At 51.7% G+C, this 53,995-nt stretch overlaps 7 protein-coding genes and 2 long non-coding RNA genes across 13 annotated transcripts; 4 read left to right on the top strand and 5 right to left on the bottom strand.

The window, feature by feature from the left end:
• The first annotated feature begins 669 nt into the window (after positions 1-669).
• LOC127589333 (uncharacterized) lies at positions 670-1,794 on the top strand. The gene has a single exon (XM_052048445.1). The coding sequence runs from the start codon at positions 740-742 to the stop codon at positions 1,403-1,405; it is 666 nt and encodes a 221-aa protein (XP_051904405.1). The 5' UTR covers positions 670-739; the 3' UTR covers positions 1,406-1,794.
• A 2,000-nt stretch (positions 1,795-3,794) lies between these two features.
• Positions 3,795-8,922, bottom strand: LOC127589216 (transcription factor MafG-like). The gene is made up of 3 exons (XM_052048273.1): positions 8,420-8,922; positions 6,868-6,939; positions 3,795-6,289 (listed from the first exon to the last, which is right to left on the bottom strand). Exons 2-3 carry the CDS (start codon positions 6,901-6,903, stop codon positions 5,873-5,875), a joined length of 453 nt encoding a protein of 150 aa, XP_051904233.1. The 5' UTR covers positions 6,904-6,939; positions 8,420-8,922; the 3' UTR covers positions 3,795-5,872.
• A 1,093-nt stretch (positions 8,923-10,015) lies between these two features.
• Positions 10,016-11,831, bottom strand: LOC127589254 (myeloid-associated differentiation marker-like protein 2). Its single transcript, XM_052048346.1, has one exon. The coding sequence runs from the start codon at positions 11,417-11,419 to the stop codon at positions 10,508-10,510; it is 912 nt and encodes a 303-aa protein (XP_051904306.1). The 5' UTR covers positions 11,420-11,831; the 3' UTR covers positions 10,016-10,507.
• A 913-nt stretch (positions 11,832-12,744) lies between these two features.
• notum1a (notum, palmitoleoyl-protein carboxylesterase a) lies at positions 12,745-17,761 on the bottom strand. Of its 3 annotated transcripts, none has more exons than XM_052048279.1 (11): positions 17,177-17,761; positions 16,354-16,406; positions 16,162-16,257; positions 15,620-15,680; positions 15,481-15,539; positions 15,299-15,404; positions 15,038-15,229; positions 14,455-14,552; positions 14,223-14,370; positions 14,107-14,154; positions 12,745-14,031 (listed from the first exon to the last, which is right to left on the bottom strand). In XM_052048279.1, the coding sequence occupies exons 1-11, from the start codon at positions 17,545-17,547 to the stop codon at positions 13,728-13,730; spliced, it is 1,536 nt and encodes a 511-aa protein (XP_051904239.1). In that variant the 5' UTR covers positions 17,548-17,761; the 3' UTR covers positions 12,745-13,727. The 3 variants fall into 3 exon arrangements, with proteins under 3 accessions (XP_051904239.1, XP_051904240.1, XP_051904241.1); XM_052048280.1 differs by having other exon boundaries at positions 15,299-15,401; positions 17,177-17,607; XM_052048281.1 differs by lacking the exon at positions 17,177-17,761 and adding an exon at positions 16,463-16,623.
• Positions 17,762-31,865: 14,104 nt separating this feature from the next.
• LOC127590447 (uncharacterized) lies at positions 31,866-37,622 on the top strand. Its single transcript, XR_007959614.1, has 3 exons — positions 31,866-32,801; positions 34,602-34,772; positions 35,360-37,622. It is a non-coding gene; the product is annotated as an uncharacterized LOC127590447 (long non-coding RNA).
• On the bottom strand, positions 36,818-38,747 carry cenpx (centromere protein X). Of its 2 annotated transcripts, none has more exons than XM_052049993.1 (5): positions 38,672-38,747; positions 37,755-37,806; positions 37,497-37,550; positions 37,281-37,414; positions 36,818-36,946 (listed from the first exon to the last, which is right to left on the bottom strand). In XM_052049993.1, the coding sequence occupies exons 1-5, from the start codon at positions 38,705-38,707 to the stop codon at positions 36,932-36,934; spliced, it is 291 nt and encodes a 96-aa protein (XP_051905953.1). In that variant the 5' UTR covers positions 38,708-38,747; the 3' UTR covers positions 36,818-36,931. The 2 variants fall into 2 exon arrangements, with proteins under 2 accessions (XP_051905953.1, XP_051905954.1); XM_052049994.1 differs by having other exon boundaries at positions 37,326-37,414.
• Positions 38,748-39,104: 357 nt separating this feature from the next.
• LOC127590445 (synaptogyrin-2-like) lies at positions 39,105-44,899 on the top strand. Its single transcript, XM_052049992.1, has 4 exons — positions 39,105-40,061; positions 41,362-41,599; positions 42,706-42,839; positions 42,928-44,899. The coding sequence occupies exons 1-4, from the start codon at positions 39,963-39,965 to the stop codon at positions 43,126-43,128; spliced, it is 672 nt and encodes a 223-aa protein (XP_051905952.1). The 5' UTR covers positions 39,105-39,962; the 3' UTR covers positions 43,129-44,899.
• On the bottom strand, positions 43,048-47,394 carry LOC127590449 (uncharacterized). The gene is made up of 2 exons (XR_007959615.1): positions 47,211-47,394; positions 43,048-46,743 (listed from the first exon to the last, which is right to left on the bottom strand). It is a non-coding gene; the product is annotated as an uncharacterized LOC127590449 (long non-coding RNA).
• Positions 45,325-50,168, top strand: cant1a (calcium activated nucleotidase 1a). 2 transcript variants are annotated; one of them, XM_052049991.1, is made up of 4 exons: positions 45,325-45,491; positions 48,096-48,743; positions 48,904-49,107; positions 49,723-50,168. In XM_052049991.1, the coding sequence occupies exons 2-4, from the start codon at positions 48,119-48,121 to the stop codon at positions 50,094-50,096; spliced, it is 1,203 nt and encodes a 400-aa protein (XP_051905951.1). In that variant the 5' UTR covers positions 45,325-45,491; positions 48,096-48,118; the 3' UTR covers positions 50,097-50,168. The 2 variants fall into 2 exon arrangements, with proteins under 2 accessions (XP_051905951.1, XP_051905950.1); XM_052049990.1 differs by lacking the exon at positions 45,325-45,491 and adding an exon at positions 45,643-46,712.
• The last annotated feature ends 3,827 nt before the right edge of the window (positions 50,169-53,995 follow it).

Below are 53,995 nucleotides of genomic sequence, written 5' to 3'. Positions count from 1 at the left end.
GAGGCGACACCTTGCAGAGGCGCAGAGGGACCGCTTGCGCTTCTGTGGAGCCAGACCGCCCTCGACAGATGAAAGGAGGCGTCGCAAGAGAGGGGCCCTTTGCTCGGGCTCACACCAGCCGCCGGCGGAGCAGCCCCACTCCCGGTGAGGAGTCATCTGGCTCGGCTTCAACTCACTCGGGACCGAGGGGGCGGCGTCGGACTCAAGGTCGCTCCCCCCCCTCGAGCCGCTCCGCGATCCGCGCGGGTCAAACGGAGGATAAATATTATCAAGTGCAACCGGAGAGGGCTGTTGTGTATTTGCGGCGGGGCGCGGGGAGTAGCGCGGGTGAAAGGTCAAGCCGCAGAGCACCATTGCCATCGGGGCTTCGCTTTTTTCCAAGGACGCCCGCAAGGCTTTCCTCTCCGCGGCGAGGCCGCATCTCGGTTGCGCACGGCCCGTTCGAACGGCGCCGGGCTCGTCGGAAGCTAACGCCGGCCTCCAAAGCCATTGCTGCCCATGGCTCGGGGATCTGAAGAACGCGCACCTCCTCTGACGGCAAAGTGGGGCGGGCTGCGGCGCACGACGCAACGGGCAGGCTGGCACATTTGCTGCGCGCGGGGGAGGGGTCGAGCGACTCCCCCACCCCTGTCGCACCAGAGCAATTACCGGGCGGCTATAAGAGGCCAGCGGAGCGCATCCTCGCTCGCTCGCGACCGGACCAGACGCTGCGCTCCGGCGTCTGAAGGCGAAGCTCCACATGGCCACCCGCCGCCCGCTCCCGCTGCGGCTCCTGCCCTGCGCGCTTCTCTCCGCCCTGGTGCTGTGCGGCCCCGCCGCCGCCTGGTACAAGCAGGCGGCCTTTCCCGGCTACCGCTCGGTGGGCAGGGCGTCCGGCTTGCTGTCCGGTCTCCGGAGGTCGCCCTTCGTCCGAGGAGCGGCCCGCGAGGAGCCGCCGCCGCCGCCGAGTCGGCTTCCGCGGACGCCGGCGCTGCCTTGGAGCCTCAAGACAACGGTCGGTGCTTTGCCTGACGCGATGTATCCTTGGCCAAAGAGTTGTAAAGTTCAACTTGGGCGCGTCAGCACGCGTAAACGCTCCGACGTTCGCTCCGTGCCGGCGGCTCTCGATTTGCTTTGCGATCGACGGGCGACCGCCGCGTCCGAGCGACTGGACGCGGGCGCCGGGGTGGCGGGTGGAGGAGCCCAAAATGCAGGGGGGGGCGCACTGAGCAACAATATTGACTGGATTGCATCGGGCGGGGTTTTTTTTTTCCCTCTTCTGCAGCTCACCTGTATCCGGAACGTGGTGCCAAACCCGTCGAGTTGCCAACCGGTCTTCGGCCACGAGACAACGCTCAAGTGCAGAGCGGACGTCTTCCTCTCCCCGGACGACGCCGCGTGCGCAGCTCTCTTGTTTGCTTTCTGATTCCCCGTCTCAATGTTGCGCATTTCTGTGTCCGTTCTTGTCCCGATCGCATCCTGCGTATTTGTGCTCCGCCCCCGATGCGCTCATCGTGCCGACGCCATTCCGTCGTTTGCCGTCCGAGCCCGTCGCCGATACAAAGTACCTTCCCGAGGGGACCCGAGAAGTCCAATAAAGACAACTACTCGTCCTTTGGCCTGGTGGCATTTTATGGCCTCCGGTTTGCGTGGCGCCGCGGGCCGCGCCCTCACCCGCGATGCGCAAAAATGACGCCGGGGTCTCTTCTTCTATTCTTAAGCACGTCCGCGGTAACGTTGAAACCGCACATCTCGTTAGCGTGGCCGACAAGAAAACATTTGGGAGGATAAAGGCATCTCACTGGACGGAACATCAACGGCGCGTCGCCGTGCCGTTGACATTCCGCTCCTCTTGGGGCGCCTACCTCGGCCACCGGGAGGCAGTATGTCACAAATTCCCGACCGTGCGAGTCGCCAAAGTCGGGCGCCGGCCGGAGCGCCCGTGGCGTTTTTCAGAACGCGAGTATCGGACGGAGCCCATCGCGCCACAAACGGAAAAAAACAAACGTGCGGCTCCTGAGCGTCGGCATCCGGCCGAATGGCTACGAGCGGCGGCGCCCGAAAACTTGGGCAAAAAAGCGTCAGGCCGTTGCGAGACTCCGGCGCCCGCCGGCTTCGACCGACGTCCCGAGTGACGGAAAGCGACGGCTTGAACGCGTCGGTCCCCGACGGGCCCTGCGAACGTCACTCCGTCGCCGATCCCACAAGGGACTCTGACGCCGCCTCACAAAACATGTGGAAGCGTATGTTATATTAGTCATTGTCATTTGATGTTTGCGCATCATATTATTTCACCTTAAGCATACCTAAATGATACTCTGTTGTTTAAGAATTGCTGGGACGCGAAGCAGGAAGTGATTTTAGTTCCGAGAGTTGTGTTCTCGAACGTGCTGCGATGCAGACGTTTTTTCCCCCCACCCCTTTGAATAAAGTGCATGAAAGGATTCCATCTCTCCTTTTGTCATTGGTAAAGTAGAGCTCCAGCCACTCAAAACAAGCAAGCCTTCGACTTTCCTTGGCCATCTTTGCAACGGATCCCCGAGTCGGGCCGGCAGGAAAATCATTTGCCGTCAAAGGCGACGTGGCACTTACCGAGGGCCTCGGTGACCCGGCTAATGAGCCGCTTCCGCCGGGGTCGGGGCGTCTCCGCCGGCGTCTGATTGCAGCGGCAGTTCAGACAAGCGGGAGGAAACGATCACGCGTCTGGACGATGATGTGCCGCTCCCAAGAAGGCAATCTTCATTATTTCCGATGCGCCGCAAAGTACGTGCGCGGGGGGGGGGGGGGGGGGGGGGGGGTTCGGGGACATTGAGTGGAGTCCTCGCCTCAGGTGCGAGCACGCAGAGCAAGCGCCTTGTCAGCAAGAGGACAACAAAAACTCAAATCAACACTTTTACCGTAGCAGTTCCATGTTACGGCCAGCAGGTGGCGGCAAATACCCATGAGAGGTGAGCCGATTTAACACTCGACCTTTATTGGTACCAAGTCGTTGAACAAGTAAATGAACAACTATTTGGAATGATACTGTATTGCACGCGCTAACAGTTTCGTTGAGTGTCAATTCTTCATCTTCATTTCTTTTTGGCCATCGACTGAGTGATTATTTTGGTCTTTTTACTTTGACTCCCTCCGTTTGAAATCAAACATGTACTTTCGACAACTTGGTCAAAGTACGGTGGTTCATTTTTGTCAGGATGAATCGCGGCGTTGGGGGCTGGGAAGGGAGGGGGTAAGTGGGTCAGGCAGGCGGGCGGAAGTCGTTGAAGATGAACACTGCGGTCCTTGCGGGAGCTCAAACTGTCACTTGGACCCGCTGTGAGTCTGTGGCACGTCACTCGACCGCTGGCAGCCACGCGGCCAGGATGCACAAGCTGAGGGTTACGCGTCGCCCCCTCATCCGTGTTCAGGGTTGGAGCAATACATTTTTGACAAAAGAACAGACGATTGTTATTTGTGGCCACCAATCTCTCTTCATGGTTTGGCAAGGCAACATGGAGAGCGCACCCGGATGGGGTTGGGGGCAGGCTTGGACCGACTCCATGAAGGGGGTGCGCGGTGACGACGAACTGGCTAATCTAGGACAAACTCACCTAGACATCCTTCATGACTCTTGCGTTTTCCTCGGCAGAAACGCGTCCGCGGAGGTTCGCCGAAGTGGGTCGCCCGGTGGCTTTTTTTGGATCATGGAAGGAGAAAAAAAACGATGCCATGGAAAATGATGGGGCCATCCTATAAATCCGCCCGACCGCAATGCAACTGGGTCACCGAGTGCGACAAAAGCAATGTGGAGAAGTCCTTTTTTTTTCTCTCCCCCCCCCCCCCCCCCCAAACATTTTATTGATCTTATAGAAAACAAAAGAAGCTGTATAAACAAACGGACAATATGTACAGCAATACCTGAAGACACCTCAAGTTGAACATGGATCATTTACGGGACTTATCTACAGATTGCAAAAAGATACAATAATAATTTGATTAATAAATAGTTACAATTGACCGTTCTCATACAAAGTACCGCAGTGTGTTATTACAATCCATCCAGAAAAGAAAGAAAACGACGTACGTCACGTTTGTAGAACTCGCTTTTGTTCAACTTTGAAACACGGGGCCCCGCACAGAGGAAAAAAACGACATCACGGCACAGTCAACTGGGTGCAAAGTTTCCCAAAAAAGAAGCGCAAGTGCCGCTAGTTATTCTCTCCGATTATCCGTTGATAAACCGCAGAATGAAAATAGGAGCTCGTGAGACAGTCTTCCAAAAAGTCGCAACATAAAAATGCAATTCCAAAAAAGACGGTGGCCGCGTAGCGTCCCGGGGACCTCGCTCGTACACGCAAACAAAATACAGGACGGCGGCAAAAAGATATGGCAAGTGGCCCACAGACTCCCACAGTCATGCTCAAAGTGTGGCTCCCTCTAGTGGTACGCGCGATTATCACTGCCTCCGAAATACCGTTTGGTTGCAGATCACTTTGACGTTCGAATGATTTGCGTTGCATCTTTAAGAGCCGCCGTGATCGAAACAATTTTGTCGGTAGAGTTTTGATCGAATGTTTCAGCGCAATCGATTGCAATCGTCTTTGAATCGTTGGAAAGTGCCGGCCGAGGACGGCGCCTCCGGATGAGATAAGCCTGCCTGGATTTGGCACCGGTGGACTTTGCAACATTTGGCCGCCATCGACTCGCATTGGTTTCCTTGCGGTGGAAGGTCAAGATCAGTTGGTGGCGGTAACGAGCCAATGAAGATGGGCATGCGCTCGCCATATTTTTGCAGGTGACGTGGCGAAATGTGTTGGACGACCTGGGTCAGACCGCTTGCGAGCAAAACGCTTACAAAAGTTAACTAGTGTTTCCTCTTGAAAAAACAAAAACAAAACCACACACTTTTTGTCTTTATTGCAGCAACACGAGCTTTTCTTCCCACTTTGTAAACAGTTTTTGGGGTGATTTTTTTTTTGTTGTTGTAAATTTAAGGGTCCCTTTTTTCACGCCGCGTTATCCACGCCGACTGCGGCTACGTACGCTTGGCCTGCGCACACCCCGGCGGTTGCGTCACAAAGACGGCTTTGGACGCAGTTTGGAATGCCGCGCTTTTTTCCCGGCTACTCCGCTTTCCTCCTCCCACACTCCCAAAACATGCAAGGCAGCTGAAGTGATGACTCTCGATCAAAGAAAAAAACAAAAGAAACCCCACCGTTGGCGATTTTTCTTTTCCTTGGCTTGGGAAGTCAAAATTTCAGAGGAAGCGCGGGAGGTTGCGGTATCCACAAGGAGAAGCTGACCTCGTTTACGCCACCTAAGTTTAGCGGCTTCCAAAATAGCACGCCATTGATACGGATACGCTCGACGACACCGCCAAAGACGGGCCACTTCAAGAAGACGTCACATCAGGCTCACGAGGGAAAAGCTTCAATGGTAAGCCACTTTTGGTACAATTGCGACAGAACACGAGATGAGGCCCCCGCCTTATATTTCTACAAACAACAGAAGGTATTCTTTAAAAAATAAAAATAAAAAATGGAGTTGAGGTTGAGGTGGGGGGGCCCTCCTAAAGCCAGCATTATACACCAAGACGATTTTGTTCCTTTTCACGCCGGACTGCTTTTTCCTTGGCGTCCCAAGGGAAGCTGGCCCATGTTGGCAAGTGCTCATTTGGGAAATGGGCGGCGGTTCTCGGGCTCTTTTCCCCATTTGGCGTCGGTGTTTTGAAGACACCCGGGAACCGTTTGAAAGGGCGGGGGTCTCGGTTCAGGTCTCTTTGAGCGGACTGGAGCCGGCGTCTTTTGGGATGGTAAAAGGTGGCGAAAGAGAAAGGAAGCGAGCCGCCTCCGACAAACATCAAGGACAGCCGCAGCCGAAAACAACGGCGCCAGCGCGGGCCGACTTTGCGCTCCTACGAGCCGGCCTGGCTTTTGGATTTGACGATGGTGATGACGCTGGTGGCGGCCACCTTGGCGGGGGCCCAGGCGGCGGGGTTGCGCGCGGCGTTCCTGGCCAAGCTCTGCAGCGCCTCGTACTTGGAGCGCAGCGCGTCCAGCTCGGCCTTCATGCCGGCGTTCTCGGCCGCCAGCTTGTCCACCTCCCGCTGCAGCCGAGCCTTCTGCTTCTCCAGCTCCTCCTTCTGCGTGACGCGCTTGACGCGGCAGCTGGCGGCGTAGCCGCGGTTCTTGAGCGTGCGCCGCCGCTGCTTCAGCTGCAGGATCTCCTCCTTGGTCAGGCCGCGCAGGTGCTGGTTCAGCTCGCGCACCGACACGCTCACCAGCTCGTCGTCCGTCAGCCCGGTGCCATTTTCTCCCGGCTCCCGCTTCACCTGCTCCAACGGGGGGGGAATTTGTCGTCAGCGCTCACCGCTCTTGCGCACGCGAGTCGCTGGACTTTTGCTACGGCGAAGAAGCGATGCCCGCTGGCGATCGGATGCGCTTGAGAACCGGAACAAGAACGCGACGACGTTTCCATTTGTTTCCATTTCCTTCGCAACATTACCAGCCACCAGGAGCTGACGCGCCCGTGCTCCCCCCCCCCCCCCCCAGAACGCCCGAATAGCATCCTCCTCAATGTCAGTGTGGCCTCTCTGCTCTCATCTGAAAAGAACGCCCGCCCGCACTTCCACAAGCGCAGCCCTCTCATACAGCTGGAGAAAAGGGAAAGAGCGCACGCAGAAATCTTTTGGAAAAGTAGGCATTGAACGGTTTTGGAGGTGCGCCACACCACACTCGGAATCTCGACCCGGAACGAGGCCCATATTTCAGCACCCGCGCAAAGTCGCCGCCCCCTCAAAATTCAGCGAGCGCTCACACCCCGAAAGACGGACAACGCTTGGGAAGAGCCAGATCTCCCGGAGAGTCTGAACGGTCTCCGGCGGAAGAGCGCGCCGGTGCCGCTTGGTACCTTTAAGGCCTTGTTTCCCCTGTTTGGAGTCGTCATGCCCCGGGGCCGCGTCCACCCGCGCCGCCGGACCCTCTGCGGAAAGAAAGAAAGATCGTTTCGTCATCGGTTTCATCACCACCCTCGATGCAGACGGGGAATGGGGAGGGGGCTTCCAAAAGTCTCCCCCATTGCAACACACCTGATTCAAATGATCAGATCATCAGCTTGAAGCCGTTCATTTGAATCGGCTGTGTCGCAACGGGGAGACTCGGTAAACATGCGGGACAGCCCCTATACAGCCATATCTCGGAGAATCTTCCTTTCTTCACTTCCGATACATTTGGGAGCTGATCTGCGCCAGCAAAACACCTCCACTCGGCTACGGCAGACTCCTCCTCGGGCCCTCATTTATTCTCGTTACGTGGAAGGCGGCAACGGGGAGTTAGATTGCAAAGCCAGCCCGCACCCGCCTTCGAAAACAAAAGCGTTTGAAATGTGCCGCGCACACGCGCCATGACGAAATAAGTCAGCAAGGCGAGTAAGAACGGGGGGAGACTTCAATCGGCCTATAAATGCTCAACAGTTTCCAAGGTGACTTCAAGAGAGAAACGCTCGCGGATCATTCGTGACCTGGCCTCCATGCAGGCTAATGGCCTGAAAATGTCATCCGCCATTCACGAGGGGGAAAACGAGAGCAACGGCCCCATCAAAATAAGACAAATGGACGGCTAAAGTGGGCCCGATGCTCTCGCCTGGATTGCAATGCCACAAAATAAGTCCAAATATGGAGCAACATTGTGGGGAGATGAAGCAAACAAAGCTCTCATGCAGCTGCCGTGCAAAAACAGAACCATTGCATTTCATCACGAAAGACAAAAAGCATAACCGCCAGGATTAGGCGAACAAACATTGGTTCTTTGCAGTGGAGGGGGGGGGGGGGCGTTCCGTCTTGGGCTCGTACAAAAAAATGTTTTTTAAAAAAATCTGATTTGACATGAGGAAAGAAGGAAGGATGATGGAAAGAAAGAAACGCAGAAGAAAGAAAGAGACGAGATGCCTGGTCTGAGGCAAAGAAAGAGTTGAGAAAGAAGAGAGGTTGAAAAGTGGCTTTGCGCTAAGGAATTCACGAGTGAAGGGAAGAAGGAAGCGAGGGAGAAACCAAAAAAAACGGGGAAAAGTCAAGACCGTGGCGACATTTGGAATATCGCCGAACGTGCATTTCGGACAGAGATGTAACAGCCTGACGCCGAATTGCCACTTGCAGCGCGAAGGCTTGAAAGACAAAGTCCCGAGTGATGATGCTCATCAGCACTTGATGCTCTCTTATCGACCCTTTCTTGCCTCTCCGAACGGACCTTTCACATGATTCAGCAGATTGAAATGACAAGAACGACACAACAAAAGATGTCTGCTTTTTGTTTCGCCGTCTTGCAATTTGGGGCCATGGGGCAGCAGATTCGTCACAAAAAGATGATTCGATTTTCTTGTCTTTAAATGCCTCTTATTATGAGCGATGAAGCCACGGCATATGAAGCGGTGATTTCGGTCGAGCTGCAGAATAAAGAGCACCAACCTGGCTTGGCTTTGTGAATGATCCGCTTCGGGATACTGTAATCCCCCTTTGACGGCGCGGTGATGAAGCGGCGACAGGTTCGCATGTGTTGAAGCTAGCCCAACACCTCGGACATTCCGCCACCCCCCCTCCTCCGCGCGTCAAAGTGTCAAACTCCCCCGCCTACGGAATAAACAAGCAGTACGCAAGGGAAGGAACCCCCGTCCCCAGCCCCTGGCAAACATGACGGAGCTAACCAACGCTTCCTGGCGTCACGTCTCTCCCGGCGCCGACGTGCCCAAAACCGAGCAACAAAAAAAATCGGACATTTTTCACAAAAGATTAGCTCGCGTTTCCTCACTCTTACGAGACACAAACAAGGCACTTCCGCTTTCAAAATTAAACAAGCCGCACAAGCGGAAACGAGGGCCCAGGGTTTGTGTAAAGACATGCGAACTATCTTACTTTGAAAGTCAAACACCGCTGTCTAAAATATCGCAACTCTGACAATAGGTGGCTAATCCCAGCCGATGTAAAAAAACAAACACAAAGGCTCAGCACAAAACGGCGGACCCACTTGACCGAGTTGCTTCTCGAAACAGGAAGAACACACATTTCAGAGGTCTGCCCTTTGTGATTTGGAAGCCGGCGCGGATTGGCGCTCCTTGTTTCTTTTCTCTTGTTTGGACGTCATCGCGTTTTGTCACGTGACTTCATTCATGAGTCGCTCTGAAGAGATACAATCGTGCAATAGGGACAATGATGTAGGCCAACTTTTTTACTCACTGTTCACATTTTATTAAGTCATTTTTACATTTTATTTATTTTTTTTGTTATGTGTGGGGTAAAAAGTAATGGCTTTCAATTGTATGATTTGGAATTAATCATCCATCCATGATCCGAATAGTTTCTCCTCTCCCAGCCGTCTTCGGGCAGTTGGCGGGGGACAGCCTGTGAACTCATTGCCAGCCCTTCCTCCGATGTTCCACAAACGTGTTCGGCACACTGAGGACTGTTAATTGTCGAGCGACATGAAAGTGACTGCGAGCGGTTGTCCCGTTCTGCAGGCAGCGATCCCCGGCCATTCAACTATCTCGCCCGTGGGCCCAATGACGTTATTGAGAGCATAAACACTCAATAACGATGAGGAATCTCAGAGGAAAAAGGTTTCCCCACCCGAAGTCCCTGCACTGCGGGGAGATGGCTTTCCGGGGAGCTGGCTGTGATCCTGTGGGCGGCTATGACACCCCAACACGTCCTCGGATCAGCTCACCGTACGCCGTTCGCAACACGACCGAATGAGCGTTGGAAGCCGAGCGTACCCGCCCGCTCCTATGAAGCCGACGCTCATCCTTGCGGCCGCCAATGGACAACATGTCAAGTTAGAGCGCGACCTTCCTTGACGACCGTAGGAGAGTCCTGTCGACCTCCATTGGCACTCATCCAAGCTCAAGGCCGAGAATCTGGAGAGTCACATCGCAATGTGCTATCCCGAAGAAGGAGGCGCCTCGGAACGAAAATGAACTGAATCACAGGTTTATTCAAGGAAACTTACAAGATCCAATGTCAACTAACTAGAATATGATTAAATGCGTGACGACCTGAAAATGGGACGCCGGCCACAATTTACATTTCAACAGGAAATTTGATTCCAAAATAGGAGTTGTGAGCAGATCATCCGCGAAAGCCCGATATTCAACTTGGTCACTTGAAACAGGTACGTTGCAACAGAGAGAGATGGAAAACACGCAGGACTGGGATAAGTCTTTTGTAATACCCAGGCTGATCTGTGAGAGGCAGCATCCCGACCGCCGGAAAACCCAACGACGGAGGATTAGTCAAAGAAGCGAGAGCGGAAGCTTGGCTATCTGCGCTTTATTAAACACACGACACAAGCACTCGGCACAACCGGAGCATCAGCTAGCGCAGGAAAAAGCTCTCTCGACACACCCCGCGTGGCGTTGGATTCCGCGCCCCGGCCTCCCCGCGTGGAGTCTGTTTGAACGCTCTCTCCGTGCCCCCGTGGCTTTTTTTTTCCACATTCCACATGGCTTTTTTTCCTCGTGAGGAGACGCGGATGAGAAAAAGTACGGACGGAGGGACGGACATTCAGACAGCGGCACTGGCGACGAAGCGAATCCTCTGCGAGTAGATCAGGTCAACAAAGTAAAGGACGAGGTTGACCACGGTGAAGACGGCCACCACCAGCTTGCTGTCCCAGGGGCATTCTCCACGCGGACAGAGCTCCGGGCGACGGGTCACGCCGTACTTCTTGTCAAAGCTGAAGATGGGCCACACCAGCGCGGCGCTGAGGTAGAGGATGACGGCCGCAAAGGCGTAGATGATAACAAAGCGGTCGAAGGGGAAGCGCAGGGACGACGTCCTGCCCGATATGGTCACTATGACCACCAGCGCGGTGATGGAGAAGCACAGGGCGTACACCGCCACGCAGTACTCGGTGGCCACGTAGTTGTCGTACTGGCCGTAATCGTCCAGCGCTCCGAAAATAATGCAGGCCACGAATCCCTGGACCACCTTGAGTAGACCGGAGACGGTCGCCATGTAGCCCACCACCGCGCCCGGCTTGGCGCGAGTTATCAACACTTCGGCGGCGTAAGGGAAGACCGAGGCGCAGGAGACCACGGTCACGGCCATGCGGTAGGCCCGCTCCTCGCAGCCCCCGTCGGGGCAGTCGGCTTCCAGGAAGTAGACGGGGTACACCACCGAGGCGGTGACGTACATGAGCGTGGCCAGCATGGCGAAAGCCACCGTCAGGTTGTCCCACGAGAGGGGCACGCAGACGTGGAGTCGCGTGATGTCCAGGCTGAACACCACCAGCGTGACGGCAAAGCAGAAGCACCACGCGAACATGCAGAAGTGGCCGTAGGTGGCGCCGTAGCCCGCGCCGTGCGACACCAGGGCCACGATGCTGGAGCCCAAGAGCAGCTGGCACATTCGGGCCGCGCCTAAAGGCGACAGCACGGCTTCTTTGTTGAGGTAGTGGCCGCCGTGGGCGTCCATCGCGTGCGGGGGGGCCGCTTTGGCGCTTGCCTTTTCCAGCCGCCGCTCAATTAGAAGGGCCCGCGCCTCATCGTTTCATCGTTTGGGAGAACCCTTCCCCGTCCATTCCCTCGCGTAGTCAAAGGAAGTGGCGCCCGATGACAACAAGTTACCTTGGCTTTAAATAGGAATTTGTGGCTGGGCTTTCAGAAAAAGTTCTGGGGCGTATTCCAAGGTCAGCCCTGCGCCGCGAGCCTTCCTTGGATCAGTTGGGCGCGTCGCTCATGCGGCAAAGCCCCCGCCGAGCCACGGCTTCGCTTGTTCTTCGGTCCCGTCGGTCAAGCCGCTCGGCGTCTCCGTCGAAAAACTCCCGATGGTCCTCTCCGGTCGGCGTTTGTCTTTCGTCTGAACGGGCTCGGCGGCGGCTCGCTCGGGACGGGCGTGCCCCTGGCCGGCGCTATAAATAGGGGCTCTGGTGTGGCAGGCGGCAGCGGGGGGAGTCGTCTTTCTTGGGAGGCCGAGTCAGCTGCAAGTGATATTTATACGCCGTGTAATAACAGGGCCAAAGGCCGAGACGCCCGTTCCGGACGGCAATTATGAACCAGCCCACGATAAAATTATACAGAAGCGCCGGCAGATTTCAGCTTGGAAGTTGAACGTCGAGTGGTAGTTACCCAAAATACTTCCCGTACTTGTGAGATTTGTCTTCCGGGACGTTCAATTGACATGACACCTTGTTTTTGTTCATATGTATCACATTGTGAGCACAAGAAACATCAAGTTGCAAGTATGCTTTTGAACAGAAACTTGTTTTGTTCAACCACAAAATTGGAACGCTCCAAAGATTTAGTGAAAAGTGGACACGTCGTTTACGAGCTCATTACGCTCTGCTTAGTTATGTAGTTGAGTTTAGAGGCTAAAGCTGGAAGGAAAAAAAAAGACTCGAGGAGGGAGGGAGACCCAATGGATATTTGTGCATTTCATGGTCCTTCATGAATTGCTACGAATGCTCACAGGGTAGCTCACAGGGTGGCACGAGAGCAGCTCTGCCACGGTGCTAACCTGCATGAAAGTCACATGCCGGTGGAACAACTCTTGGGCTAATAAGCAATCAGCTCAACAATTGCGAGCGCTGAGCTTTGTTGGGACCTTGGAAAAGGCTCCAATCCGCTAACTTCAAACCAAAGCCTTTTATGACCTGCGCCTTTTACAACCGCAAGTCCTCTGGTGTTTTTTCCTTCAACCTGTCTAACGATACGATCATTGTAATATTCATACATATGTGAGGGGGAAGCATCCACAAACATGTTCTAAAAAAGATAGAGACACACACACACACACACATGTCTACTTTGGACGTATGTATTGTGTCTTCTCTTTTTGGTCAAACACAAAGACATGCAGTCAACACATGGGAAGGGGGGCGACAAACCAGCCATGTATTTACAATTTTACAAAGAATCGCTTCTCTGCGGGGGGAAAAAATAGCACTTATAAATATGATTTACACAACAAAATAAATATGCAAATAGCCCATGTAGTTGACGTTTCTCCCGCAAAAATAATCATATCCTTAATAATGGCGTTCCTTCTGCGGACGGTGTGAGGAAAATACGCCCTTCCGAAGACACGCGTCCGTACAACGTTGCCCGTCTCCTCAAAGATGATCTCTATGATGATGTAGTTGACACAAGGAGCACTTGAAAGAACCTAAACAAAGACTCGGAACGTCCTCAACGCACAAGATTTGTCTCCCTTTGCATTGATCGAAGGGTTCTTTGGGCCTCGAGTGGGGTACTTTGGATCAAATGGCACTGCGGCGTGCGCGTGTGGCTCATCCCGATGACCCCAAAGGGCCCGCGGGGGTACCGAGCAGCCGCGCTTTCTAGTTCAATTCAGTCGACAGGGAAGGATGCCGATTTTCTCACGAAATAAAAAAGACAAAGAAAGATTGCGGCATACGGTCACGTCCGCCACAATCCGCGTCCACGTTCGGAGCGATGATGTCTCGCCTCGGTGATTTTGGACCGGGCCGCATTTCTCCACGGTGGTTTTCTTTTCCGGCTACGATGCTTGAATAGTATTCCCCAAAAGGCGTTTGTACAAATAAAAGCGTAGCGGGCATCTTCCGAGTCTGCAAATCAATCTCCCCGGGCCACGGCCGCTCGCGTGATTGGGTTTGGTTCGGTTCGCGCTTTGAGGTACGCCGGCGAAATCTGTCGTAAGAGGGAAGACGAAGGTGGAGGGAGCGGTCGGGGGTATGGGGTAACGGACGGCGGCCGCATCCCCCGCTCGGGGCTTTGAGTTTGCGGGCGCGCCGGCGGCGCCTTTAGCTGCCGCCGCTCAGCATGCCCAGGAGCTTGCCGGGCTCCAAGCCCTGCTGCCGGGCCATCTTCTGCACGTCGAAGCCCATGTGCGTGAGGAACTGGATGACGTTCATTTCCTGGCCCGTGAACTGGTCTCGGACGGCGGGGCAGGTGGGGTTGCAGTGCGGCCACGGGCAGCTGTCCATCAAATGCACGGGGCAGCCTTTGGGCGGGGCTTTGTTGTTCCTGTTGTCCTGGAGGCTGCGGTCCCAGCAGTGCAGCGCCCGGGCCAAGGAAGTGCCTTTGACCTGCACCTCTGTCCAGTAGCTGCAAGGCGACGCCAGAGGGCGCTCTTAACTCGACAGAAAAGCGACTTAGCGGCGGCCGGCGGCGGCCACTCACCTTCTCGTGATGACTTCGTGCGAGAGGCACGCCGGGGCGAACATGGCTCTGAAACGGAAGGCATTTTTCAATCGGCCCCGTCCCGTCCCCGACAAAAAGCCAGCGCGTTCACTCACGGCACGTCTTTGAGCGTGTTCCTCAGCTCCGCGCCCAGATTTTGGATGTAACGCCACTGGCCTTCCTGCACGGGCTGTCCCGTCAACTGAACGTTGTCGACGGTCAACTGGGCCTCGTCGAACAGCCACTGGACCACAAAGACCGGGCCTAAAACGGCCAAAATGTCAAAGCGCGACACGCCACCTCCCCCGCGGATCGGGGAATTTGATTTGCTCGGGGGCCGAAGCGTACTTTTGATGGACGGAAAGACTCGGTAGCCGAAGAAGCAGTTCCACTCTTCTCCCTCGTGGGCTTGTCTGCATTTCTCTGGCACCACTCCTCCCCAGTACCTGGCGAGGAGGTCAGAGACGTCGTGCGGATAGATCAGTGACCGATTCGCCGCGGCCGAGTGTGGCGCTGTCCTAAACTCTCCAGCAGGTGGCGCGCTCGCATCGCGAAAGAAAGAAACGCGGTTGAGCCGGGTGGTGAGCTGCATATTAGGCTCGACAAAATTGGGGGGGGGGGGGGGACTTTTTGGTGCGGGTGGAATATCCACTTTGAGTCCATTTAGGTCCGGACTACAAGGCGCACCACCCGGCCGAAGCACGATCAGTATTTGGCAAAACGAACGCCGTTTGTTGGTTTTTTTTCCTTCTTTCTTCTTTCTACCTACATTCTTGCTGCCGGGGGCTGCAAATTTCCCCAGTGCGGGACAAATAAAGGATACCCAAGCCAGCGAGCGGCTCGGTTCGGCGTTCCACTTTGCAGCGCATCGAGTGGGCCGAAGAGCGCCGCGTTTGCTTGCATCACATAAATAGGAGCGGCGTCTGCCTACTTGATGCCTCTCTTGATGGTCTCGGTGGGAGCGCAGCTGAGCGCGTCCAAGCAGTCCGTAAAGTCGTACTGCTTGTTGTCCAGGAACCAGCCGGAATCGGCCAGGCCGCGCACGTGTATCCCGGCGTGGCCCAGACCCTCCAGGAGCTCCGCCACGCGGTCCACGTTCAGCAGCACCCCGGTCCCGCCGGCACTGCGCGGCACACGGGATGGCACGCCTTCAGACGGGCGAGCGCAAGGGCCGACCTCGCGGCCAACGCACCTGCTCCCGGCCAGCAGCAGAACCTTGGCGCCGTCCAGTCCCTTCCGAAGCAGCGCTTTCACCGTCTCTTGAATGATCAGCGAGCCCATAAAAGCGTAGCCGCCTCCTCGCGGCAGAGAAAGAATATGCGCCATGGGTTTTCCCTTCAAAGCCGCCATCGCGAGCGTCGAGCGACGACTTACTCTGCTCCGTTTTGGCGGCGGCGCCGCTCCACGCGTCGCTGGAGCAGTACGGCACGTACCTGTGTCGACAAGATTCCGAGTCAGACGAGTTCCAAGTTTGAAAGGACTTGAAAGAAAGCAGGCGAGGGAGTCCACCTACACCATGTTGGCGTTCCACCAGTGAGGGTTTTCCTCCGGCAGCGGAGACAGGATGCCGGTGCCTGCGCAGACACATGGCCCGCGCCGATCAGGAGCCATTGCGCGCACCCCCCCTCCCCCCTGGCCGGCGCCGTCAGCCCGCCGGCGAGAGTTAGCGAAAGACGGAGACGTCCGCGCTCTCGCGGCGGACCCGCGCCGCACGCGCCAGTGATTTCCGCCAAACCTTTTTCAACGGAGCCGGAAGTCGCGCCGGCAAAACGACAAGGATTGGAGCCGTCGCCGCGACCGGCATTTAAACTTCCGCGCACAGTTTCAAATGAGAGGGACGCGTTGTCGCTTTGTCGTTGGCTCGGACCACGTCGCGGCCTTCGCTAAAGCCGTCCGCTTCACTTCATTCGCTCGAGCGTTGGGTCACGGTGACCTGCGAGTCCGAGGCGCCGGCGTTTCCGGCCAGTTGACCGCGGTTTCGCCGGGACTGGGCGGCGGCCGTCCGCCCCCTGGAAGAACAAGTATCAAATATGGGACGGGTCGGGTGAGGCCCACCGGTTTTGCTTTGAGGCCACTTGGACGAGCTCATCAGCCTCCTCATGGTCTCGTAGCGGCTGTCGCAGTTCTCTTTGTTGAAGCAGTACCAGCCGCCTGCGCCCAGGGTGCACAAAGAGCGCGTTATTCCCCCAAACCACCTCCGCACGCGCGCCATACAAAGTGGACTTTTTTGGACCGCTTTGTACTTACCCTCCAGGAATATCAACCAGCGTCTGCTTCCTCTGGATTCTTTCAGGTAATACCTGAGGGACATCCAAGAAGACATCATCAGTGACGTGCCAGCTCGTCGTTTTTGCACCAGCGCGTTCGAAACGTCCACTTTCCAGCTCTTGGGTCGCCGACGGCCGTAAAGCCTTCGCGATTTCCGCTGCCGCTTATTCGGACTTTGATCTTGAACGTCGGCATGGCGTCGCTTTGTCCAATCCGATCTTGTGAAACAAATCGATCGATACGCGCATCCTCGACCAGCCGATCGGCGATACGGCTTATCTCGCGGCCGAGAGCGGTCCGGGCGCCGCCGCCTTCCTTCGAGCTTCGGCGCTGATGTCGCCGCAACGGCGATGACCACACGGATTGGCATTTGAGATAGCCTTAGTCGCTCCGGCCAAACGGAGAGCCGAGTACAAAAAGGAGCATCTGCCGCTCCGGCGCGCTCCTGCTGCTAACGGAGGAATTAAAATATGCTCGGAAGCACAAGGACCTCCTCAACCTTTCGGGAAGCGAGCCGGAAGACCGGCAGCAGGCGGGGACGGGATGGGCGGAGAAGAGATGGCGAGCAATGAAGTGGACGCGCGCGCGCGGAGGACGGCAAAACCCGCGCCTCACTGCGGAGGTCACAAAAGCCACCGGACAACAGACTTTACCAATCGTTGAGCCCAAATTGAAGTGGAATTCGGGGAGGGGGCGCTCGCAACCTCAGCCATCGAGTCGAGGCCTTGCCAAATTGTCACCGAAGAGCGAGAGAGAAGAGAAAGGCGAGCGGCGCAGGTGGCGCTTTTTCCTTCTTACGTACCCGGCCGGGCTGCCGTCGTTGCACGTGACCGAAGCGTTGTCCACAAAGTGCAGCCGCATGTCGTGGTCCAGCTTCTGCGCCGAGCACGGGTACAGCGACTGCGCCAGGTTCTTCACTTGGGTCATGAAGTTGTCCATGTTCTCCTCCACGGCGGTGAAATCCAGCGGGAAGCTCTCGGCGGCGTCGCCCCGGGTGCCGCTCGCCGCGGGAGGCGGCGGCGGCGGCGGCGCAGGCGGCGCGCGTCGCGGTTGCGGGTTGCGGCCGCCGCGGGACCTCCGCGCGCACAGCCCGGCCCCGGACTGCATCACGACCAGCACGAGCGGCAGCAGCGACGAGGCGGCCCGGACCGCTGTCATCTTTATTCCCCTCATACTTGACGCCGGTCCTTTTTTTAAATTTTTTTTCTCGAATGGAAATTGAAAAAAAGGCGCTTTTGGGAGATCAGCCGTGCGATTTAGTCGCGCTCGACGCCGGCGCCAGCCATGCTCTTGTATTTTATTCAAACTTCCCCCCCTTGGCTGCGCGTCCAGCCAATCAGCAGCGGCGGGGCAGGACTCCGAGGACGTCGGAGCGCCCTAGGACGACACCCACCCGCCCCCCCCCCTTTTTTTCAAATGGACTCAACGCCGCGCACACATGCCTCCTTTGATCTACGACGTTCCGGTTTGGTTTTTTTTTTAATTGGCCTTGAAATGCAACAGCGATTTGTGATGGGCTGACGATACTCAAAGCTTTGTCAGATGCTCCCAGCCCAAAGTAAGACTCATTTTGCCGTTTCACGGAAGAACGGTGTCATCGCAGTGGTTTTTCTTTGATCCACACACCAACTCCCCCTCTGCAACACCCACCGATCAAGTGGGAGTACGCGAGTTATTCTTCAGATGAGCAAAATTCGTCACCAAATCTTGGACGCGTGTTTTCTTTGAACCCTGACAAAATGGATTCCTAAAGGGCCCGTCCACAGCATCCCCATCACAGAAGACAAATTGAAGTCATTGGCTAAAAAAACAAAACAACCACTGCGATTGGCCGGCGACCAAATGATTGCACGGGGGCTGTAATGCGCATCGAGAAGTAGGCCATTGGCAGTCTGAAATTGTGGTTTGCACAGAGTGCACGCGTCTCCCCGGAGGTGCTCCGTCGCCACTTGGGGAGCGTCCCCTCGGCGACCGTCCGTTTTCTGAAGGACAGTTTGCCAATTCGGGGCTGGAACCGCTTGACCGCGTTCCTTCTTTGAAGCGGTCCCACCGCCACTGGCTCCCGCGACAGTCTTGTTCCTTGTCGGCAAACGGGAGCATCCTCGTCGGCGGGGATCAATGCCGGAACGGGGTCGCTCGAAAGTGACCCGGCCGTTGTGGTTGCGGCGCGTTCCGCGCACCCCCGCGCCCTCTCCCGCCGCGCCCCCTGCCCCAACGTCGGGCCTCTTGTGAAAGTCAAAGCCTGCGCTCTTTCATCTCCAATCTCTTGCATGCGCCACTCGCAGATGCGCAGGTTTTACCGCTTAAGAGCGCACCGGCGGCTGCGATCGTGTGACCGGCCCCCCCCCCCCCCCATCACCCGTCTCGGCATGCCCGTTCGCGTTGACGCGCGTTTGCCGTCGTCATCGAGGATCGGTCCGGAGAGCGGCGAGTTGGAACCGCGAGGTCGGGTTACATCAAAGAGATGAGGAGGGATCGGCCTCTCGAAAGGGACGGGGGAGCTCTGGGCCAAATCATCAGAAACAGGCGGAGGGACTCAACGGGAGAACAAAGCGGAGATGCCCGTGCGTCAAGCGCTCACGTTTGATGCAGAAAGTATTTGCAAAGGAGAAAAACAAGAAGGGCGACCGCCGACGCGGTCCAAGTTGCGAAAGCGGCTCCGTCTTTGACGGCCTCCGCTCACGTGGCTCGGTCAAAGAACGCAGTCCCACTTCCAAGAAGTCTTGCGAACGGCCACCCGCGGGCGCGCCGTTGGATGAATGGCGACGGCCGCGGCGCCGCCTGGAGGCGCGACAAACTCTTGACCAGCCAGAGTTTGCCCGTTGCTGAAAAGCGCCTCGGCCGACGGGGCCCAAGTGGACCATTGAGCGGATCCTTCCTGTTTTCGTGTCGCAACGGCGTCGGCTCAATAGGACGCCGGACCGCAGCCGGCGGCGGCCGACTCTTTCGCCGACAAAGGCCTTTTGCTTTGGATGGGCCGCCATCGGTGGCGTGCGTCGGAGTCCATCTGTTTGTGATATCGGAGGAAAAGCACTGAGCAAAGACCTCGACCGCTACGTTGCGCTCTCACGCTAACCGGCTCGCCGCCGAGCGGCTGGCTGGCTGCCAGATGCTCGTCGCTTTGGATCAACGCGTGCGAGCGCGTGCGAGTGCGTGAGAGCGTGTGAGAGCGCGTGAGGCGCGCTTTTAGCGTTTGACGTTGCGTTCGCGGTTGACTCGATTTGATGCGCGGCTCGCTCTCACTTTCCATGGAAAAGTATTCCATCGATTCACTAGCGGTTAGCGGGACTTTTCTTCAGGTAGCGCGCGCGGCTTTTCTACAGGTAGCCCCCTCCACCTCCCCCCCTCCGGCTCCCCCTCCTCCACGATTGCCGCTTGTTAGCGTGTCTGATACGTTCCGTGCGGCCGTTTCTGTGGCGTCGGAGCCGAGTCGGCTTACCGCGACGTGAGAGAGCCTTTGGTAGGCCCTCCCCTCCCCCCACCCCCAAACAAACCAACAAACATGTGCCTATGAATACGCTCTGAATTGTTTCCTTGGTGTACGTCAAGACCCTTGAAGAATCAGGCCAAATTTGATCAACGTGAGCAGCCTCACATCTGGAGGACAGGCGCAGAGCTAATTCTCACCAACTTTCTGCTTTATGGACGTACTTCAGGAGCCCCGCCAAAGCGAGAGCTTTCGAATGCTCTCTTCATCGGCCGAGCGCTAAAGCGGAGGCCCCGCGCAAGGCCGTCCTTTTGGGCTGAACCTCAATCGTGCCAAATGCGCTGACTGAGTTCCGATGAATGTGCGCAGTCTTCGTTACTTGCCGTGATGCCCTTCCATGTGGGAAAGGAGAGCAAACTCCTACTTTTCCAGACTCCTCTTGACTGCGGAACGCTGGGACAGCAGTCGTAAAAGGTGTCAACGGACTCACTTGCGTTAGCGTGCCTCGTGATGCCGAGGGCGCCCAAAAGGACAACGGTGCCATCTTGATGACTGTCCAATTGCAACTCGCAAGGCTTATTTGTCATGTGCGCCCGCCCCTGTTGAAGGCGCCTCACTTCGAGTGAACGCCGCCGCCGTTTCCCACGCGTTCGCCTATTCCGACGCCGGGGTTTGAGGGTCGGGCCAAGTGTTTGATGTTGTCGTTTTATTGTTCCACGGGGTCAAGATCTTCGAGGCTCTCCTTCCGTTTTCGTCCGCGGCAGCAGCTGTCGGAATACGCTCAGCTCTGCGTTGTCTTTTTTGATTTTATTTTTGAAAATAGATGCGAGAAGAACAAGAGGTGGGTCAAGCCCACTCTCACAGGAAAAAAAAAAGGTTTTACGAAACTAATGTTGGCGACGGACGGTGGGTGTGAGGGTGCGCTCGGTGCGCGGCATATGGGACAAACCAAGGATATCTTCTCTTTCTAATATTACTGCGCTTGATGAGGACGGACTGAGTGTGGGTGCGACACATGAGGGCCAAGATGCTTCCAAGAGGAGTCAGCTCAGGAAGGCAACGTTTGCGGGCCACCAAAGTAAATAAAGTGGATCAACCTTACACCAATTGATCAAGTGATTTTTGTTTTGGCAGAAAATATGCACCGACGTTGCCAATTCTCTTCACTTTTGCAAGTTTTACAAGCATTCGTTTTCACCCGTTCTGAAATTGAATGTCTGTATTCGAGCTGTCGGTTTAGCCCGTTATTACCGACATTCATTGAAATGAGTTTTAAGGCGATTCCATTTTTTTTCTCGCGAGATTACCGCGGCACACGTCGCAGCGGATTTTACGTTGCTCTCTCAATAAAACGGAAACCAAACAACAAGCGCGCCGCAGGAGTCCACGCCCACGTCCGTTTTGCCAGCCACGGCGGCGCGAGGCACCGAAAACGTTTAACCGAAAAAGTTTAGCAATGGAAAGTTTACTTTTAAAAAGAGGTTCCACCGACAAGAGCAAAGTTCCCCGGATGTTTTGCAGTTGTAAACTGAGCTATCATCACAGCGCGTCGAGTCTGAAATCCCACTTAACGGCCAAGCACACAGCTGACGTGAAATGAAAGCGACGAAAATGGAGAACACGACGAAGAACAGATTTGCTGAAGCCGTGGCTAAGTGGACGGCTACTGCACGCGAGCCTGTCAACATTGTCCACAGCTCGACTCGAGCTGAAATCACTCGCATTGCATCGACCGCGATGTTCACCCGACCGCGACGGATTGCCAGCGAGAGCCTCCGTGACAAGGTATGTACGGCCATCCCTCGTTTCTCGCGATGAATGCCGACCGCGACCACCCGCGATAAACGAAAATCCGCCAAGAACGACCAATTAACATATAAAAAAATGGACAGGGGAAAAAAATAACAGCGAGTCACATAGAGCAACATATACAGTACTGTAGCCCATGTATATGAATTTTCTTGTACCCCATGTTTCAATGTTGTTGACCAACGACACGGCAAATGACGCGCGCTGAAGCTCAACTTGAATATTGCGAGAGTTTGCACCGATGTAAACCCTCTAACACAAAAATGTAGAGGGTTGTTGGGAAAAAATGCCGACGGTAAAGTTTTTTTCCCATATAGAAATTCTCGGTCGGTCGGGTTACCGGAAACACACGACTTTTTTTTAACGCCTCATCCGAAAGGATGTCTACACAAAACCACAGAAGGACCAACAGAATCAACATAGCCTGGTTCACAAAAGCAAACGGAATATGCAGCCATGGCTTAAGTGCACGCTAGGCTGTCTACTAGTTTACCTTCGATGTGCACTTTATCATTTTATATTGCTCTGTTTTGAATCCCTAAAAGGAGCTGTTGTGTGGCAAAATATTTTTTTTCACTGTTGTCGGTAGACAGAAATATTGTGTGGGAGATTATGTGTGAATAACTGCTCCAAGTGAAAAATGTTCATATAAAATTGAAAATCGTTGTTTCAGTAAATATTTCTATTTTGCACATGGAACATTGATCCATGATTCCATGTTGATGAGAGCATTAAAATGGGGACAAAAAATATCAAAGGAAATTCAGAAATTTCTAAAAAGTTATGAGTTAGAGTTAATTATGACGGTTGCGTTTTTAATTTGATTAAATATTTTTATCGTTTGCTTTAATCTGTGTGGAGATATAGATGATATACAAAGTGTCTAGTATTCCCCCACCCCCAGTAGGCAGGAGTTCACCCGACAGCGTGAAATCAGGCATTTGCTGATGCCGCTTCCTCCATACCGCGTGCGTTTCACACCAAAGGGGCCCAAAGTGCCTTCATGACTGCCGCGGCCTTTCATTTCAAGTGCCCCAAACACTTCAGAAGCTCAGCGGTTTGCGCCTTTGATTGCCGGAATGCTTTTTTGGAGCGCTTTTCCCCGCTGCCGTTCAAAACCCCAGGCCAATTTAGTCTCTGGGTTTCGCGACATGACAGTGATCTTTCCAAATCTGTGTGTGTGTGTGTGAGAAAATAAAAGCCAGCGTATCACAGAGGCAAATAAGAGCTTGTTCCCAGTGAGCTGATGGGTTGCTTGATTGCCAGAGCAAAATCTTGCAATCGCAAGAGTGGCAGCGCACTCGAGTCGCTTGTTGGCTTTGATTTTCACTGCTTGCCTTGGCGTTCGGTCGGAGCGATCCAAACAGTTGCCAGTCTTCTCCAAAGTGGAGCCGCTTTCTGTCCCGTTCGGAAACGCGTTTCACCTTTTGGGAGTTGGAATTGTGTTATTATTCATTAGACAACTAATTGGTTGTAGTTGTTGTTTTTTTTTTGCCTACGCCGTCATGCCGCACGCCCTCCAAATTTGGAATTGCGCCAGTTGCGCCGCATCTTACGGCTGCGCTTTTGTCGTTTACGCTTCCGAGCGGGACCCGCCGGTAGCGGGCAGGAAGCGGTTTGCTCTCAAACAAAAGGCGCTCGACTTTGATCACTTGGCGCTGCTCTTTGATGCGGCTCGTGGTGATGTTTAGTTGATGATGTCGAAGGAGCCCGAGGGGCCTTTTATTTGGCTTTTTTGTTGTTGTTGTTGTTGCTTTTGCTCCGCTCGCTCCAAAAGGAGATGGTGGCGTGCCACATTGCCCCATTCCCTTTCTTCTTCTAAAACAAATAAAGACGTCCAACATCAAAGGCGCTCTGGCTTAATAAAAGAAGACCTCAACTATTTTCCATGATGTTGGACAGGGTTTTGGCTTTCGGAATAACAAGACCCGCCGCCCCCCTTCGCCTGCTCGCTTCGCCATCAACGGCTGCGCTGTCAAGTCAAAGTAGGTTGAGGCCGGTCAATCAGAGGGATCGCCAACTGGGGCTCGCTCGCAAGCGATGATCTCACGCAGTCACGTTCCAAGCCCCAAATCCAAACGCGTACGTGATGTTTCGTCCCATCCCTAGCCGTGACCGTGGGCGACATTCCGACTTTTCTGGCCAGCCTCGCCTGCGGAAAAACGGCAAAACCGAATTGGATCTTCAGCACGTATTTTGTACACCCGCGAAGCGTTCGTACGCGGCGTCCGTTTTGATGGACGGACGCTCCGGCCCGCCCCCGGCCCCGGCCCCGCCCCCGCCCCGCGACAGCTTTCTTCTCTCCTCTTGCCGATATTGAGTCCACACGTCCGCACGCGTCATATCCGCGCCGTCGCGCAAAGGCCAACAAATGGAAATGGCGGCGCCGGCCAGCTCAAAGCGCCCCAGCCGATGAGCCCCGCGGAGGCCTTTAACCCTCGGCCACATTTGGACGCTGGCGTCGAAGGCATCGCCGGAATGACATGAAAGTGGTGGCGGGCTCTCATGCGAGGCACGGATGAAGATGAGCGCTCTTCATTCCCCTCATTCTTCACCCAAATTACGGCCTTTCTTCTTTCTCTCTGTACTCTCGGTTGGCTTGCCGTGTCATTTTCTTTCGGCTTTTCTGTGGGGAGCGGGGAGGGGGGGGGGCAAGCCTCGTGCCGTGCTCCCCGTCGGAGCGGAGCTCAGAATAGTAAACCCGAAGCCTTGTAATTTTCCCCACGCTTTTGTCATCCGCGACTCGCAAGCGTCACATACGAAGGGCGGCAATCAAAGGCGGCCGTGGAATGCGTGAGGAACACGCACGGATGCCGCGGCCGCCTCGCATGATTGTTTTGCTCTTGACTTGTTTGGGATTGGACACGAGATGCCTTTCGGCGCCTGAACTAATTCTCAAGCCTCAATTATTTTCCACCAAAACACAATGATTCAAGCGATGCGGGAAACGCAGCCTTGAAGATCCCGTCATGGCCGGGAAGCCGGGCACGGCGAGCCGCGTAAAACACGGATGCCAATCGCCCAAGCTCTCCGTTGTCGTCGGAGGGGTCGGCGACCGGAGCAAAGTGAGGCCTCCTCCGGCGGAGGAGCGTTGTTGGCCCGTTTCAAAACCACGTCGGATGTCACTCGTGCACGTCTCCTCTCATTTTTGGTATTCTTTTTCAATATTAGCCTTGTACGCACCAGGCAGTAGCTCGCTCGAAAGTATACGGTCGGTCCCGGCGAGCGAGAATCGACGGCACTGGCGGGCGGAAAACCAACCGGGCTTCGACCTCAAGTAAGCCATTTTCAACCCAAACGGGTTTGCAGTTGGGAAAAAATGTCACGGACGGCGAGGCAGACGGCCCGCCGCCGCAGTCAGGCTGCCGTCCGTCTCATTTGTACGAATGGAGTGCGCAAAAGAGAAGAATTGCAACCAACCTCGTCATGAGCACCGAGACGGCGTTTTGCTTCCAAAGTTTGGCGCGCGGCAGTGTTTCCAGACACTTTGGAGGTGGCAAAGCAGTGAAAATAGTCCCGTCACCTGTTGAATTTGCAGCACGATCGGGACCTTTGTTGAAATGAAAAGCATTATTTTCACAAATATCGGACCTCCAAAGCGATAGCGGCTGCTGCGTCAAATGGTTTTTTTTTGTCACCGTGTTGTGCAAAAAAGTTCCACGGCATCAGAGGCATCTCATGTTCTCAAAGCTGTAGAAAGTAGCGCGGAAAGCAAAGGCGACGTCGGCGACAACCGGACACGGACGCAAAGGCCGGGAAGCGGTCAGGGCGGCTGCCGCAAGAAACGGAAGGAGCTTCGGGGATTCCTCGCAAGTCCGGCCCGCCGAGCGGGCGACGACGGTCTCCCGTCTCCTTTGTGCGCTCCGCTCCGGCGGCCGGCGGGATGGAAGGAAGCCTTCCTTTCCGCATGTTTATCCACCCAAATGTGCCGCTTTGGCCTGGAGATCTCGCCCCACCCTTTCTACAAAAGGTCGACTGAGTCATTTTGGCACCGAGCGCCCGTGAAAGCGTAAGCCGGCCTGGCCCAGCTACTAAGAGAGGCCCCGATGAGTCAAGTCAAGTCAAGAGGCTTTTTTTTTGGGAGCACTTTCAAACCATGTCATGCCATCATCCAAAGTGCTGTACATGGAGCAATTGAACGTGCACAATAAACAGTAAGACAAATGGCCAAGAAAGAAAGCTCCAAACAGTAAAAGCAAGAACAAAACAAAGTCATGCCGAGTCCAATGCCAAAGAATACAAGTGAGTTTGGAGGAGGGCTTTGAAGATGCAACATTTGTCTTGCTCCGGACAACGACTGGGGTAACGGGCGTGCGTCCCTGCGCTTTTGTTGTACGAGCCGGTCCGCTCACGCCTGGCACCGGAGGTCCGACCGTCTTTGGCAATCCATCTCAACGGGGTTGGGCTTTTTTGGCGTGGGCGTGGCCGGTGTTTTTTATAAGGGGAACATGAAAGCGCGCCGGCCAACACCTCGCCGAACGTCACCTGCGCATGCCGGGGGACACCGACGGTGCGTTTACGAGCGCTGGCTCCGCTCGGCGGGCGCGTCAAACCGCAAAAGCTTCATCTTCGCTCGTGAGCTCATGCCGAGGAAATCGTCAAGCTGTGTCAGACGAGCACGTACGACGCAAAGGAATGAGCGGCGCGCTCTGGCTAGAGAAGCGTCTGTTTCTCATCCAAGGGCATGACGTGGTCATTACCTTTCAAGTTGTTTCACCCGAATCCCGTCGCCCGCTTTCCTAGCAGCTTGTGGCGATAAACGCGCTGGTAAGACGGCGCGAGCCCGAGCCGTCGGCTTTTGCCGCGCAAAGGTCCGCTTAGGGGAGCGGCGCTCCTCCTTTCGGTCACGGGTGAGCCGGACCCTTGGCGTAGGCTGGCTCCGGAATTCCAACAAGGAGCTTTTTCTCCGTCTTATTTGCGTGCGGCGAGAGCGAGCAAACGCCCTGCGGCCCCGGCCCTCAAACTTTGGCTTTTCACCGCTCGCCAGAGCCGCGCCGGTTCTTCGGTTTTGCGCCCGTCCGACCGGACGATCCCGAAGGCTTTGGGGCGTATCGAGGACGGCGAAAGAGGCTCCGGTCGGACGGACGGCCCCGCCGCGGACGTCGGGCGCCGAGTGGCCTTCGGGAGCCTTTCTGGCTTCCGAGCCGCTCGCCCGGCGTCGGCCTTTGCTCCGGAGCAGACCCGACTCCGTCGCCTTTTCCAAAGTGAAAATGTGGCGCGACGAGCGGACTGCAAAGAATTATCTGCGGTCCCGCGGTTTCTCTTTCTCAAAGTACAGCTCCGGGGCGCTTCTTCAGAGTTCAATAAGGAGCCCCCGCTCTGCCGCCGAGACGGCTTTTGACACGACCGTGACGCACTGGCGTCGGCCGTTTGGCTCAGATGGGGGGGTGGGGAAGGGGCGGAGATAATAATCCTCACGGCGACGCAAAAAGGCCCAACCTGCCGATTGAACTGGATGCTCGGGACGGCTCGGGCCGATGAATGTGAACTTCTGAAGGGCCTTTTATGTGCGCCAGACATGAAAGATGGCCCGCGGCCTTCTTCAAAGGCACTTAAGACGTATAATTCATCACAGAATTCGGCAATATGGGGAATGACAAAAGAGGAGCGCCACCCAGGTCTCGGATGAATCGCCGCGCTTTAATTAGACGGGGCGGGACGGCTCGGCCCCCGAACCTACCGCGAGCGCCGGACCCAAAAGGTTTTCCTCCCGTCAACCTATCGGCCCGAGTCATCGGCCGGCGGTGATATTTCAATCGGACGACCGCCCGCCGGGTGGCCCGCGACCAAAGGCCGTCAACTCAACGAGTCAACGAGCCGCTTTTCTTCTTTCTGCGGCTACGCCCGCGCCGAGTGACGAATGGGCGAGCGGCTCGACTTCTCCGGTCAAACGCTCGTCATTTGGAAGCATCAACTTGTAAATTTCCACTTGGCGCCTTTGAAGGGAAGCTCCTTTTCCAGCCCATCGGAACGGCCGCCCGTTCACCCGCGGGAGTGCCGTTTGATGAGCGTTGCGCCACTTTCTAAGCCCGCTTTCGCCAGCTTTTTTGCCCCCCGTTCATCTTCTTCTCATCTCACCTTTGCCTTTTTCAACAGCTGTGCGGTCAAAAGCCTTTGAACGGAAGCCGGCTTGCGCCGCAGTCCTGACCCGCTCGCTCGTCTTTTTGCCTTCTCTCCTTCTCCTCTTGTTCGGGTTGCAGCATTTTTATTGTTATTTTTTGGGAAACTGGTGCCATTTTCCATATTCTTCACAGTAACGGGAGACGGCAGTTGGCCAGCGGCCCTCCCCGCCCCCTCGCAACTGTCCGACAGCCTTTTGATGCCTCCGCTTACTGGGCGCTGAACTTGCAAGGATTTTGACATCCGTTCCCGTTCTTTCTCGATCCGATTCTGAATTGCATGAGCTCAACATCCGCCGTTGCGCTGTCTATGTGTGTGTGCGCGTGTGTCGGCGCTCCGTACCTGACGCCCGGTGGTCACGGATTGCCGCCGCAGATACCGAACACGACAAAAGTGTGGGAAATGAGAGCGTTAGCTTCTTGCGCGCGCGCTTGGCAAGAGCGCGCGCTTGTTTTGGAAATCTTTCTTGCGTCTGTCTGAGAAATGGCGTGAGAAGAAAGCGCCGGTTCACAGAGGAAGGCGCCGGAAAATCGGCCACCGCCGTAGATGCTCGGGTTCTGCCTCGACGACAGATTTACCTGCCAGGAAAATCCACCGAAAGACGAGTTAAGGGCGTGAGCGCCTGCGTATTACGTTTCCATTTCAGTCGGCGCTTGCTCAGATCCGTCGCGCGTCGTCGTTAGCGCCAACGTACATAGAGAGCGTGGAACATCAAAGGAGAAACGCGCGCTTCTCTGATGTGGAATTTAGCTTTGGGGTTCTCCCCCCTCGCACGGGCCCCGTCCCCCTTTGCTCTCCGTGAAGGGACGCTTCCATCTGACCTCATCTGTGTTTGATTTTTGCCGACTCGAGGTTAACGTTGGCGCGCTTTGATCAGGCCTGCGAGGAATTGGCCGTGTTGCTCTTGTTTATCCGATGACCGCGGCCCCTTAAAAGGGGGGGGGGGGGAGGGTGTTCACACGCTTGGCATGCCTTGATGTGGGCCTCGATAGCCGCAGGTCACCGCAAAGACGTCGCGATGGTCGGAGGTGAAGCAAAGACCGTTACAGAAGTTTGTCAGCTTCCGTGAGACGGACGAGGAGCCGAGCCCGACGTCCTGACCTTTGAAACCATGGCCAATTTCAAGCCCGCTCGGGTTTTCGTTCCGGCCGGATCCCGACTCCGCGCACGGATGCGGGCCGCGTGTGCCGAAGCGGACGTCGCCCGCTTGTCTTCTCTTCTTGCGCTTTCAGGCGACGGACGGACGGACGGACGGAGCTCTTTCCCGGTTCGTTTGGACAGATTCAAACACTGCGCTGACGCCTACACGCACGGCATCAGCGGAACGTGCGGTGCTGACGTGACAGCCCACTTTTTGGCCCCCCCAACCCCAAAGCGCCCCAAAGCACAATTCCTGTCCTTTTATGTCGTGAAGAACGTCAAGGATTCAAGCGGAAGTCACTCTGTTATGCTCCGAAGCAGAAGTCCCCGAAAGGCGGAAATGCCTTCCGCCCGGGGGCCTTTGGAATCGGCACCGTCGAGCCGTGTTACATCGACGACGCGAGCGACATTGTAGCCAACGGGAAAAAAAGGCGTCCGCATTTTGGCTCGTGCGAGCTGCGCGAAAGGGGCACCTCACGCTTCTCCTCACGCTTCTCCTCACGCTTCTCCTCACGCTTCTCCTCACGCTTCTCCTCACGCTTCTCCTCACGCTTCTCCTTACGCTTCTCCTTACGCTTGTCCTCGGTCTCCTCCAGATCCAAAATCCACTGGTTGGATGCCGTCCCGGCTCGGAGTGGAGATCAAGTCGGGTTTGTAATTTCAAGGCGAGATTTTTCGGAAATCCGCCCAGGAGGTGTCGCAGTTGGCGTGTTTGGTTTCGGACGACACCGCTGGAGAGGCACGGAGATGCCCCCGCCCGCCCGTGTCACTGCACACTTTCTCTACATGGGAGAGCATTTAGTCCGTGATGTTGCGGTCTCGGTCGTGACATTCCTGCACTTAAAAGCCTGCCGTGTAAGTCAACAAGCTCACACATGTGGCTGCAAGATTGCTCCGTCCGGGGAGGTTTTGTTGGGAGACTCGAGTCCTTTTTGCTTTGTGAGGCCGGGCGGGAATTCAACCGAGTCAAAAGCCACATGAAAAAAAGTACCCGGCCATTGTCGATCGCGCTTGTCCTCGTTAGGCTCACGGGAGAGCTGGAGCGTTTTACAGATGACTTGGTGGCGGGAGGCCGGTTCCACCCCGGATGGGTGTCCGTCACCCCGGATCGGCTGGGAAAGGGCAGGCGGAGGGATGGGGTGCTTCGCTTCTGTCCATCTACTGCGATCCTCTACGGTTCCACTGTAGCCGCTCTGGTGTCTCACCCCAGTCCGCCTCTTCGTGAAAGGCCACCCGCAGATTGTTTTTGAAACGTTTTTTTTTCTTCTTGGTTTTAATCCACTGATGTGGGTTCCTTCTTAATCACGCGACATTCCAAGTGCGTCTTTCTTTGCCCAGCACTTGTGGACCGAAGCATGTCATTGCTTCTGCTCGTTCACCGCGCACCAAGGCGGAAACGCGGGAGGGCCACTGTGGCCTCGGCCCATTCGACGAGCCAAAGATTTGCCACTCATTATCGTGACGAGAGAATGCGAGATCAGTAGAAAGCACAGAGGAATGCTGAAGAGATGATGCTGAATTGAAATGCTGTGAAATAATTGAATGGGTGATTGGCAAAAAACAAACCCCCAAAACCTTGTTGTTTTGGACATTTTAGAATTGAAAGTTTGGAATTTGTTTGCGCCCAACGATGGCGCCAATGATAGCTTGATAGCTTTCAATGTTGCCTCGAACTCCTGTAGTTCATCCAATGCTACCCGGAACATGAGCGCTATTGGCTTTCCACCTCAGCTCCAATGTTAGCCTCCAACGTTAACTTTCAAATACAGTATCGGCTTCTGAAGTTGGGTTCCACTGTTCCCAAAGGCGCCGGGGTGGAGGAGCACAGAGGGCTCAGCTGGGGCCAGTTCTTGTAAAGATTTCAAGACAAATAGAAGTGTCTTGAAACCAACTCGAAAATGCACTGAGAGCCAGTGACGGGAGGCCACAATTGGGGTTATGCGCTCACTCTTACGAGTTCCCGCTAGGAGGCGAGCAGCAGCATTTTGGACCGACTGGAGACACTGGAGGGAGGACTGGCTGACTCCAAAATACAGTGCATTGCGGTAATCTTGCCGAGATGTAACATTTATGACCCTTCCTAAGTGACGCTTGTTGCGAAAGGAGGGGCTGTCCAAGATGAAAGAAGCTGGACCCAACAACAGCCCTGATTGGCTGCTCCAATTTAGACTCGTTGTCCAATTTAAAAGCTCATTTTGAGACTGTTGGCTTTCGACGGAGGCGTCCAGGTCAACGGGATGAAATGTACAAAGGACCGACCGCCGAGACTTCTGTTTTCTTTTCATTGAAATTCAGTGACATCCGGGCTTTGATTTCCTCGAGCAAGGACAAAAATGCGTCCTTTCTTCTCAGCGGGACATTGATCTGACTGTCGGCCGCGCAGCCAGCGTGTGCAATGAAAACAGCAAGGGCCCCAAAATAGACCCCTGCGGACCACCATATGACAGAGGGGCAGTGCGGGCCTCAGAGCAACCTGGGCTAATGCAAAAAGTCCCGCCAAAACAGTCGGATCCAAGCGACTTTCGAGCGCTCTCACTAATGGCCACTTGGCATTTGCTAATAGAGACCAACGTTCGTCGACGACTCTGATATTAGCTTCGAACGTCAGCTTTCGATGCTCCCTTCTCAGGTTCGGGTCACGCGTGACCTGTGAACCAAGGGAGAGCAAAATTTTCAACATTCCAGTGATAGTTGACCACCGGGTTTTCTCTGCCGTGAACCCCTCAGGGAGCGTCTGGCCTGCCTCCCCTGTCCTCGACTGGAATCTTCCATGATGCAGCTTTCATCCCGAATCGCCTCTGGCGTCTTTTTCCAGCAAAGGCAGTATTAAATGTCTCCTTATGGCGAGCCTAACCATCATGATGGAGATGCCGCAAACTTTTTTTGAGGGGGGGGGGGGCTTTTTAATGACAAGCATGGCTGCGCTTCGTCCGAGATCCCAGAGAAGGCGGTACTTTGCGGCGGCGACTCTCGCAGAGGGTTTAGGAGGGAGTGGGATGGGGTGGGCTGGTGTCGAGATGAAAGACTCCAGTAGGTGGAGGATGGACCTCGCTTGTTAACATATCAGAGCTTCAAGGGCGTCCAGTGAGATCAAAGCGGCCAAAAAAGCATGAACGTAATCCATCAAAGTCCCCGATGAGGCTTTCACTGTCCCCTTAATGGCCTTTCATGATGAGCCACAAAGAGAGCCTCATAATGGGCCTCAGACAAAGTCGAATGTGGCTTTTTTGTTTGTCATCAAACCCGAGCAGCCCCCTTCTCCCACCCACCGCCGCCTTTCGTGTATTCATCAAATCAGTTTCTCAGGGACCCTTGCTGGGAAGACCCTGCTAATCCAAACAGAAATTGAACAGGACTACCACGCGTTTCAACGCCGATGTGAATGTCTTGAGTAACCCTTTCAACCTAAGCGCAGGGTTTAGCCGCCCCCTCGATCCCGCCAAAATAAAAAGAAATAACATGTCCACTAGGACAAGACGGACCGCGCAGATAAAGAGTAGCCCGACAACGCTGCGCTTTGTCTTCTGATGGCTTCGGCACCAGGGACATTCCACACCTGTGAAACCGAATGAAATCCGATTGCGGCATTTTCCTTCTTCCAACGCAATTGCAACTGGAATACGATTGGCCGTGCGCCGTTGAAACCCTGGAGGCTAATATTGCACGAAAGGCGAGAACCTTCACGTATATGAACATGGAGATGCGCTGACAACGACTTTGCGCGCAAGTATTTCTTTCTGTGCCAAGTAAGCAGAATGGACGGTAAAAATACGTGTTGTAATCTGGTGCCGCTTGCTGTTTTGCCATTTTGCTGCCCAGAGATTCCAAATTTGATGGCTGCCACCAAAGTGTAACTGCAAAATTCTCTACATCTGCGAGACGAGAACAAATGAAAGTCAATTGCTCCCACTAACAGGCAGATGCACTCGAGGTAAGACGCCAGTAGTTCCATTTTCAAAGATGCCTTTTCCACGCTGTACTTGTATACGTTTATTCACCGAAATTACTCAATTGGGATTGTTACTTTTTTGTTTTGTTTTTTCTTTTTGGGCATACTTTTTTCCCACAATTTTGCTTCTTGAACTTTGGCCGCCTCAGACTAAATGATGATGAAGGTCTGGCCATATTTTCTCCTCAACTCGGCGGCAGCAACAGCAGCAGCTGTCCCATTGTGATCATCTCTCGTCCTTTTCTCTCGGTTTTAGTTTGAGGTTTTATTTTGATCTGGGCTTTTTTTTCTGCTCTTCTCTTTGATGCGGTTGCCCGGGCGCCGACGAACAAAAGAGCTTCCATCGGCTGGATGTAAGGGATTGTGGCGACGGGCAAGGTGGAAGGAGGGGCTGACTAAAGAATCAAAGTTAAGTGCAACGGGTTTTGGGGGCGGAGGAGTCCGTGTGAAGCATCCCGCCCACTGGGAGGCTCACGGTTGTTACGACTTCTTTTTTCTGCTTTGTACTGCGTGTCATTGTGCCGCGGATGTGGCTCTTCTCATTACAGTGGCAAGCCCCACCTCAAAAAAACGGAAAACCAAAAAAGAGTACAGGTACTACGATTTGGAGTTCAAACAAAATTTGGGGTGGAAAAAGGCCGCAAGTTTGAAAAGGTTGTGGGTTGATGTCCAAAATCTTGAGGGAAAGCAGGGCCCGGGGGACACCTAAATAATGTTGTCACCCCCCCCCCCCGCCATTATTTCCACATTTTCTCCTGTTGCAGTGGTCCCCCGCATCATGTCGGCTTCATCGAGGGCCACTGGCCCGACCCCGCCAGGACGAGTTTTGCTTCAAGAAAAGACCGTTTCACTTGTGCAGCTCAGCAAATCGGCAGCACCCGTCAGCTAAACACAAGCGTGCGCTTTCAAAGGGTGGCAAAAGTCAGCATTCACGTGACCGTGACCAAAAGCCCATTCTCACACGCACAAAATCGTCCAAATGTAGACGTTTTAGCCCACTTTGGGATCAGAGTTGGCAAAGGCCCGCTTGTCGGGAGTCTCAAAGATGATCACGAGCAAACAAATTGTCCAAGAGTGATTTTAGCCCAAAATCATTCTGGCTAACAATTCTGTTGCATATTTACAATTGCGACTGGCACCAAGTTGGGTCGACCCACGGGCTCCGCGATTCAGAAACGAAACCAAACGAAACGGAATTGAGCCGGGCGAACGCGTGCTGATCGGCCAAACTAAGTCGGGGAAGGCTCACGCCCGAAACGTCACGTGGAAATGGCCCGATATCATCTTTTCGACAACCGCTAATCGGGCCTTTGTTCTCTCGGATGACTAGATCAGGCCCGATGATCCGTCGGCGCGCACCCCGCTCACTGCAAGTTGTAGCCCGCGAGGGAGGGTCTTCACACGTTCCCAGCCCAAGTCCGGGCCAACCTCGTCAAACATGCTCTCGGGTTCGCAGCCCCCCCACCACCCCCACCACCGCGCGAGGCTCAAAGTTTTCTTTATGCCGGCGCTTGCGGCGGGGCGCTAAAAATAGAGCGCCCCGCCGACCCCCGCGGTGCGCTTGGCCCAAAGTTTGACGCCTTTTGACGTCACCTCGTCTGGCACGATATTTTTAGCTGCCTTTATTTTTTGGCGTTTGTGCGGTTACGTAAGGAGATTACTGTGTTATTGTGCCGGCACTCCGAGGAGGGGCGACTGACTATAAGCGGGTGCGCCTCCAGAAATAACCCCGCTCCGAGGCCTAATTGTGCATCCCTCTCGCTTTCCTGTCCCCTATTCCAGCGGCATGTCGAGGTCCCTGACCCGATCATCCGCCTCGCCGGTTCCGGAAGAATCCTTTTCCGCCCCCCGCGGCGAGCAAAGCCGGCGCAGCGGCGCACCATCCGCAGCCCGCGACTAACAGCCGAGCGCCACAAGCAGTTAGCGGTGACGGCGGCCCGGAGAAGCTGCCAGGTATGTTCTGATCGGCTAGCTCGGGACCCTCCTCGGAGGGGGGCCCCTCGAGGCCTCTGGGTGCCATCCTGCGCACACGCGCGAGCTCTCAGGCGACTGTTGTGGAATGTGCCCCGCCGCGGAGAGACGGCGGCGTGCCCACGAGAGGGGCCCAGGGAGGCCTCTCATCTCCCCACCGCTAATGCATTCAGCGCACGCAGGCAGACGACGAGGCACGCGCCATTGCCTATTTATTCAATCCGTGATTGCAGCGATGGATACGTGGGACACCGCTTGCTTTGTCCTTCTCGTGATTTTTTTGCATCGCAGTCAACCCCCAACATTTGGCAGTACGCTACTTATTTTCTCCCTTGATTCTTTTGCTGGAAAAACCCAAAAAAATCACTGAATGGACAAATAGGAAGTCTTGTTCATCCAAGAGGCAAAGATGTTTTGATGTCTGCGAGGAGCTGAGTTGAGGTTGTTGGCGAAATTAACAGAAAAATCTTTGTGCCGTGTACATGTGCGCTTCAGGCGTGCACATATATATATATATATATATATATATATATGCGTATATATATTTACACTTGGGCTTTTGCTTCCAGATGCAACAGAATGATGTCAAATGACTACTTTTCTATCAGACGGAGCCAATTTGAAAATGCGCTCCTCCCCTCACTTCACCATACTTCCAAGGCACGAGAGGGCACAAAACGATGACTTTTCTGTTACGCAAGACTTTTGTGGGAAAGCATGCTCAAAAAACAGTGAATCCACTGTCAAGTGGACTTGTGGTGTGATGTTTGAGGAATTTGGTCTGCCTCACGGTGCGCAAGGCCCCGGCCTTCCCCTGTGGAGTTTGCGCGTTTGCCCCGTGCCTGCCTGTGGCTTTTCTCCGGGTACTCCGCTGTCGTCCCGCGTTCCAAAAACACGCACGCTCGGTTAATCGATCACCCTGGATTGTCCCTAGGTGCGAGTGTGAACGGTCGTTGGTCTGCGTGCGCTCGAATGGCCGGCAACCATTTGAAGGTCTAGCCCGCCGGCTGCCCAAAGTCGGCCGGGATAGGCTCCGGAATGCCCCGCGACCCTTTTGCGGGTACAAAGCGGCTCAGATAATGGATGGATGAACTCTCGGCCCGTTTAGCCGACGAACAAGTTGAATATTCTCTCGTGTAGATAGGGCGGGCTCACTGCGCCGTCTGCCATTATAGAAGAGCGTCGAAATGTTTCGTCTTGTCGTCGCAAATGGATCGAGGAACAGCATTACATTCAAAGGCGGTGAATCGGCAGCGTGCGTAAAAGTGGCAGCTCGTCATCCGAACGAGCGGGTCGGCCCACGCCGCAACTGGCACTTTGGCGCACGGCGAGTCTCGCGGGATCCCCGACGCCGTCGGCTGTTACCAAGCCGACCGATTAGTGACAGACAAATTGGCCGTGGGTTCGGGGAAAAGGTGAATGTTAAAATAAGGCGGCGTGCGGATTTCCACCTTTCGCTCCCACTCACTTCCCGAGGGACTCTCAGCCGGTGAGTCACGCGAATAAATAGCGTGAGGCGTTACGCTGACTCACAACGGAGGAACAAGGCATGAAAAATACCTTCCACTGCCATGAAAGGAGGAGCGGCGCCTCCTTCCCTTTTTTCTTTGGTGTTTATTTACCTTGCCAATGACACCCCGAACCTCTTTGGACAGAACGTCGATGCGTGTGGTCTCTCGGGCCACGTTTGGCCCAACGCGTGCAACTTTCCCCCAGCGCCAGAGCTCCCCTTTGGCCTTCCCTCTACCTCTAACTAAACATTGCAGGATGGCAAAAGGGAACTTCAAAGTGCCCAGAGGGGGTACTTCTTTTCCTCCCCCCTTGTTCCTGGCACTTGTCATCATCTAAGAGACTGGCTGCTCCCCTTATTACTCTAATTGCTTCCAACTGCCGCGGGAGGCTTTGATGCGGGACGCCCGCCAAGCATGCTGGGAGCACCTGTTGTTGCGCAGGGGGAGCACAGGTGGCGGGGCGCCGCATCTTGTTTTTTTCCCGCAACATGCACACGGCTAGAAAGAAAAACAAGGCAGTGTGGAGGCTTTTTAATGGCACTTTTGGAAGCAGAGTCGGTCCTGACACAAGTGTGGGTTGGGATGGGAGGGGGGGAGGTCGTAAAACACTCTGGTACCATCTTGTGGCAGCTAGAAGTCCAGCAGCTGAAAAAGGAAGGACAAAGGGAAGGTGTTAAAATGGCAGAGCCTGAAGCTGGTGAATATTTTCCTGTATTTCAATCGATTCATTGAGTCATCATTTTTTATGTGTGTGTGTGTGTGTGTGTGTGTGTGTGTGTGTGTGTGTATGTATATATATATATATATATATATATAAAATAACATAGCAAATTATGCACGTCAAGTCCCAATATTGGTTTTGTATACTTTAGGTTGCAATATTACAGCTTTAATCTTGTAAAAAAAACATATATATATATATATATTTCTTTTTTAATACTGTACAGCTGGATTAGATTTTATGCGTGTGTATGTGTACCAAGATGCTATGACCAGTGAGTGTAGAATGTGTATTGCTCCACACCAGCTGAGGCAGGATCTTTTCAAAGTGCTCGATGTCCACTTGATCGCAATCCTCGCATTCAGCTTGTTTCTGAGAGCGCACGGTCGCCTCTGACAACCGCAAGAACATGAATATATCATCATCATTGTTGGGTCTTAGGTAGAATAATATCTGTGTAATGGCAACCTTTACCTTGGACAAATATTTTCAGCATCTCTGCCACGAGTAATGTAGCCTCTACGCTTACTGCCACACAAGAGATTAAAGAAAAAAAGTTGAGTTGAGCAATCACAAGCACTTTTCATCAAAGAGAGAAAAAGAGAGGTTTCCCCCCGCTCCTCTTCAATCCAGTTTCTGATTTGTTTTCTGCCTTTGCTAAAAGTAATTCTGATCAATAAACTCGAATTAATCAAAAACGGATTAATCACCCAGCCTTAGTATCTTACTTACATCTGCTTTTGTCCTCCTTGAAGAAGCTGGATATAAGTTTACCTACAGTCTCCTGTGGGTGAAGCAGACAGGCACATTATTGGTTCACAGTTTTGTGTTTGTTGAGGTATTTTTTGGGGGGGTTGGGGGGGGGGGGTAATAGGCGTAAATGTATATAAACAAAGTTTTAGATGATCCTTTAGTTCATTAACTACTTATAGTCAAGTCAACAGTATTTATAGAGCACTTTCAAACAGCCATCGCTGCATACAAAGTGCTGTACATGGAGCGATTTAACATACACAATAGACAGTAAGACGAAATGGTAATAAAGGCGGTAGAAAGCACCAAGCAGTAAAATCATGCTGAGTCGAACGCCAAAGAATACAAGTGGGTTTTGAGGAGGGCTTTAAAGATGGGCAGCGAGGAGGCTTGCCGAATGTTCAGTGGGAGGTCATATCCAGAGAGAGGGACCAGAACTACTCTTCACAGTATGTGAGATAAATATTCACTGGACGCGGTGGTTGGAAACACATTTGACGTGCCCATCGAGCTCCAGTAATTATGGCCCCCTCTTGTGGACTAATACGTCATATTTTTCCGGACTGGATATGATAATGAGCTAATTTAACGCTCATTCAGTGTACTGCGCCTATAACTGTCGCATAACATCAGGAACTTATTTAATATATTAATATCATCTATATCTTGTTTATTCGGCTTTGGCAGAAATACAATTATGTCACCTTTAACGTCACTTTTTATCGTTAAAATATTCTGTATTGACTGCGGTGTCGAAGAACAGTCCAGAAACGCTTTTATTTTCCCCCTCACTAAAACAGTGAATCGCCAGTAATTTATAATCTTACCAAGTAATAACTACATCACAAAAATCATGTCGAACACGCTCGAAGGGGAAACAATAAGAAAACGGTTACCTTCCTAAAAGTAACTTCTGTGTCGCTTTCCGCCATATTGTTGACGTCGGAGAGCAACTTGGCGCTCTGCGATGTGATTGGACAGTAGGATTGACGTCATTAGCCAGCCTCAGAACAATCATGCGACCGTTGGAGTTTTTTCACTCTTTTTTCGTATTTTGGGGTTTTGTGGATACAGTACTAAAACGGTAATTATAATTTTAAAAAATTCTCTCTCTCTGGAAATTGCAACGATTTGTTTATATTTCTAAAAATTTCTTTATGGTGATTTCTATTCACTATGAAAATAATTAAATTTACATCGATTTACAGTTGTATTTTACTCTAGTTTTGATAGTATTCTATTCATTGTTTCTTAATGGTTAGGGTTAGTACTCAGCAGGATGAAAAAAATTAGAATTATAAATTGCCCACATTCGGCTAACTGAGTTGAAGTGCACATCAGCTGTGCTTGTAGATAATATTTCTTGCTTTATTTTCTTAAAAACACTATAACCAAATTAGTTTAACAAAAAAAAAACTAAAACACCGATACAAAACTACTAACAAAAGTGAAGAAGAAGCTAGATGAGATTCATGGTCGCTTTTCTAGTGGCCGTGATTGAAGGGTGTCCTCCACATGAGACACTTGACTGACATGACTGACTGCTGTCTGGGATTTCTTGAATTGTAACTCTTCGCCCCTCGTGGCGTGATAATGACAACGCTGTGTCACATCTGTAATTATGAGCATCACGTCTACGCTAGAAATGTGAACCTATACAGCCAGGTTCAGCCAAAATCTCATTTACTCAATCAATAGCAACAAGCCATTCCACAAGAGACACTTCTACTATGTGAACAGACTGAACATCAGAATGACAGCAGTTTAACAATGCAAACGTCTCATTTCACTCAAAAGCAAAACTGTGTGAAGGGACAACTTCCCCATTTCACTCCAAAACAAGACTGTAACAAAGGGAGAAAAATATTGACACATTTACTCTAATATGTAATAGTAACACTAACGCAATGTTCTGACCATGTCAGATGGCGCACGCAAAAAAACTCTCGTGCCGCAATACTGTGAGAAAACCGGTTCCCTGGGAAGAGAGAGGTATCTGCCTGTCCGACTATTTCCTTTAAACTATCGCGTTTCCGAGGGTCCTGAACGTCTCAAACTAAGGGGCGGGCTTAGTAAAGTTTTCAGGAAGCAGTTTCGCGTCTCAAACAGAAAGTTTTTTTTTCTCCGGCTTAGTTTTCCAGCTTTTTTCGTCGTTGTTGTTAGTAATTAAGAGTAAAGAGACAGGAAATGCAAAGCAACGCATATGGAGCCCCGCTGGCAGGTGGCGCGTTCGACTTGGAGGGGTTTCTGAAAAAGCCTCAGACGATTCTGCGATGCCTGAGTTGGGTGAGTGAGGAAACACAACCGTTCGTTAGTTAGCATGGCTAGCTGTCAAACAGCTGCTACAGCCGATCGCATACTCGATAATGGCTTGCAATAAATTGGATGCACTGGTGACTGGGCTAAGTGTAGTCAAAGGCAGAGGTTTGCTAAAGCCGGCGTCGATTCGCATGACTGGTGCTGCATCACGTCATTGCGGCAATGACTTTTGTGTTTTGATGGCATGTTTCGTCAGCGTTCGTCGTCAGTTCTGCTTCTCAATTGCTAGTTCATGCTAAACGAGGAAGTGAGTGAGGCTCCTTTATGCAAAAGGTGTTGCATTGTTATCTGGTGATTTGAGAAACACTCTTGTATTCTATTACAGTCATAAATGCGCAGTAGTTAGTTGGTTTCAAGCCTTTCGTATTTTCTCCATAATTATACAGATTTTGGTCATATTATCTTTAATCTTGTAACGTTACGATTTTATTTGTAAAACATCGCAGATTCCCCCCCACCCCGCCCCTTATATTTTTAGCCTTGTAAATTTCGACCTATACAAAGTTTTTCCTGTAATATTTCAACTTTATACTCACGCCGACATATTGGGATGTTTGTTTTGTCTTGGGGTATTTCAGCGTTATCCTGTAACATGTCTACATATATTTTTGTAACGTTTACATGTAATATTGGGACTTTATTCTTGTAACTTGACTGTAAAGCATTCTGCTATTTTCTTGTAATATTCTGACTTTATTTCTGCAATGTAATTACTTTTCACTGGAACTGTTTGTCGTAATATTACTTTTTAATAGAGAGAAGCAATAACGTTTTTTTCCCTATAAACAGCCTTTTTTCCATTTAGTCTCACAACCGTTTGACCTAAATTGTCGTCAGATTGCTACTTCATTTCTAATATTACAGCTTTGTTGTCACAATATTCTGACTATTGTCGGAGCACTGCAACTTTATTCTTGGAATATTTCAACTCTTTTGTTCATAAAATCGAAACATTTAGTTGTAATATTAACGTACTTGTAACAGTGCTACTTTGTTCAAGAAGCATTCGAACTTGTCTCACAACTTTTTTTTCTTGTAACATCGAAACTATGACTAAAAAATTTTTAAATGAAACTTTTATCTGCTTGCAAGATGCTAACCTTTTTCTTGTAATCTGCCACTTGTTTCTTATACAATTCTGACTTAAATTGTAGCGACATTGCATCACATCACGACTTTTCATTGACATATTCTTGTAACATTCCAAAGCTTTAGTCTTAATATTAAGTCTTTATATTTTCCAACTATGATTGAGTTGCTCCACTAGCTCTTTGCCATCGTGGTGTTCGCCACCATCACGGCGGAGGGCTACGTCAACAACTCCTCGGAGCGGGAGCCCACGTGCATGTTCAACCGGCGGGATAGCGCGTGCAGCTATGGCGTGGGGATCGGCGTGCTGGCCTTCCTGGCGTGTGTGGCCTTCCTGGTGTTGGACGCCTACTTCCCACAGATCAGCAACGCCAAGCAGAGGAAGTACATCATCATCGGGGACTTGGGCTTCTCAGGTGAGATGACATTTCAAAGTTGTCTTCCCTTTACCGGACAGTGGAGAATCGGGGTCATATCAAAAGAGCGGTGTCTCTGGTGTTGCATGCAATCGACCAAGAAAAGCTTCAATTTACTGCTGTTGTGCACTGCCGTGAACCAGTAGCGCTATTTAACAGAATAACCACTTGCACACTGAGGTCCACAACCAACGATTTGAAAGCTAAGATGGCCTACGCTCTCGAGCGACAGAATGCCGGTTGAGAGGAAAGAAATTTCATCTGTGCCGTACATGGAGCATATTTGACAATAAAGCTGACTTGACTGACTTGAAGCAGTATCACGTCAAAGCCGAAAGGTACCGGTAAGCACAAATACGGTTTGAATACAGTTTAGCCTTGTTTTAAAGTGCCACCATACCTCAAACTATGGGGGGGGAAAATGTTGATCATTTCAAAGTCATGCCCTTAAGATCAATGGCTTGTACGTTAATTAATTAATTAACACACACACACACAAATGTTAACTCATTCAGTATCAGGCAATTCTGGATCAAGTCTGGAAAGACGTTTAAAAACGTCTTTGGGAGTGAATGAGTTAACAAGCGGAGAAGACTAGCCACAGTCCACTGCAAATGTAGCTTCTCCTCAACATACGCGTTCTTCTCTCAGTCAAAATGTATGACTTCAAAATACAGTGGAGAATGACATGTTGCGTATTTTGGACAACCATAGAGCTGTTTTAGGATAAAAGTCAGTTTATCTTAATGCCAGCAAAAAATGCAGATCCCCATAGATGGACGGCAATAATACGGGCGTTGCAATCTGATGAGCTTTTCGAGCAACCCATTTTGAACCTAAACGGCGGAGCAATATGCAAGCGTTTCGTTAACTTAATCATTTCTTGCTTTGTAGTACTCCATAAATGCAGTTGAGTGGAGGTGAAGAGTTGTGGCCGTCCGTCCCCACGTGGATGTGCCTGTCGCGCTCCACTATCACTTGAATCAATCATAATGCACAAAGCGTTTTCGACTTGTTTTTCCCATTCCTGTATGTTTTGTGAAGCACAATTTTATTGGGGTTGAAAAAATGCCAACATTTGGACCGGAACTATTGTGATGTTGCAGGGGCGTGGACGTTGCTGTGGTTCATCTGCTTCTGCGTCCTGGCCAACCAATGGTCTTGGACCACCAGCCCCGCTGTGCCGGCTGACGCCGCTCGCGCCGTGGTGGCGTTCTCCTTCTTCTCCATCCTCACCTGGGTAAGCCATGCCTTGCAAAACGAGAGCGCCCGAGCCGCCATTTTGACACGAGCGCCACCAAAAGAGCCCCTGTACCTTCTGTTTCCAGGCTCTGCTGTCCTATTTTGCCTACGAGCGGTATCGCCAAGGCCTGAGCGACTTGAATCAGCAGTACGCAGACCCCGCTGGGGACCCCGAGTACCCTCCTGCCCCCTACTCCAGCGGCAACAGTGGCCCCACCGGCTACCAGCAGTCCCCTTTTTCCGAAAACCAGGAGACTCCAGGAGAGTATCAACCCCCGACTTACTGAAAGACTGACGTTCCCAAAGTCCAACAGAAAGGAGTGGAGGGCGTTCTTTGCCAAAGACCCAAAACGGACACCTCCCTGCCCTCCTTGTGTCTCTCACCGGAACATGCACGCTTTATTGTGGTGAATGATTATATATTTTTTAATGAGTTGCTTCTCCGGGAGAGAAAAGGAGGGCCCCGCTTCTTTCTTGTCTTTGTCCCAAAACCACTTGAAATCAGCCTCGGTGCGCAGTATCATCACAGAGGTTCAGAAAAAAGAAAAAACAAACAAACCAAAAAACAACAACAACCACAAAAACTACCACTGTACTCATTTATTTTATTTAATAATCACTAAGTAATGGCTTTTGTGCACTGCATAGGCATCAATCTAGGAATATTTTTATTCTATTTTAATGTCAATGGTTTTTGGTTGGTAGTCCTATGTTTTTTGGCGGGGGGGATTTTCAAGCCGAGTGCTCCAAACATTTTCTGTGCCAAGTCACATATTTAACATTAGAAATATCTCATGGCGCAGCAACAAACAAACCAAAATGGCACAAAAGATAACTGTAACGTCAATGTGGGGAAAAATCTTATGCATCTCCTTAATGAAAAAATTTCAAGAGATTTAAAAATGAATACCGGTAATATAAACGTGCTGTCTTGCTCGAGTCATCAAACATCGCATGGTATGTACATATACCATTGTGCACTAACATCAACACACCACCTGCCTTGCAAATTTAGTATAACTGGTTACATCTTCCCAAACTTTTTTTGTGTGTTTTTTTAAGGTCTATGCGCCATGAGGAGGAGTGTTGTGGGTGGAAATTATTTTGTACACAATGAACCTTTATGGCTGTCCGCTTCCTTCTGCATCTATGTCACACTATTTCCCCCGTTTTCATCTGAAAAAACACAGCCAAACTTTCAATCTTAAAGTGGCATTATGCTGTGTAACTCCTGCAGTGATTTCTGGACACTTCCCAGACCTCTGAGGGATTCAAGAGAGTGACTAGATTTGTCCTTGTGCTAGTTTCAAAGCTCTAAATTGCGTACAATTAACAGAAGGCGTGGGAACAGACCAATAGTAGCGATTTGTGAAAAGTCCGAAAGCCCATTATCCTCTTATTCGCTGTTTTTGTGCTCAAGACAAAGCAGCCAGTTACTTTGGTGCTACCTTGTGTCTTACTCGTGCCAAGGAACTACATCGAAGTGGTTTTCGGACCTTCATCAGCCAAAAGTAGTTCTTTGCTGCTGCCGTTTGTCATCGGTCTGTAGTTACAAACCTTGCACATTTTTACTGCGTACTCAGCCCCGAACCTGCGTATTCAGTTAGGAATGGCAACTTCTATGTACCTTATATATGCTCGTGAAAGAGCACTTATTGCTTTCGCCTATCACTCACTACATGTTGCTAGCATAGATGGATAAATATTATTTATTGAAGTCGATAATCATTTTGAGACCAATTAAGTGGAATGGCATCATTTTTCATGGCACATTGGTGGTTGGCAAACACTGCTTGAAGGTAGAAGGGCCACATGATTTGATTTGTGTAACTTGTGTTGCTTTGCTTTGCTTTTTTTTCTGCACGTCGGCCACCATTTGATGACCGCAGTTCATCTGGTCAGGCACAGGGCAGTCACATGACTAACATGCCACTGACTGCATGATGATATTTTTGCTTCTTTGGGACTGTTTTGCCTCTAAATTGCACTGGAGAAAAGACAAACTCAAGTGCCTGACACAGTATTCTCTTTGCCAAATAATACAATTTTTAAACGGTTGGTTGCTAACCTCTTGGCTTTTTATTGATATCCTCCAACAGGATTGTGTGCAGGCGTCTGCACCTTGAGCAAATATTTGACTAGTTATCTCTATGTGGGGTGAAGCACTGAAGATCTGCAAGATGCATGATGTGAAATGGTTACTGGGGAGTAAATAAATACTGCATTGAAGGATTTTCAGTTGGCAATAGGACGCGAGCCCCCACATTTTCAAATGTAAAAGTGGGTTCTTAAAAAATGGAAACGGAAAACCTGGCCATATCTGTAGCATTTGTTTGTTCCATTTTCAATTGGCAATTGAAAAACGCAAACGTGACTCCGCGTGTTTTTTTTTAAATCAAACCCAAAGCACTGATATATTCTTGATTTTGCTTGAAATGGTTGCTTCTATTTCCGAGTACACTCGAAGGCAGCGTTTTCGGCTCGTGTCAATGCAGCGTTAGGTGACGTCATCAGCCTGAACCAGGAAGTGGAGAAAAATCGCAGCAGTGGGTTCGGGTCGCGGTTTAACGCCTAGACGAGCTAACGCCGACAACGATGACGCCGGAGTTCCGAGCGAAGGTGGACGGAGAGAGGACGTTTTGAGTGGCTGGTAAGTTTTTGGTGGAACATGCCAAACGGCACTTTTATCACGCTCGTTGAACCCAGAGTGAGCGCGGGAGGCCGGGGCTGGGGGGTTGGGAGATGTTTATTTGTTTTTTTAAAGACGGAAGCTATCGGGCCGAATGCTTTTAATAGTCACCATTATGTGACAAGCAGAACTGGATTTTGGATTGGGCAAAAGCGTCTGGTTGGAGCACCGGGTGGCTTAATGACGCATTTTCAGGTCTCCTTTGTTTCCATCGAATCTCATCAATGCTAGCCTTTCTTCCGGGTATCCAAAAGTGACTTATGACTAGAAGTAACATTTATCTTCAACACAAAGCTGGTCCGTCTGCGCTCTTGGAAAACTATCGAAAGGACATTTGCTACTTCAAGGGCTGTAATAAGAGGATTTTAGACTATGTAGAATGAATAAATTGCCTCGGCTTCGATAAACTTGATTACGTTAGCTCATCGTTTCCCCTCCTCCCATCTACAGTGTGCTGTCAATGTTGCCCCCCAAGCCGAGCCATTAAGCAACAAAAAAGTCAATTCGTGAGACACCTGCTCACTGATCACATTCAAGGCCATCTGCATTTTCACCGCGTCCACTTTTCAACGAATGCAGATTGTAAACTTGAGCAAACGAACACGCCCACTTTTTGATGAACCCGCACAGTACACACAGCATCCATCGTGACACGCGAGCACTTCTTTTCACCTTATTTGTAAAAAAGGAGAAAAAAATGCAACGCAAATTCACGGCGAGGCCGTGGTTTTAAATCATGTCAGTTCGGCTTTTCCGTTTAACCCTTGGGTCTCAAACGCAAAGGGGCACTAAATCATACTTGGCTGCTGGCCTATTACCACCATGGTAAATAACATTAAAATACAGCCCCGCCGTAGGTCTAAGTGTTCCTCTGCAGCAAGGCGGTTTTATTCCAAAGACGCGCCTTCAACAAAGTCCTTGCGTACTTGCACACGCCGTGTTACTCTTGTTCCGCTCCGTTCCATGGCTGTGATACTCCCCGTTGTCCGTTTACAAGCAGGTTAATCATAAAGGTTCTCATGATGTGCAAGTAGTGCAAAGTCTGCCCCCACTCTCCCCTCGCACCTTTGGACCGGGCCACGATGCTTTAAGTGTAGTTAAAGTTCAACGGCGTCGCACTCGCAGGAGTACCCATGCATGCTGAGCGTGCTGAGCGACGGGCTGCTCGGAGGAGACGGACAGGTGAGTCACTTTGTCCCACCACAGAGACGCTCTTCGCCGCGGATGGAATCGGCGGCCGTTTGCTCGGGGGCACCCCGTCCCCCAAACCGTCAGCATTCTAGATTTCGTCTTGGTCTTCGTCTTATCGGTCTACGAAAACTCCAAAAGCTTTTACTCTAGTTTCAGTCGGCCAATACTGAAAAAGGTTTTTGTCTGGTTTGAGTTCAAACGGACATCTACGGTTTCCTTCCAGCCCATAACAAAGACTTTCTGATCTACGAAGCATGATAAAGCGGTCACAGCGGAATCGGTGTTCACGACTCCAAAATAAGTCAAGAAGCAAGACATTGTCTTTGGCAAATTGTTGCGGCTAAAACAATGCCAAAACAAAAGCAGCAAAACTGAACTGCATATATACACTCTGGGTGTGTGTGTGTGTGTGTGTGTGTATATGTATGTATGTATATATATATTGAACAGGGAGGGAGTTGAGTCTCCTGATCGGCGGGTGGAAGAAACTGTTCTTGCGCCTGAGCTATGCAATAACTGAAATGAACCTCCAAATTCCATGTATGTATGATATTACTCGACGAGACAGAAATGGAAAGAAAGAAAGCGAGAGCGACAATGTGTCATACACGAACTGATGTTAAGGTGTTGTTTGGTTTTGGCTTGTCAAAGGTGGAATGCGTCAGGTGAAGTCTCTTGCCGGTTGACCTCGTACTTCTTGATGAGCTTGTCTTGAATGCTGAGCTTAGCGTCACGTTGAAACTCCAGGGTGTGATTTTGATTCCAATTATGAAATGAAAGAGTCCAGTGTGGGAGTCGATGCTGAATTAGCTGCGGAAGAAACCAAGAGCAATTCAACGGGGCTCTTATCTATGGGCAAGGTTGGATCAGATATAGACGAGATGAGCGTTGTGCTCCTTTGTGCCGTCAGCCACTTCAAAGTCGGATTACCTTGTTTTTGTCTGTCGATGGTAAAAAAATGAAAAATCTGAGGCATCCTCCCCGAAATAATTTGAATTGTCCATATTAAAAAAAAATTACCCCCCGTCCCTCAAATTTGACTCATTGCGAATGACTCTTGCAACATTACCCAGAGAAATAAATGGCTTTGATGTTGTTCCAATGCACCCGAAGTCTACATGCTCGTAAGCCCACGAACTGCACAGGCTAACCTCGGCTCCGCCCCGATCCATACGCCAAGACGTGAAATTGTCCATCGCGTCTCACTTCACGTGTTTCCTTGACACCGATGACTACTTTCCCATCAGCCGGCGCTTTGGAATCGGCAGCGTCTTTAGGTGTGGGGAGGGAGGTGGGGGGTGAGCTTGATCGCAAAGGGCAACCGCGGAGGGGCGGAGCGTACGGCCGACTCTCACTCCACCGTGTTTTCTTCAGGCGACTCCCGGACCGGGTCTCCTATGACCTCACCGGCAGCCTACGCTCGACCGGAGCACGATGAGCCCATGAACGGTCTGCGCATCTCTGTCGGGGGTCTCACCATGCTGGCGACCGTGGCCAATGTCGCGGACCCTCGCTTCCGCCTCAAGTGGCGGCCCATCGCGGCGGCGGCCGTTTCGCTGGCCGCGCTGCTGCTGCTCTTCACGCGTTGGAGCGCCGGGCCGCACCCCCGCGCCGACGCCTCCGAGAGCCGGAGGCCGGCCGGCGGCGGCTATAACCGCACCTACCCGCTCAGCCCGGCCCAGCGCACGGCGCAGGGCACGCGCTACCGTATCGCCGTCGTCGCCGACCTGGACGCCGACCCTCGGATGGAGAAGACGCTGACGTGGTTCAGCTACATGCGGCGCGGCTACCTGCTGGTGTCGCCGAGCGGCGACAGGTTGTCGGTGGAGTGGGACGCGGAGAGGACGGTGCTGCGGAGCCACCTGGCCGAGAAGGGGCGAGGCATGGAGCTGTCGGAGCTGGTGGCCTTCAACGGCAAGTTGTACAGCGTCGACGACAGAACGGGCGTCGTCTACCATCTCGACGGCGGCGAGGCGGTGCCCTGGGTCATCCTAGCAGATGGCGACGGCCACGTGGCCAAAGGTGAGCTCTCTACGTGACCGTTCTCTGCTGCCTTTGGGTTGTTGTTGTTGTGTTTTGTTTTGTTTTTGTCTTTTGGCATTCGACTCGGCATGACTTAGATTTGTTCTTGATTTTACTGTTTGGTGCTTTCTACCGCCTTTATTACCGATTTGTCTTACAGGTTTCAAAGCCGAGTGGTTAGCGGTGAAGGACGAGCACCTTTACGTGGGCGGTCTGGGCAAGGAGTGGACCACCACGTCGGGGGAATTTGTCAATGACAACCCGGAGTGGGTGAAGGTGGTGGGCTTCCGCGGGGATGTGGAGCACAGGAACTGGGTCCCGATGTACAAGTCGCTCAAGGCGGTGGCAGGAATCCAACCTCCAGGTCAGAGTTTGCAAAAGCACTTGCTTCCCCCACTGAAGTTTGGTGCAAAAGGCAATCGGCGACTCCGGAGTTTAAGTAAAAGAGGGGGGGGGGGGGGCAAATGTGCTCAAGTAAAAATATATTTGCTCTCTGTTACATCTCCATTTTTATTATTTGGCAGAAAAAAGCATTTCCCCCCTTTGGAACTAGCGAAGAAGGAAATGAATTGCATTCGTTCAAAGATGCCATTCTGATTCGGCCCTTGTTTTTTTTTCTCATGCCCATCGTCACTTTTTCATCATCACAGTCATAATAATAATAATCGTCATTGGTGTGAATGACGAGGTCAATTTTGAAAACAAAACTGAACATCTCTCAAAAACCTGACATGCTTTAAAAATACATTCAGGGACACACAAAGGCATCTGCTCTTAAAATGTGCTGTTTTTCAAAATCATTTCCATGAGGGAAGTTGATTTTGAAAAACGGGTGCTTCAAGAGCGCGCGTGCGGTTCGGGAACATTGTCGTCATAAGTCGAGGCAGCGCCGCGCGCTCCTCCCATTCATCTCCGGCTCTTGCGACATTGATGCGACACGATGCTGTCTTGCCCTCGGCGACGCATTCCTCCCCCGCAGGTTACCTCATTCACGAGTCGGCGGCGTGGAGCGCCGTGCTGCGGCGCTGGTTCTTCTTGCCACGTCGCGCCAGCACCGAGCGCTACGAGGAGCACGCGGACGAGCGGCGGGGCACCAACCTGCTGCTGAGCTGCTCGCCGGATTTCACCGACATCACCGTGAGCCGGGTGGGCCCGCTCGACCTCACCCGCGGCTTCTCTTCTTTCAAGTTCGTGCCCAACACGGACGACCGGATCGTCCTGGCGCTCAAGTCCGAAGAGGACGCGGGGAAGATCGCCTCGTACATCCTGGCGTTTACGCTGGACGGACGCGTTCTCCTACCAGAGACCAAAATCGCTGACGATGTTAAATACGAAGGCTTGGAGTTCATCTGAAACTGTGACTGAATGTGATCATTTCCAGATGTGACACCATGACTGTATAAAGTCCCACCATTCGAAAGGAAAGTGGTGTGGCTCATGTGCCAAAACATTGTGACGAGCTGTGGCGTTCCGTCAGGGCCAGCAAGGCCTTCTCTGCTGGCCGAAATCTTAGTCAAATAACTTATTTATTACGGTAGAGTTTTTAACCAATCCTATTTCAGCTATCTTGTGTTGCCAGGAAAATTAAACTTGCTCGGGGCCTTCAGATGAAACGGAGCAGGCCCCTGTGCGATGTAAGTGAACGGGCACAGTCAGCTTGCAATATCCAATCAGTTCATGAGTCTCAGACTCGTGATCTGACTCGCCTGCGTCCTAGGGCCACCTAGAAGGCCTTACGTCGAGACTGGCCGTGTGCGTTCGGTGATTGGATTAGCGCCTTTTCTGTTTACTGAGAATTGCACCCTGACTTCAATAAAGATTCTTTAAAAAAAAAATCAAAAAGATTGGATTAGCGCCTGCTCGAGCTATCGATGCATTTTTAACCCAAAATGGCCGAAGAATGTTGATCTGGTTGCAGAACTACTTTCAACACAATTTGCAAGACGGGCCTTCCACGAAAAGCTGGATATTGTGCAAAGAGGTCGCCCAACTGCTGTGCTAGCTAGCCTGTCCCAGCAAGGAAAAGGGCTTGTCCGTCATTTTCAGACGAGCAATTATGAACGGTACCCGTGGCTCACAGCCTCTGAGAAACGCTGCAAATTATTGTACTGCTGGGAATGCCGATTGCTTGCAACTGACCGATTTGGTTGTTTGGAGCCACAGTGGATTTAACAATTGAACAAGAAAACATCATAGCACGGCTGGCCACTTACAAGCTACGGTGCGTTTCAAAACGTTTGGGGACACTCTTGTAGATCTGCAGCTCATAGAACAGCCACTACATTGGTGAGTAAATGAATTTTATTTGACATTTCTCTTGTCATTTCATTTCGTTAGTGTTAAATTAATGGTAATGAAATAAATTGACAAAAGATACAAAAAGGTATCGAATAAATATGCTCACCTGCAATTTATAATGGCGCATTGTAGTCACCTTCATGCACGAAAGTTAGTTCAATCTCAGCTGCTTAACATTTTCAGTTATTTGCCGTTGTATCGCCGGTTTTCAAAATGCAAATGATCTGTTTATTTTCAAAGAATAGTTTGTTTTGTTATTGTTTGGTTGGTGTCTTATAAACCGCGACATTGTGCAATTTATTGGACAGACTTGTTTAACTTGTTTATCACACAGCGTAATTTGGGTCGGGGGACACAGCCTGAACCGGTTGCCAGCCAATTGCAGGGCACACAGAAACGAACAACCATTCGCGCGCACACTCACACCGAGGGACAATTTGGAGTGTTCAATCGGCCTCCCATGCATGTTTTCGGAATGTTGGAGGAAGACCCACCCGGAGAAAACCAACGCAAGCCCGGGGAGTACATGCAAACTCCACACAGGAAGGCCGGAGCTGGAATTGAACCCGGTACCTCTGCACTGTGAGGTCAACATGCTAACCACTCGTCTACCGGGCTGCCCCGGTGCTTGTTTCTCTTCAATGAAATCAATCTTAGCTGCTTATGAAAAGTGAGAAAAACGACTGAATAAATAATGTATCCAAAACAAATAAAATATGAATGTAATTGTCACAAAACAAGCATTTAATCACGATTCTTAGTGCCGCAAAGCATGGTGGGAAATATTCAGAAAAAAACGTAATCTCGAAGGCATGAAAGTGTGTCCCTCCGGTGGACACACAGCGACATCGCACCCCTCCAATCCGAATTTCCAGTGCAATCACAGTGCCACTTTTTAACATTTATGAAAGCGAAGATTTGTGCTAAAATCCTTTTCTTGCAGCCAAGAGAATGGAGAGGCGCGGCGAGCTGTTTTTTGCAGAAGTTTGGAAGGGCAGCACACAGCCGGTATGATTTGTCTTGATTAGCCAGCCACGGGGAAGGGAATCAAGTTGATTGACTCCAGTCGGACTTAAGTGGACAACTTTGGGGGCATTTTAAATTTGTTACCTCAGCTCCTGGAACCAAAATGCTGTGGCTAATCTGCGAAAACATAGTGACTAGATTGGACAGGATTTGCTTGGTTTTTCTTTTATTTTTTTTAATACGAATTGATTTGGGTCATGCTCGTTCCTTGAATCTTAAGACTTCTTTATGACCAGCAAATAGGTGACCTTTATGACATGTTTTCTTTCAAGTTGGAGTGACTCAAATTGGGGTTGCTCTCTTAGGCGCTTTCGTGTCACTACAGTAATCTGTGTTTGATTTCGACACTTGAAGAGTGAAAATGCTTGCGCGTGGAAACTTGCTCACGCTATGGATTTCGCTGCATTTCGGCGTCTCAAGCAGCTTTCAACTTTGAGCTCTTCGGTAAGTTGAACCAAACCAACACAAACACCATCAATGCTTGTGTGTTGGACCTGAAACTTGATAGTGGGTGAATTGATCCAAAATTAGTGATTACAATGAAGGCATTGCCGATTATCAATATAAGGGACGTGAATAAAATTAATTAATTGGACTCGGAACAAAATACAGCTCAGCTTGAATTGATGATAAACACGTCAGCGTTGACTGCGAAAGGGATGCTTGCATTATACATTCGCGAGTTAAAAACAAGATCTACGGTCAATATGTATTTTCTATTAAAACTGCCCCAATCTTTGCCTGTTTTTTTAATTGGATGTAATCCAAAGGCTAAAAGAAAAGTAAAGCCAGCATCTCCGAGCCCTGAATATGGCTCCCTCCGGTGGAGACCTCGCCCCATTGCACCCCTCCATTTTGGATAGGACTTCCCCTCTGCTCGTTGACACCCCGTTGGGAGCCTTTTTGCAGCAGCGAAAACGATGGCATTCGCAAAGAATTCTTTGCTGTCACACGACTAGCTGTTGGATGATTTAGGTATTCATTCCAAATTCGTCCACGTTCAACTCGTGTTGAATGATCTACCTCAAAGCCACACTCTCCGAAGGCCTGTGTGTGTCTCCCTCCGGTGGACACTTCGCGCCATCGCACCCTTCCAAACCGTTTGAATTGTCGGAAGGTGCGCTTTGTGCTCGTCGAACCGGTTTGGGGAGCCTTTAGCAGCCACAAAACTAATGAGGGCATTAGAAACAATTCTGCCCTGTCGTCTCACTTGCTTTTCGTCTCTTTGTGCTTTCATCGATCAACTGTTTATTGAATTGTCTTCCAAAAAACCAAAGCCACAATCTCCGAAGGTCTGAATATGTCTCCCTCCGGTGGACACGCCGCGCCATCTCACCCATCCTATCTGAACTTCCTGTTCAATCACGGTACCGCATTAAAAAACAAATTTATGAAAGTAAATTGAAATCAATCTTAACTGATTATGAAAAGTGAGAAAAACGACTGAATAAAAGATGTATCCAAAACAAATAAAATAAGAAGGTAATTGTCACAAAACAAGCATTGAAACACGATTCCTAGTGCCGCAAAGCATGGTGGGAAATATTCAGAAAAAACGTAATCTCGATGGCATGAAGTGTCTCCCTCCGGTGGACACACAGCGACATCGCACCCCTCCAATCCGAATTTCCAGTGCAATCACAGTGCCACTTTTTAACATTTATGAAAGCAAACTGCAATCCATCTTAGCTGATTATGAAAAGAGAGAAAAACTACTGAATAAATAATGTATCCAAAACAAATAAAATAAGAAGGCAATTGTCACAAAACAAGCATTTGTAATCTCGAAGGCACTAAAGTGTCTCCCTCCGGTGGACACTCCACGCCATCGCACCCCTCCAATCCAAATTTCAAGTACAATCCACGGTCACACATTAAAAAGTAAACTTATGAAAGCAAACTGAAATCAATCTGAGTTGACGACAAAA

This window comes from Hippocampus zosterae, chromosome 17, assembly GCF_025434085.1.
Source record: "Hippocampus zosterae strain Florida chromosome 17, ASM2543408v3, whole genome shotgun sequence".
Classification (NCBI taxonomy): domain Eukaryota; kingdom Metazoa; phylum Chordata; class Actinopteri; order Syngnathiformes; family Syngnathidae; genus Hippocampus; species Hippocampus zosterae.
This window is presented reverse-complemented; position numbering and strand designations above follow the sequence as displayed.

What these genes read in the sequence shown, in the direction of transcription:
- LOC127589333 (XM_052048445.1), top strand. Translation starts at nt 740, where the DNA reads ATGGCCACCCGCCGCCCGCTCCCGCTGCGGCTCCTGCCCTGCGCGCTT.
- LOC127589216 (XM_052048273.1), bottom strand. Translation starts at nt 6,903, where the DNA reads ATGACGACTCCAAACAGGGGAAACAAGGCCTTAAAG. An exon ending in GGGGAAACAAGGCCTTAAAG is followed by an intron (nt 6,290 to 6,867) that starts GTACCAAGCGGC and finishes CCGTTGGAGCAG; the next exon opens with GTGAAGCGGGAGCCGGGAGA.
- LOC127589254 (XM_052048346.1), bottom strand. Translation starts at nt 11,419, where the DNA reads ATGGACGCCCACGGCGGCCACTACCTCAACAAAGAAGCCGTGCTGTCG.
- notum1a (XM_052048279.1), bottom strand. Translation starts at nt 17,547, where the DNA reads ATGAGGGGAATAAAGATGACAGCGGTCCGGGCCGCCTCGTCGCTGCTG. An exon ending in CTGGTTGATATTCCTGGAGG is followed by an intron (nt 16,258 to 16,353) that starts GTAAGTACAAAG and finishes CCCTGGGCGCAG; the next exon opens with GCGGCTGGTACTGCTTCAAC. An exon ending in GTGGCCTCAAAGCAAAACCG is followed by an intron (nt 15,681 to 16,161) that starts GTGGGCCTCACC and finishes GTGTCTGCGCAG; the next exon opens with GCACCGGCATCCTGTCTCCG.
- cenpx (XM_052049993.1), bottom strand. Translation starts at nt 38,707, where the DNA reads ATGGCGGAAAGCGACACAGAAGTTACTTTTAGGAAG. An exon ending in CAGAAGTTACTTTTAGGAAG is followed by an intron (nt 37,807 to 38,671) that starts GTAACCGTTTTC and finishes CTTCACCCACAG; the next exon opens with GAGACTGTAGGTAAACTTAT. An exon ending in GCTGAAAATATTTGTCCAAG is followed by an intron (nt 37,415 to 37,496) that starts GTAAAGGTTGCC and finishes TGCGGTTGTCAG; the next exon opens with AGGCGACCGTGCGCTCTCAG.
- LOC127590445 (XM_052049992.1), top strand. Translation starts at nt 39,963, where the DNA reads ATGCAAAGCAACGCATATGGAGCCCCGCTGGCAGGTGGCGCGTTCGAC. An exon ending in TTCTGCGATGCCTGAGTTGG is followed by an intron (nt 40,062 to 41,361) that starts GTGAGTGAGGAA and finishes TTGCTCCACTAG; the next exon opens with CTCTTTGCCATCGTGGTGTT. An exon ending in TCTTCTCCATCCTCACCTGG is followed by an intron (nt 42,840 to 42,927) that starts GTAAGCCATGCC and finishes TTCTGTTTCCAG; the next exon opens with GCTCTGCTGTCCTATTTTGC.
- cant1a (XM_052049990.1), top strand. Translation starts at nt 46,664, where the DNA reads ATGCATGCTGAGCGTGCTGAGCGACGGGCTGCTCGGAGGAGACGGACA. An exon ending in TGCTCGGAGGAGACGGACAG is followed by an intron (nt 46,713 to 48,095) that starts GTGAGTCACTTT and finishes TGTTTTCTTCAG; the next exon opens with GCGACTCCCGGACCGGGTCT. An exon ending in CGACGGCCACGTGGCCAAAG is followed by an intron (nt 48,744 to 48,903) that starts GTGAGCTCTCTA and finishes TTTGTCTTACAG; the next exon opens with GTTTCAAAGCCGAGTGGTTA.